Source organism: Lontra canadensis, unplaced genomic scaffold (genome assembly GCF_010015895.1).
Source record: "Lontra canadensis isolate GAN:19392208 unplaced genomic scaffold, GSC_riverotter_1.0 scaffold93, whole genome shotgun sequence".
Lineage (NCBI taxonomy): Eukaryota > Metazoa > Chordata > Mammalia > Carnivora > Mustelidae > Lontra > Lontra canadensis.
The window spans coordinates 6,658,713-6,721,723 of NW_022631087.1; the positions used below are offsets into that span (position 1 = coordinate 6,658,713).

General features: G+C 50.9%; 3 protein-coding genes and 1 pseudogene across 4 annotated transcripts; 2 read left to right on the forward strand and 2 right to left on the reverse strand.

Moving 5' to 3' along the window:
- Positions 1-5,611: 5,611 nt before the first annotated feature.
- TEX33 (testis expressed 33) lies at positions 5,612-35,414 on the reverse strand. The gene is made up of 7 exons (XM_032836740.1): positions 35,296-35,414; positions 35,120-35,222; positions 30,492-30,551; positions 25,845-26,287; positions 23,454-23,598; positions 5,954-6,064; positions 5,612-5,753 (listed from the first exon to the last, which is right to left on the reverse strand). Exons 3-7 carry the CDS (start codon positions 30,511-30,513, stop codon positions 5,656-5,658), a joined length of 819 nt encoding a protein of 272 aa, XP_032692631.1. The 5' UTR covers positions 30,514-30,551; positions 35,120-35,222; positions 35,296-35,414; the 3' UTR covers positions 5,612-5,655.
- Positions 10,183-11,526, forward strand: LOC116854661 (annotated as a pseudogene).
- Positions 35,415-37,950: 2,536 nt separating the features above from the next.
- On the reverse strand, positions 37,951-50,556 carry TST (thiosulfate sulfurtransferase). Its single transcript, XM_032836583.1, has 3 exons — positions 50,462-50,556; positions 49,154-49,769; positions 37,951-38,413 (listed from the first exon to the last, which is right to left on the reverse strand). Exons 2-3 carry the CDS (start codon positions 49,764-49,766, stop codon positions 38,115-38,117), a joined length of 912 nt encoding a protein of 303 aa, XP_032692474.1. The 5' UTR covers positions 49,767-49,769; positions 50,462-50,556; the 3' UTR covers positions 37,951-38,114.
- Positions 50,557-50,735: 179 nt separating this feature from the next.
- Positions 50,736-58,049, forward strand: MPST (mercaptopyruvate sulfurtransferase). Of its 2 annotated transcripts, none has more exons than XM_032836698.1 (3): positions 50,736-50,838; positions 54,037-54,673; positions 57,487-58,049. In XM_032836698.1, the coding sequence occupies exons 2-3, from the start codon at positions 54,079-54,081 to the stop codon at positions 57,783-57,785; spliced, it is 894 nt and encodes a 297-aa protein (XP_032692589.1). In that variant the 5' UTR covers positions 50,736-50,838; positions 54,037-54,078; the 3' UTR covers positions 57,786-58,049. The 2 variants fall into 2 exon arrangements, with proteins under 2 accessions (XP_032692589.1, XP_032692590.1); XM_032836699.1 differs by having other exon boundaries at positions 50,807-50,935.
- The last annotated feature ends 4,962 nt before the right edge of the window (positions 58,050-63,011 follow it).

The window sequence follows — 63,011 nt, forward strand, 5'->3', positions numbered from 1 at the left end:
ACCTCGCTTCAGGGGATGGAGAGTCCCTGAGACGAGTGACCTCATTGGTGCTGCCCTGAGAGTGCCCGGAGAGTTCCCAGGGAGGCCGGAACTTTTTTGATTAGATTATAAGCCCCCTCTTGGAGACTTGGCCTAAGTGACTCCATTTTGGGCCCGTGGCTTTCTTATTAACAGGAGCAAATAGGCAGTGGCGGCACTCTTCATTTCTGCCCTCCATCATGCCAGCAGTCACAAATCTCCTTCCCTCAGATCTGGAATGTTCTATTCCAGCAGGACCCTGCCCTCCTCCAGAGCTCCAGCAACATTCACCCAAAACCTCCTGTGGCCCACAGGGGGCAGCCCATCACAGCTCCCAGAGGCCTGAAGGCCCCAGAAGGCCCTTGAAGGCCCCCGAGCCCTGTGCTGCCACCCCCCCTCATTGTTCCGTCCTGACCCTCTCATCGCCTTATAAAACGCTCATCTATGTTCCCCATTATTAACCCCCAACCTGGGAGCCCTCTGAGCAGAAGGACAACTCATCCCTCTTTCTCCCGTGGTGCCAAGCGCCCAGCACATAGGGTGCTCAGTAAATCCCTGCCCACTGGGAGGAGATTTGCAACAGGAGAGGCTCAGGCCTACCTCCTGGCCGTTGTCTGGGGTGGGTCACATTTTTGCTGGTGAAACGGGGAAGCTAGCCGCACAGGGCAGTGAGCAGAAGGCTGGGCTAGACCTCCCTTGGCCTGTCTGGTGCAGGACCAGTTATAAACCCCAGCAACACCCCCCTCCACCCGAGGCCAGGCTCACGCCTTCTCTGATTATGTATTTGCCCCCCAGATGGGCTGCCTGTGGGGTTGACCATAGGGAAGGGGTGCCCAGGCCCTTCAACAGCCATAGGTCCGCAGGAGCCTTGATAATGAGCACCTTGATTCACACATCAGCCCATTTACCAACCCCCCACCTCCAAAAAAAACAGGGTTAGTCTTCCTGGCTTCTGAACCTACAATTTTAATAAAATCATAATTCTTGTCACAAGTATTAGTGGCTCACTCTGTCTGCATAGGCACAACGGGAAATAGGGATCCTACGTGCAAGAATTTGGAGGGACACAAGGAATTTTAGGGTAGTCCAGGTTCTAAGAAGTCTTGCACAAAAGGAATCTATTTGGCGTTATTTAAAAGAGTGTCATCCAAATTCCCTTGACAATGGGACAATTTTTACAGAACACCTGTTAGTGTGTTGCAGTGTTCCCTGCAGCCTGGCCCCAAAGGAAAGAAAAGAACAAGTGTTTATCCCCCCTGTAAGAGGGCTCTGCCTTGTGCCAGGCCCTGGCCATGCACTGTCTCGCGCAATCCTGACAACGGCCTCTGTCGGACGTGAGTGCCAGGCTCTGACAAGTCAGGGGCTCTTTCCAGGGACCCAAGCCCAGTGTGAGAATCCCCTATGGCTGTAGAGTCCCTTGTTGTTTCTAGACTACAAACCTGCGCTTGGATTTTCCCCTGCTTTTGCTGCAGCTCAGAGGTAATGATTCCTGGGGGGAGAAAGGGAGATGACTGCCTGCTTCCCAGAATACCACTAATGGTTTGGGTTTGCAAATCTGGCCACATGGACGGTTCACTTCCAGATTAGACATCAGCTCCCTCAACTAAGACTCAAGTTTCTAGTCTGTAAATGGAGCTATGGGTGTGGGGCAGAAAAGGCATGGTTAGAGAGATGTGACCTAAAGCTCTCAAGGTCCCCTCAGCATATACCACCTGGATTTATGAAGGCCAAGTACTCAGCCTGCAATTTAGAGACACTGCCACCAGGGGGCGAGCAGGACCGAGATAATAGCCAAGTGAGGCTAGAGCCCCAGGTTGCTTTTTGGTTCCCCCTCTGGCTGGGTATAAAAGAAACTATGAAGATGGTTCTGGTCACTCTGAGCAAATGGGATGGCATGGATTAGGATGGATAACAGGATGGATAACTTTTCCACCATGTGAATTAATGCTACTTAAGACCTGGTCCCTGAACCTCCTTGAAACTTTAAGAATCACCATGAATTCCACCATCTCAGGGCTTCAGGAGCATGAGGAACAAGGAACAGTGTTGGAAACAGCACCAGTGGGATAAAGGACTTAAGTTTAAAAAAAAAATCTGTGCATGTTTTATTTTGCCTGTATAATGGCTTCTTTCTCTCTAGAATATTCAATGTTTAGCCTAAAAGCATTCATCTTAATGTTCTGGGGTCAAATCTTAAGCGGAGGCAGTCATGACACCTGTTACCTTCGCTCGCTTTTGTCAGAAGTGAGAAGGATTGAAATCGTTGGCTTGGCGTTCAGTCAGCTCCCCTTCGGGCGACTCTCTTGTGATTGCAGAAAGCAAGGCATCTGAGGAGAGCTAAATAAATACAACATGAAGCTGAACGTCTGCCTCCTTCCAACCCGCCTCCGCTACTCGTCACGGCTCCTGACAGCGATGGAGTGGCTCTGTGCGCGCCTTTTGAAGGTGGCCCAAATGGTGCTGTTTCATACAGCAGGGCTCGTGCTGCAGATTGTCCTTTCCAGACCCCACTGCAGTGTGTCATGAGATCGCTCTAGGCTGGCATCCGGTGACCTGGGTCATTCCTTTCCCCTGCAGTAGATGACCCGTTTGTCCATTCTCCTGCTGGCAGACACGTACGTGCACACAGCACGGCAGTGGGTGTCTTTGCACAGGGCTCCTCGTGTTTATGTAAGTGTTTCTCCAGGGTACACAGAAGTGCAGATTCTAGGTTCTGAGACTTCAGTTTTGCTTAATTCTTCCTTGTTGTCCTGCATTCACAATTCATGGAGCGTATGAGAGGTCCCACTTCCCACCTCACCTACCCTTGCCTTTTCACGTTTGCCAACCCAAGGAATTTGTTTTAGTTTGTGTCTCTCTGATCATTGGGGCATCTTCTTGATGCCTGAGCATCAAGGCTGAGCATCTTCTTGATTCTTCTGTTTGGCTTCTCCGGTCATTATGAACCCTTCTGCTCTGGCTAAGCTGGGAGGTTCTGGAGGAAGGGGCTGGGTCTTACCTGTAAGGCTCTCCCAGGGCACAACCCCATCCAGGCACAGATTTTTCCATGTGTATTTCCCACCTGATCTCTGTGCTTTACCCTCAAACTTAACAAGAGCCCTGGGCTGTATGGGGGGCCTACTAAGTAAGGCATGCTGGCTTTTTATTCACATTGTGTCCTGTCTCAAATGCTGTGCCCCTTCCAGTCCACCTGAATTTACCTATTGATGTGTCAAGACTCAAGAGCTACCTTCTCCTTGAAGGCCTCCGTGACCACCAGCCCCAGACCATCCCAGGTTCACCTTTGTGCTTTCTCTGTCTTGGATGAACTTTTTGTTGCACGCGCAAAACCTCTGAGCGTCGTATAGGGATGTATCTGTCTCTCCACCAGACTCTGGGCTCCTTGAGGATATGCCTTGTCCTGTTCACCTCTCAACTCCCAGTCCATTGGGCAGTGCTGGTCAGAGGGTGGCAGCACAGTACGTGTTGGTCTGATGGACAGATGAGCCCCAACGCCAGCCTTGTCCACATCGGTCCTCTGCACACTGGAACGTCCTTGAGGACAAGGACTGTATTGGATTCACATCCCTGTCCTTCATGGTGCCTGACAGGGCTGAGTGTTTGTGCCCCTCAGTATCCATTTGTTAACAGGACAGTATGACTGTCTGGTGGAGTAGAAAATGGCTTTGGTCAGAAATTTCTGGACTTCTGATCCCAACTTCCTAATGGCATGAATTTGGGCATTTACTTGGTTTCTCCAAGCCTTGGTTTTCCCATCTTCAGAAAGATATAAACTCTGAGGACTGGTGTTGGGGAGAAAGAAGATTGGTGTGTAAAGCATCTTGGCATTTAATCATAGGGACCCGGCATATTATAATTTCTAGGTCAGAAGAGTATGAGGTCTATTATTGCTACAACACTCAGGATGGGGTTTTTTTCAGCTGTAAGTTTTGATGAGTGGATAGTAGCTACTCAGTAAAAGTGAAGTCCAGTTTCCCAGCCCAAGAACAGTGCTTTGTAGAAATTACGAACCCAGTAAGTAAGTTGAGCTGAACTCAGCACCTCGCATGTAATTAGGTACCCGATCAATATTAAATGAAGCCAAACTCACTTCCCCCAGCTGCATCCTGCTCCAATCCTATCTTAAAGAAGTCTCTCCCTTTTGTGATTCCCCTCTTCCTGACAGCAATCTGCTTTCAGTTTTTCCAAAGCATGATGGTGTGCTAGACTGTTATTGAACTTGAACTTGAAGTTGTCCTGCCTATAGTAATACTCTGGTGCAGTCTCTTGCTATGAGTCTGGGCTGGACCATATGTCCCTTTGACCACAGAGACATTAACAAGCCAGTGCAAGGTGTGATAAGCTCTTCCACACTAGAGCCTTGTCCCTTTGGAAAGCTGCTTCTTGGGATGTGATCACCATGTCAAGAAGAAGCCCAAGCTAGTCACAAGGGAAGGGAGTGATGCCCAAGCAGTCCCTGGCTACGGTACTCATCCCCACTGGGTACCAGGCGTGGGAGGGCAGCAGTCCCTCTCACAGCAGTTGCCACATGGGGCAGAAATGAGCCACACTGAGCCAAATCGCATCACCACCAGCAAATAAATGATCACTGTTGTTTCAAGTGTCTGGGTTCAGGGGCGATTTGGAACATCAGGGGTAATAACCTCATGGGTGGGACTTGTTTGGAGGACGCATGTCAGTGACCTAAGGGGTGGGGTGTACTGCTGGCTTGGAGACTCTCCAGGTAAAGCCCTTCAGGATCAGCCGGTAGACATGAGGGTCTAAAAACAGGAACCCCATCTCTGGGGGACTCCTCCCTGGGAACCCAATTCCCAGGTGCCTCCCCTGTTGTTACTAGGAACCTTGCCTGGCTAATGATGACTATCTTCAACAGTGAAAAGTTGACCAGGCTTGCATTATACGAAGTCCAGCGGTGGTGGCTTCTGGCCAGGTGGATGGAGCGGCTCAGTGAGGTCAAGAAGAACCCAGATTGTGCCCCAGCATCTGAAATTCCACCGGTCCCAGATTTTCCTCCAGGAGCCGTCTTCACTGCACCATCCTCACTCAACACAATACGAGAGGAGGATGCTTCCCAGCTCCCCCAGAGGAGAAAAGAATTTCCCAGAAGGCTCCACACACCCGCACCTCTCCTTGCAAGTCATTCGCCCAAATTGAGTCATACGCCCATTTCTGAACCAATCAGTTTGTGTGCACTGGGAGAGAGACGAGAATTACCCCGAGACCAAACCCACTCTTGTATGGGGGGGGTGGGGTGCCTGATTCCTCTGAAGTCCACGGGCTCCATGGGTGGGGGGGAATTATGTCTGGAAGTAATTGGGGTTCAGCTAGAGAGGTCATGCAAGGTAAGCTCCACCGTGAGACCCCTCCCACGGGACGTGATAGGGAAGCCAAGCAGCGCTCAGCTCCCACATCCTGTCCTGGAATTGTGAGGGAAGGGGTGTAGGTCTAGGAGGAAGATCTGGGGAGGGTTTGGGCTCTTGGGGCTTCTCTCCTCCCCCAGCTGGTCTTTCCAGCACCACACATCCACCCCCACCCCAACAGGAAGGGAGGCAACAAGAAGAGGAGAACATTCAGATGTGTGTTTTTCTTTATTATTGACGCTCTCTCTGAGTGGAGGGCGACTCTTCCCAGTCGTATCTAGGACTTCGAGCTCCTGCTTTTGCTCTTTTCTCCAAATTTCTCATCCAGTGCTTTCTGTAAGTTCATATTCATCGCGTTTTTCTGGTGCCACCGTCCTGCAGAGAGCAGGGAAGGAGCCATCCCAGATTACCCAGAGGACTTCTGGAGTGTCTGGTTCCCAGTGGTGACCCAGGTCTCTCCCAGGCCCAGCCCAGAGTTCTACCTGCTGCTCTGGTTTCTCTCTGCACCTTGGAGCCAACACATTCAGCCTGGGTAGGGGAGCACCCACCTCCCACAGCCCAGGACCCCCACGTACCTAGATCGTCCGTCTTCCTGCCATGCCAGTGCTCTATGTCCCTCACTGATTTCTCAATCACCTCGGGGGTGTAGGAGGCCTTCATGAGGCTCTTCGTCTCCTCGGGAACCCCTGTGGAACCCCATAAAGAAATCCCCAGAAGCCCCAAGTCAACGGAGGTCAGACACTCAAGGATTCATACCTGGGTGTCAGTTTCCCCGAGGGATGGTGGCTTGTGGGAGGGCAGGGCTGTGGGGAGGTGGGCCTGGGTTCAAACACCAACTCTGGCATTTGTGAACAGTGTGGCCTCAAGCAAGTATTTAACCTCTCAGAGCTTTGATCTCTTCATCTATTCAAAGGAATAAAATTTTCTTGCAAGATTGGGAAGGTTACATTACTGGAAATTTGCTGGAGCATCTGGCCCAAAACAAATAATATCTTTTATTTTCAAGAAAATTTATTTCTAGGGACACCTGGGTGGCTCAGTCAGTTAAGAGTCTGCCTTCAGCTCAGGTCGTGATCTCAGGGTCCTGGGATCAAGCTCCGCGTTGGGTTCCCTGCTCAGCAGAGAACCTGCCTGCTCATGCTCTCTCGCTATCTCTGTCTCTCTCTCTCAATTAAATAAATAAAATATTTTTTAAAAAAGAAAATTTATTTCTATATTGCATTGTATGTTAACTAAAATTTACATTCAAAAAGGAAAATGTATTTCTATGTGTACAGTTAAAATGCACACACAAAGAAATAAGTTATCAAGGTCAAGAGTCAGCAGAAATATCAGAGAACCAAATCCCAAAAGAGAGCAAGGATTCAAATGATCATTTATGGAATATAAGTGTATTTAGTGTTTGAAGTCACGAAAGAGAGAATAAAAGTATCAGTAAAGAATAAGAAGTTACCCAGGGGCGCCTGGGTGGTTCAGTGGGCTAAGCCTCTGCCTTCAGCTCAGGTCATGATCTCAGGGTCCTGGGATCAAGCCCTGCATTGGGCTTTCTGCTCAACATGGAGCTGCTTCTCCCTCTCTCCCTCTGCCTACCTCTCTGCCTACTTGTGATCTCTGTCAAATAAATAAACAAAATCTTAAAAAAAGAAGAAGAAGAAATTACCTAGAAAGAACAAATTAGTAAAAGCAAATGGGATTTCTAGAACAAAACCTATAATAATTGGAAAATAAGTTCAATGGACAATAAGAGGTCTGGGATTTACTTTGAAAAATGCGGGGTGGGCAGATGGTGGCTGGGAGAAAAGATAGAATGAGACTGGCCATTGCTAAAGCTGGGTTACAAATGCAACATAATAGTCATTAAATTATTCTCTCTTCTTTTAAGTTTGAAAAATTGGCATCGGGGGGCGCCTGGGTGGCTCAGTGGGTTAAGGCCTCTGCCTTCGGCTCGGGTCATGATCTCGGAGTCCTGGGATCGAGCCCCATATCGGGCTGTCTGCTCAGCGGGGAGCCTGCTTCCTCCTCTCTCTCTGCCTGCCTCTCTGCCTACTTGTGATCTTTGTCTGTCAAGTAAATAAATAAAATCTTTAAAAAAGAAAAGAAAAGAAAAGAAAAGAAAAGAAAAGAAAATTGGCATCGGAATGTTTAAAAGCAAATTTAGGGGACAAGGAAAATAGCAGATTAGGTGCAACTAGGAAAAAGGTGGTCAAATGGAAGATATAGCTAAAGTAACTAGCTGCGGGTGGGGGGGGGGAGCACCTGGATGGCTGATTAAACATCTGATTATTGATCTCAGCTCAGGTCTTGATCTCAGGGTCATGAGTTCAAGGCCTTCACTGAGGTACACACTAGGCGTGAAGCCTGCTTAAGAAAAAAAAAAAGAAGAAATTAACCAGAATGCAGCACAGAGGAGGGAAAAAATGCAGAAAATATGAAAATGCTAAGATGAAGTTCTGATACATGTGTAAGTGGAGTTCTGAAGGTGAGACTGGAGAAACCAGAGAGGAGGTATTTGAAACGATAATCACAGTGGGAATTTTTCCAGAATTGGTGTAATATATGAATTCTCAGATTCAAGAATCAACTTCCCAATCAGTATATGTAAAAAGAATTCTTTAGCTAGGTACATCCAAGTAAAACTTAAAATACCAGAAACAAAGGAATCTTTAAAGTGGCCATACCTTGATGTATATTTACATCAATACATATCTATATACAGAAATTATATATAATACACGTGGGTTATAATTTATGGGGCAAAATAATGACGATGATCTCTAATCATCTTTGAAGATTTACTGTGCACCAAGCACATTCTCAGATCCTGATAGAAATTGCTCATGGGAACTTCTCAACAACCCTGAGAAGTATGATTATTATCCCCCTCTTACTGTTGAAGTCATGGAAACACAGAAAGGTTGAGTCAGTTGTCTAAAGTCACACAGCTGGTAAGTGAAAGATCAAGGGCCCAAAGCCAGACCCTGTGTACCCAGAATCCACAGCTTAAATTACTTTGCTGCTGTAGAATTAAAATTCTGTAAAATAATAACATGTAAGCTGAGATGGTGGCAGAGAGAATAAAGCTGACGCTTGTTAGTGTCCTCACATTATTCAGGAAAGCCTAAATATCTTGTTCAACTTTAGAATGTATTCGCTATGCGTGAAAACGTCAAAGGTAACCACTAAAAAATAGAGAGATTAAAAACACAAATTGGCGGGGGGGAAGGAAACTTCACTCAAATGCAAAACAAGGAAGGAGAAAAAAAAGTAGCACCAACAGAAAACAAAATAAAGTCATAGAAGTAATTCCAAATGTATCAGGGGGTTAGTGTGAATATAAATAGACTAAGCCCCCTTGATGAAAAGCACGTGATCAGGCTACAGAAGATATTTTCTAAATATACAGTATGTAAAGCGTACTTAAAACAAAAGGACACAGAGAAAGGATAAACATGGAAGTATAGAAAAAGATGTGCCAAACCCATACTGACCAAAAGCACTCTGGTCGCGTTTTATTGCTATCAGGCAAATAGACTATAAAGCAAAGACATTGCAAGATAAAAATATGAAATAAATAAAAACTACCGTAATTCATTTAGGCGATGTAATAGTTCTGAACTTGCCGCATTAGAAAAATCTTATTATTAAATGTAAATGGCTTAAAACAGATAAAGCAAAGTTTCCAGAGCTCAAGGAGAAATTGACAAAGCTACTGTCTTCGGGAAAGATCTAAAGGTACATCTTTAGTAATTAAAAGATCAAGCAAGGAAAATTAACAAGACCTTAGAAGACATGCATAGGAATACTTAACAAGCCTGTAATAGACAAACATGGAACTCCGAATGCAAGAGATTACTTTCAAATACATATTGAATATCTACAAAAAATTTCCGCTGGGCTATAAAGCAAGTCTATAGCAATTTCAAAGGAGAGAAGCCATGACAAGCCACTTTCACTAATGAAAACACCATCCAGCTATAAGTCCACCACTGTAGAGCAGTTTTCATTGTTTGGAATTTATGGCTTTAAGTGCTTACATGACAGAATGTTAAGTTAGAAATTTGAGGGGCGCCTGAGTGGCTCAGTTGGTTAAGCGTTTGCCTTCGGCTCAGGTCATGATGCTGGGGTCCTGGGATCATGCCGTATGTTAGGCTCCCTACCTGGCAGGGAGTCTGCTTCTTCCTCTGCCCCTCCCCCTGCTCGTGCTTGCTCTCTCTCTCAAATAAAATCTAAGAAAGAAAGAAAGAAAGAAAGAAAGAAAGAAAGAAAGAAAGAAAGAGAGAGAGAAAGAAGAAAGGAAGGAAGGAAGGAAGGAAGGAAGGAAGGAAAGAAATTTAGACTGAGGGGGCACCTGGGTGGCTCAGTCAGTAGAATGTGCGACTCTTGATCTCCGGGTTGTGAGTTAGAGCCCCATGTTGGGTGTAGAGATTATTTTAAAATAATATCTTAAAAAAAAAAAGGTGTTTATCCAAGGGAGTATTACTCAGTCATCAAAAAGGATGAAATCTGGTGGTGGTGGCGGCGGCTCGGGGAGAGCGAGCAGCGAGCTGGACCGCGGAGCGTGAGTGAGGGAGCCGAGCCGCCTGCCCGCCCGCCGCCGCCTCCCCTCCGTAGGCAGGAGCCCGGGCCGGAGCCCGCAGGCCGCCCCAGCCCCTCCCTCGCCGTCAGGCCAGGGGGAGGGAGAGCGAGCGAGCGAGCGCAGGGAGGAGGCGGCCGGACCGAGCGCCCGCGCGTGTGGCTGCCCGCCCCCTTCGCCTTCCCTTCTCTCCCCCTCCCCGCCCCACCCCCACCCCCACCCCCACCCCCACCCCGGACCGCGGAGCAGCACCATGTCCGCGCCGGCGGCCAAAGTCAGTAAAAAGGAGCTCAACTCCAACCACGACGGGGCCGACGAGACCTCAGAAAAAGAACAGCAAGAAGCAATTGAACATATTGATGAAGTACAAAATGAAATAGACAGACCTAATGAACAAGCCAGTGAGGAGATTTTGAAAGTAGAACAGAAATATAACAAACTCCGCCAACCATTTTTTCAGAAGAGGTCGGAATTGATCGCCAACATCCCCAATTTTGGGGTAACAACATTTGTCAACCATCCACGAGTGTCTGCACTGCTTGGGGAGGAGGATGAAGAGGCGCTGCATTATTTGACAAGAGTTGAAGTGAACAGAATTTGAAGATATTAAATCGGGTTACAGAATAGATTTTTATTTTGATGAAAACCCTTACTTCGAAAATAAAGTTCTCTCCAAAGAATTTCATCTGAATGAGAGTGGTGATCCATCTTCAAGGTCCACTGAAATCAAATGGAAATCTGGAAAGGATTTGACGAAACGTTCAAGTCAAACACAGAATAAAGCCAGCAGGAAGAGACAGCATGAGGAACCAGAGAGCTTCTTCACCTGGTTTACTGACCATTCTGATGCAGGCGCAGATGAGTTAGGAGAGGTCATCAAAGATGATATTTGGCCAAATCCATTACAGTACTACTCGGTTCCCGATATGGATGACGAAGAAGGGGAAGGAGAAGAGGATGATGATGAAGAAGAAGAAGAAGAAGAAGAAGAAGGATTGGAAGATATTGATGAAGAAGGAGATGAGGATGAAGGAGGATGAAGGAGAAGATGACTAATGGAACACTGATGGATTCCAACCTTCCTTTTTAAATTTTCTTCAGTCCCTGGGAGCAAGTTGCCGTCTTTTTTTTCTTTTTCTTTTTCTTTTTCTTTTCTCCTCTCGTGCTCATTCGCCCTGTTTTTTGAAGTCTCCTTTTTCTCTCCCTTTATACCATGGTTCTCAGCTTATTTTGGGGAGAAATACCTTGAGCAGAATACAGTGGGAAAAGAATCTCTACCCCTTTTTGTTCCAAATTCATTTTTGTCCCCTCCTGTCTCAACAAAAACAAAAACTTTATGGAATCAACACCACCGTGCTCTGTGGGAAAAAGAAAAACCTTCTGCTCCCTTAGCTCTGCTGGAAGCTGGAGGGTGCTAGGCCCCTGTGTAGTAGTGCATAGAATTCTAGCTTTTTTCCTCCTTTCTCTGTATATTGGGCTCCGAGATTACACTGTGTCTCTATGTGAATATGGACAGTTAGCATTTACCAACATGTACCTGTCTACTTTCTCTTGTTTAAAAAAAAGAAAAAAAAACTTTAAAAAATGGGGTTATAGGAGGTCAGCAAAGGGTGGGTTTGAGATGTTTGGGTGGGTTCAGTGGGCATTTTGACAACATGGCTTCTCCTTTGGCATGTTTAATTGTGATGTTTAACGGACATCCTTGCAGTTTAACATGACACTTTTAAAATAAAACTCTCTTAATGATGACTTGAGCCCTGCCACTCGATGGGAGAATCAGCAGAACTTGTAGGATCTTATTTGGAATTGACATTCTCTATTGTAATTTTGTTCCTGTTTATTTTTAAATTTTCTTTTTGTTTCACTGGAAAGGAAAGGTGATGCTCAGTTTTAAACGTTAAAAGTGTACAAGTTGCTTTGTTACAATAAAACTAAATGTGTACACACACACACAAAAAGGATGAAATCTTGCCATTTGCAATGACGTGGATGGAACTAGAGGGTATTATGCTAAGTGAAATAAGTCAGAGAAAAACAAATACCATACAGTTTCATTCATATGTGGAATGTAAGAACAAAACGGATGAATACGGGGAAGGGAAGGAAAAATAAAATAAGATGAAAATTGAGAGGAAGACAAACCATAAACGATGCCAAACTCTAGGAAACAAATTGGGGGTTGCTGGAGGGAAGGGGGGTGGTGATGGGGTAACTGGGTGATGGGAATTCAGGGGGGCACACAATGTGTGAGCGCTGGGTATTCTGTGTAACTGATGAATCACTAAATTTTACCCTTGAAACTCACTAGAATTTAAATAAGGAAAGAAGAAAGAAAAGAAAAGAAAAGAAAAGAAAAGAAAAGGAACTTGGAGTGAAAGCCTAAGCATAACAGAGATCTGAAAGCAAGCTGTGAAGCCCGCTCCTCTAGATTTCTCCATGGAAATTCCAAGTAGGCTTCCAAAAATCTGAGGAAGGATTCACCAGCATTGAGGTATCAGCTGGTCTGATTTGGGAAACTGGTTAGGATGTTTCTAAGAGGACTGCTTTGGCTAAGTCATTGTTCCCCACCACTAAAGCCAAGATGGGACCCACCTCTTATGTTAAATCTAATTAGAGGCTCCACAGTGGGGTTACCTGGGAGCTTGATGTAGAGCCCAGGAGTTTGGGTGGGTGCCAAGGCTTGGAGCAAAAGGCACTGGCCCAAGATGGCAGGGCAGAGAGAATGCCAGGTCAGCCCTCCTTCTACAAATACAAAGGTGTTCCAAAGCCCAAGTGTGGACTGGTGGAGAGAGGACCAGCCTGGAGCCATTTACATGAAAATCCTACCTTCATCTGGTCTCCCCAATACTAATCATGCCCACTGTGTTCTTCTGTCCGGCCTCACAACATAACAGCCGGATAGATCCTTTGAAACGTATGAAACTCCACAATGGCTCCCAGTAAAAAACCCAGGAAGAGCCAGTGTACCCAGCATGGTCATGGTCCCTCTGCCTGACCACCCTTCCCTAGCAATCCATTGGCTGACCTGCTCCCCGCCTATAGGTCTTCACTCAAATGTCACCTTCTCTGTGAAGTCCACCCAGATTGGTCTATTTAACATTGCTTAGGGGTTCACATGTAGGGGCTCCCACTATAAAGACAAGCAAAGGAACTGTTAGCAAAAGGCAGGTACTACAGCAGGAGAAGTGCCCGAGGGGCTGTGAAACCTGACTTGAACCTGGCAGGGGGCAGGAGAGGGAGCTATTACTATTATGCTTTAAATAGCACACGTAGTTGGGGACACCTGGATGGCTCAGTCGGTTGAGCATCCAACTCTTGACTTTGGCTCAGGTCATGAGATCGAATCCCACTTGGGGCTCTAAGCTCAGTGGGGAGTCTGCTTGAGATTCTCTCCCTCGCTCTCCTTCTGCCCCTCCCTCCACTTGTGCATGTATGTTCTCAAAATAAGTAAATCTTTTAAAAAAATAAACTGCACACATAGATTATACATACTCTTCTACATGGATGATAGTTTTCACAATTAATTTTTTTAAGATTTTTATTTATTTTAGAGAGAGAGTGAGCACGATTGGGAGGGGAAAAGGGAGAGGGAGAGAAAATCTCAAGCAGACTCTGCACTGACCGTGGAACCTGACACGGGGCTCAATCTCATGACCCTGAGCTGATGACCCGAGCTGAAACCAAGAGCCAAAGGCTCAACGGATTGCACCACCCAGGCACCCCAACAGTTTTCACAATTTAAAAAGAGAATGCATCTACACTTGCTTAAATGCAGGTTGATAAATTTGGTGTTATTAGAAAATTGGCTAATATAAATTTACCACATCAACAGATCAAAGGGAAAAAATCATTAAAATGTCATTTTAAAAAATACACCACTTGTAAGAAGGAGCAAAAACAAAACAAACAACAACAACAAAAAAAACTAACATAGGAGTTTAAGACAGCCGGAGAGTAGGAGGACCCTAAGCTTAGCTCCTCCCTCCAACACCGCTGGATGGTCACCCAATCATTCCGAGCACCGGAGAAGTCAATCCGAAGTCTGAGAACAGAAACTGCAAGTCTACAAGTAGAAAAGCGACCGCGCTTTGGAAGGAGGATAGTTGACTGGGAGGAGACAAGCTGAAGACTACCGTGGGCGGGGAGTCCTCCCGGCCCCAACGAGGCTACCACAAAGTATTTTCAGTAGTATAAGCCTCAGAGGTCAAAATCAGAACCTCGAGAAGTCTGCTACTGTGGGGGACGTGCCTGGCTTAAAGGGGCTCAGGCGGTGATGTGGGGCAGAGTGCCAGCAGTGACAGGGTGGTCTGGGGATCCCTGGGGTCACAGGAAGAATGAGTCATGCATAAGCGCTGTAATGATCCGGGGCACAGGAGCAGGAAGCCAGGGAGCAGCAGTCCAGGCTCTGCCCTTCTGCTCCATGTTGCCATAAAGTTGCAGCGCTGTGCGGTCCTGCAACAGCTTTCCTGGGATGGGTCAGCAAATGGCAAAGGCCCATGAGGACCGGCCCACTGGGAACCACTGAGGGTTTGCTCTGCAGGAGTCCCTAAAATTTGGAGTTCTGAAACCCATCCCTTGCCTGACATGAAACAGCTCAGACAGAAGGAGGATGAACACAGAGTTCTGATGGAAACTGGGGAGCCAAGAGTGATTGACCGCTCTTTGGTGAGGGCTCCGTGAAGGACAGGGCTGCAAAGTTTCAGCTCGGGGACTAGCGAGCTGGGGAACAAATTCATCCCATCCCACCTTGAGGGCTCAAAGCCTTCAGGGAGCCAAACAGCGCCACCTGGTGAAGACTGGAACTGTTTACATTGAGCCCTGGGCTCCCGAGTCGCACTTCCTCCGAAACAAGCCTGAGAGTCAGCCGGCCCCTCCCCGAGAAGACAGGCACAAATAACTCATTGGCACCAAGTCAACTGCTGATAGGCGGCTGCAAAACTTCAGCTCTAGGGGAAAGAGGATCTAGCTGCCTTTTATTTTTATTCTTTATTTTTTATTATTATTTTTTCATTTGCTTTCTTATTTTTTCAATTCCTTTTTAAATTTTATTATTTTTTAAAATTGTTAGTGATTTTATTTTATTTACTTTTGGATCTAGATCCTTTTAACAAGCAGACCAAAACACCTAGGATATAGGGGGTTTTTTTGCTTTTTTGTTTTGTTGTTGTTGTTTTTATCTCCTTTTCTTTTCTGGACAAAATGACAAGATGGAGACATTAACCCCCTTGAAAAAAGAATAGGAAGTAGTACTCATGGCCAGGGATTTAATGCAGATATAAGTAAGATGCCTGAACCAGAATTTAAAACAATGATTATAAGGATATTAGTCAGGCTTGAAAAAATTGTAGAAGACACTAGAGAATCCCTACTGCAGAGATAAAGGAACTAAAATACAGTCAGGCTGAAATTAAAAATGCTATAACCGAGATGCATTTTATGGATGCCATAAAAATGAGGATGGATGAAGCAGACAAATGAGTCAGACAAATGAGTCAGTGATATAGAAGATGAAATTATGGAAAATAATGAAGCTGAAAAGAAGAGGAAAAGAAAGGTAATGGACCACGAAGTCAGACTTAGGGAACTCAGTGACTTATTAAAATGTAATAACATTCATATCATAAGAGTTGCAGAAGATGGAGAGAGAGAAAAGGGGGCAGAAGGTTTATTCTAACAAATTAGAGTTGAAAACTTTCCTAATCAGGGGATGGACACAGACATTAAAATCCAAGAAAAGCACAGAGAACTCCCATTAAATTCAACAAAAGTTGACCACTGCCAAGGCATGTTATAATCAAATTCACAAAATACACAGAGAAGGGAGGAATCCTGAAAGCAGCTAGGGAAAAAAAAATCCTTAACCTACAAGGAAAGACAGATCAGGTTCACAACAGATCTGTCCACAGAAACTTTTCAGGTCAGAAGGCAGTGGTAGGATATATTCAAAGTGCTGCATGGGAAAGATATGCAGGCAAGAATTCTTTATCCAGCAAGGTTGTCATTCGGAATAGAAGGAGAGAAAAAGAGTTTTCCAGACAAATAAAAACTAAAGGAGTTCATGACCATTAAGCCACCCTGCAAGAAATTTTAAGGGGGACTCTTTGAATGGAGAAAAAAAGCAACAAAGACTAGAAAGGACCAGGGAACATCACCAAAACCACCAACCCTACAGGTAACACAATGGCACTAAATTCATATCTTTCAATATTTGTTTTGAATGTAAATGGACTAAATGCTCCAATCAAAAGACACAGAGTATTAGAATGGGTCAAAAAAACAAGATCCATGTATATGCTGCCTACAAGGGACTCGTTTAGGACCTAAAGACACCTGCAGATTGAAAGTGAATCTTTGGAGAACCATCCATCATGCTAATGGACATCAAAAGAAAGCCAGAGTGGCCACATTTATATCAGACAAACTAGATTTTATTTTTTAAAATTTATTTGAGAGAGAGAGAGAGAGCGAGTATATGTGGGAGAAAGGGAGAGAATCTTAAGCAGACTCTACACTGAGTGTATAGCCTGATGCAGGGCTTGATCTCACGACCCTGAGATCATGACTTGCACTGAAACCAAGAGTTGGACACTTAACCAACTGAGCCATCCAGGTTCCCCACAAACTAGATTTTAAAACAAAGACTGTAATAAGAGATGAAAAAGGGCATTACATCATAGTTAATGGGTCTATCCATCAAGAAGATTTAACAATTGTAAATATTTATGCCCCAAACTTGGGAGCATCCAAATATATAAATCAATTAATAATAAACATAAAGAAACTCATTGATAGTCATGCAATAATAGTAGGGGACTTTAAGCCCCACTTACAACAATGGACAGATCATCTAAGCAGAAAATCAACAAGGAATGACACACTGGACCAGATGGACTTAACAGATACATTCAGAACATTTTATTCTAAAACAGCAGAGCACACATTCTTTTTGAGTGCACATGGAACATTTTCCAGAATAGATCTCATACTGGGTCACAAATTTGCCCTCAACAACTACAAAAAGATTGAGTTCATACTATGCATATTTTCAGACAATGCTATGAAACTTGAAGTCAACCACAAGAAAAAATTAAAGTACATGGAGGTTAAAAAATATCCTACTAAAGAATGAGTGTGTTAACTAGGAAAGTAAAGAATAAAAAGAAAATACATGGAAGCACGTGAAAATGAAAACATGACAGTCCAAAACCTTTGAGATGCAGCAAAGGAAGTCCTAAGAGGGTAGTATATTGTAATAGAGGCCTTCCTCAAGAAGAAAGAAAAGTCAAGAAGAAGAAGAAGAAGGAGGAGGAGGAGGAGGAGGAGGAGGAGGAGGAGGAGAAGGAGAAAGGAAGGAAGGAAGGAAGGAAGGAAGGAAGGAAGGAAGGAAGGAAGGAGGAAAATTTTCTCAAATACACAACCTTACACCTAAGGTAGCTAGAAAAGGAACAGCAAATAAAACCTAAAATCAGTAGAAGAGGGGATTAGAGCAGAAATAAAGGATATAGAAACAACAAAACAGTAGAACTGATCAATGAAACTAGAAGCTGGTTCTTTGAAAAAATTAATAAAATTGATAAACCCCTAGCCAGACTCATCAAAAAGAAAAGAGAAAGTACCAAATACAAAATTATGAATGAAAGAGGAAAGATCACAGCTGATGCCTCAGAAATATGAACAATTACAAGAGAATACTATGAAAAATTATATGTCAACAAACTGGGTAATCTGGAAGAAATGGACAAACTCTTAGAAACTTCCAAACTACCAAAACTGAAACAAGAAGAAGCAGAAAATTTGAACAAACCTATACCAGCAAAGAAATTGAATCAGTAATGAAAAATCTCCCAACAAGCAAAAGTCCTGGGCCAGATAGCGTCCCAGGGGAATTCAGCCAGACATTTAAAGAAGAGTTCTTCTTCTCAAACTGTTCCAAAAAATAGAAATGGAAGGAAAACTTCCAAACTCTTCTACAAAGCCGGCATTATCTTGATTCCAAAACTAGACAGACTCCACTAAAAATAGAATTACAGGCTAATATCCTTGATGAACATGGATGCAAAATTCTCAGTAAAATTCTAGCAAATAGAATTCAACAGGACGTTAAAATAATTATTCATGATGATCATGGGATTTATTCCTGAGCTACAGGGTTGGTTCAATATTCGCAAATCAATCAACGAGATACACCACATTAATAAGATAAAAATGATAAGAAACATACGATCCTGTCAATAGGTGCAGAAAAAGCATATGACAAAATACAGCATCCATTCTTGATAAAAACCCTCAACTACTTGGGGAACCTGGGTGGCTCAGTGGGTTAAGCCTCTGCTTTAGCTCAGGTCATGATCTTAGGGTCCTGGGATCAAGCCCCACATCTGGCTCTCTGCTCAGCAGGGAGCCTGCTTCCCACCACCCCCAGTCTGCCTCTCTGCCTACTTGTGATCTCTGTCTGTCAAATAAATAAATATTTTTTTAAAAACACCCTCGACAACTCAACAAAGTAGGCATAGATGGAACATATCTCAACATCATAAAGGCCATATACAAAAGACCCAAAGTTAATATTATTCTCAATGGGAAAAAACTGAGAGCCTTTCCCCTATAGTCAGGAACAAGACAGGATATCCATTCCCACCATTACCATTTAACCTAGTACTGGAAGTCTTAGCTTCAGCAATCAGACAACAAAAAGAAATAGAAGACATCCAAATCAGTAAGGAAGAAGTCAAACTTTCACTATTTGTAGACAACATGATACTCTAGAAAAGCCAAAGGAGTCCACAAAAAAATTGCTAGAGCTAGTTCAAGAATTCGGCAAAGTCACAGCATATAAAATCAATGTGCTGACATCTGTTGCATTTCTATATACTAGTAATGAAGCAGCAGAAAAAGAAATCAAGGAATTGATCCCATTTGCAATTGCACCAAAAACAATAAGATACCTAGGAATAAACCTAACTAAAGAGGTAAAAGATCTGTACTCTGAAAACTACAAAACACTTATGAAATTGAAGAGGGCACAAAGAAATGGAAAAGCATCCCATGCTCATGGATTGGAAGAACATTGTTAAAATATCTATCCTACCCAAAGCAATCTACACTTTTAATGAAATCCCTATCAAAATACCACCAACATTTTTCACAGAGCTAGACCAAACAATCTTAAAATTTACATGGTATGAAAAAAGACCCTGAATAGCTCAAACAATTCTGAAAAAGAAAAATAAAACTGGAAACATCATGATTCTGGACCTCAACCTCTATTACAAAGCTGTAGTCATCAAGACAGTGTGGTACTGGCACAAAATCAAACACATGAACCAATGGAACAAAATAGAGATCCCAGAAATGGTCCCAAAACTATATGGTCAACTAACCTTCAACAAAGCAGGAAAGAATGTCCAGTGGAAAAAAGATAGTATCTTCAACAGATGGTGCTGGGAAACCTGGACAGCAACGTGCAGAAGAATGAAACTGGACCACTTACTTACACTATACACAAAAATTAATTCTAAGTGGATGAAAGACCTAAATGTGAGACTGAAAACCATCAAAATCCTAGAGGAAAATTCAGGCAACAACCTCTTTGACCTCAGCTGTAGAAACCTCTTACTGACATCACCGGAGGCAATGGAAACAAAAGCAAAAAATGAACTATTGGGACTTCCATCAAGATAAAAAGTTTTTGCACAGTAGAGGAAATAATCAGCAAGACTATAAGCCAGCCTACAGAATGGGAGAAAATATTCCCAAATGACATATCCGATAAAGGGTTAGTATCCTAAATCTATAAAGAATTCATCAAACTCAGCACCCCAAAACCAAATAACCCAGTTAAGAAATGGGCAGAAGAAATGAATAGACACTTTTCTAAAGAAGACATCAGATGGCTAATAGACACATGAAGAGATGCTCAACATCGGTCAGCATCAGGGAAATACAAGTCAAAACCACGATGGGATATCACCTTACTATGTCAGAGTGGCTAAAATTAACAATACAAGAGACACCAGGTGTTGGCAGGGATGTGTAGAAAGGGGAACCCTCTTACACTGTTGGTGGGAATGCAAACTGGTGCAGCCACTCTGGAAAACAGTATGGAGGTTCCTCAAAAAACTAGTAATAGAACTAACCTACAACCTAACAAATGCGCTACCAGGTATTTACCCAAAGAATGCAAAAAATACAGATTTGAAGGGGTACATGCACCTTGATGTTTATAGCAGCATTATCAACAATAGCCAGATTATGGGGGGAGCCCAAATGTCCATTGACTGATGAATGGATCAGGAAGATGTGGTGTATATATAATGGAATATTACTCAGCCACCTAAAAAGAATGAAATCCTGCCATTTGCAGTGATGTGGATGGAGCTAGAGGGTATTATGCTAAGCAAAATAAGTCAGTCAGAGAAAGACAGATACCATGTAATTTCATTCATGTATGGAATTTAAGAAACAAGACAGATGACCACATGGGAAGGGGGGGGAAGGAGAGGGGAAACAAACCATAAGAGACTCTCAATGATAGAGAGTAAACGAAAGATTGGTGGAGGGAGGAGGTGGAGGATGAGTCAGATGGGTGATGGGTATTAAAGAGGGTACTTGTTGTGATGAGCACTGGCTAGGGTATGTAAGTGACAATACACTGGATTCTACTCCTGACACCAATATTTCACTGTATGTTCACTAAAATTTAGACAAAAATTTAAAGAAACAGAACAAAGAAAAACTGCATAGTCCTTATAGAAAAAAAATGATAAAATGTAATTTGTAGATACTGAAGGAAGATTTAAATTAATGAGTCTACCCATCATATTTGTGGATTGGAAAATTCCTTATCATAAAGCCGACCATTGCCCCTCATTTGAGCTGTAGATTCAACAGACTTCCAATTAAAATCTCTACAGGGTTTTTGTTTTGTTTGGTAGATATTGACAAGCAGTTCTAAAACCTCTATGGAAAAGGGGCACCTGGGTGGCTCAGTCAGGTAAGCGTCTGCCTTCTTCTCAGATCATGATCTCTGGGTCCTTGGACCCAGCCCAGCATCCAGCAGGGAGTCTGCCTCTTTCTGTCTCTCTCTCTCAAATAAAGAAAAAATAAAAATAAAATCTGTATGGAAGAGTCAGGTACCTCAAACAGTCAAACATTAGCCAGTGGTGGTGGTGGACAGGTGGGTGGATATCTGCCCAACCAGACACTAGACCACCTCTCCTACTTGGTCACTAAAAGCATAATAGTCGACCAATGGGCAGAAGGGAGAGCCTGGAAACTGACCCCTGCACACGTGGGAACTGGGTGAACACCAGTGATCCCACTGTGGGTCCCTTTTTTACTACCCAGTAAAAAAGGTTCTGAGATCATCGGTAATCCACATAGAGGAGGAATTATCCAGGAATCCCTGCTTCTCACTGACAACGGAAATCGACTCCAGCTGGATTAAAGGCTTAAATGTGAAAAGCAAAACTAAATACTTCAGAAGCCTATATAAAAGATGTTCTTCATGACTCAGTGTGGAATCGGATTTCTTCAACCCACTCTCCCTGGAACCTTCTCGCAGTGGAAAGAGCAACTCCATCCTCCCCGTCTTTCAGGCCAAAAACCTTGAAATCGACCTTAATTCCTCTCTCATACACCCCAAACCCATTTACTAGCGTATTCTGTCCTCCAGTTTACACAAATACCCAGAATCCTACTGCACCATTACTTCCCTGGGCCGCCATATTGCCCAATGATGCCTCCAGTTGTGCAGGGCCCCCTCCCTGCTGCCTAGACAAGCCACCATCATCTCTCCCACCTACATTTTTGCAGTCCACTCCTCACTGTTCTCCCCATTTCTACCCCAGCCCCCCACAGCTATACCTTACAGCAACTAGAATGGGTCTTTTCACCAACAGTGCCCTTCTCCCACTTGAGACGCTCCCCTGGCTTCCCCACCCCACCTTCCCCACTGAGCCCACCTCCTGTCTGATTTCCTCTCTGGTTCGGCCACAGCCTGGATCAGCAAGGGCAAGGCTGAGGGGGTGAGTGGAAACAAGAGGGAGGCCTGGGTGAAGCCCAGTGGTGCTAAGGCTGAATGCATCCCGAATTCACGGTGCTTGTCAATGTCTCGGGTATAAATGCTACCGTGGCCAATGCCATGCCCATCCGTCAGGGCAAATTTCACAATGGGTTCTTGTAAGCAGGTGGGTGCAGGCCAGTTTGTGCTGGTTCCAACACCACCCCGGGCCCAGCTGCCAAGGTTGTGCTTCTCAGACTGGCAAACCGTGCACAGATGACTTTTAGATAATTCTTTTATGTTTGGGTAGATGTTACCGTACGAGGCTGTGCGCACCCTCGGGTGATAATTATAACAGAGGCCAGTGGAAGGCAGGAACCCCGAGGCCCGGAACAAAAGACAATCTGAACTGTCTTCTCTCTCCCTCTCCAGCATCTCCCCTTCTCCAGGCTCAAAGAAAGAGCCAGAAAGGCTTCCCGTGGCTGTCTGGTTCCTTGGGTGACGGGGATCTGAGCCCGGCGAGGAGGTCTGCCAGGCCCTGGGGTCACGGGAGAGGGCCTGGCGAGATGGAGGGAAGAAAGAAGGGGACCAGAAGAAAGTCATGTTTGGCAATGAGGAGAGTCTTGAACGTGGGGGCCGAGAGAAGTCCCTGGGAGTGGGCTGTGGACCTCCAGCTGCGCCGGCCAGTAAACCACTTTGGGAGCGGGGTCATAGCTGGGGAGGTGACCCGAAGCCAAGGAAAAGCTCTGGGGTTGTGGAGGCAGGAGAAAAATGGATTTGAGCTCTGATAAAATTCCTGGTACCTAGAGGTCTTGAGCAAACTGTTTCCAATGAGCCCATGAAATGGAGCTAATAGCCCCGAAGAAGCAGGATGATGGCTGACCCTCAGGAAACGCTGTACACTGACATCCGAAGCTCCAACCCTCCCTTCTCCCCAGGCCGTGCCAGCACGGCTCCGGGAAGGCAAAACAATGGCCTGCCGGCTGCTTGTTTCAAACCTCAAGCCAAGTGCCCTCAAGTGGCATTTCAGAGTCCTGTCAATGACCCAGTGAGGGTCACACTGTCGTTACTATCCCCACGGTGCCAGGAAGGTGACCGAGGCCCTGAGAGGTGAAGGATCCTGCCCACGGCCACACCCAGGAAGCAGGAGAACTGAACTTTGAACCTGGGAAGACTGATACTGTCACTGTGACCAGAGGCGCCCAGGTCAGGGGTGCCCGGGGCCTCCCATCTGGCAGACTAGGACACCAGAGGTACCTGGGGAGTGAGGAGCCATTTGCCAGCTGGGATCGATCATCTGCACAGTGGGAACGGATTTGCCCAGGGCCTGGACAGTCCCGGCACAAGGCACAGGGCCCAGAGAGTGCCCTTGGTGGTCACACAATGAGTGTTCCCTGTCACCAGGAATGTGTCCTGGGTCTCAGACGCCATAGGGGTCTAGGAACGTATGGTTTGGGGACAGCAGGTGCTGACAGCCCCCACTCTTGCCCTTTGGCCTGACCTTGAAACAGGTTTGATCGCATGTTGTAGCCCAGGTCATAGTAGTCTGAGAAGATGGAGGTGATTTCCATGGGACTCTGGGTCCTGCTAGGCCATGAGTTTGCCCTCTGCTGGCCCTCAAAGACCTCACTGATGGCCCTTCGAGCCTGTGCAGCCAACCAGGGAGAAGAGACAAGGGATAGAGAAGCAGGATCAGCCCCCTATCTCCCCTCCAACTCCTCCTCCCTCTCACCCGCCCTCACCACCCCCTACCCCACCCCTACCCTGCAGCCTTGAGCCAGGCCCAGGGCTGGGGAGCTGGGAGAGCTGAAGACCCTCCACCCCTCACACCACCCCACCTCCCGCACGGGCACTGAGGAGGATAACCATCATAGAACCTCCTCCCTGCTTTGAGCGCCTACTGTATACCATCAGAAGAGGTCTTCATAAGGTAATACTATCCCTGCCATTTTATAAATGAGGAAGCTGGGCCTTGGGGCAGGATGCACATGTGGCCATAGCTGGTGAACCGCAGAGCCCCGCTTGCCTCTAGAACAGAGTCATCCCCCAAGTCAGCTCTGGGCTCCTGAGATTTCACTGGGGCCTACTCCTTCCTGTACCAACGAGGGACCTGGGAGGCTCAGAGTGACTGAGGCCAGGACTAGGAGCCAGAAAACCAGGGTTCAAGTCCCAGTTCTACGATAACGCAGTGGCTAACATTGGGCAAGTCTCTGGGCCTCTCTGGGCCTCAGTTTCCCTACTTGTAAAATGGGGATGAGGGCAGAACTGGATGGTCTTTGAAGTAGCTTCCTGCTCTGATGGTCACTGGCTCAGGGACACCTGTGATGTGTCAAAGCTAGATAGAAAAACCAAATCTCCGGGCACCTGGGTGGCTCAGTCATTAAGCATCTGCCTTCGACTCAGGTCATGATCCTCAGGTCCTGGGATCGAGGCCTGCATCGGGCTCTCTGCTCAGCAGGAAGCCTGCTTCTCCCTCTCCCACTCCCCCTGCTTGTGTTCCTCTCTCACTGTGTCTCTCTCTGTCAAATCAATAAATAAAATTTTAAAAAATAAAATAAAATAAGGAAAAAACAGATCTCAGGGCGCCTGGGTGGCTCCGTGGGTTAAAGCCTCTGCCTTCGGCTTGGGTCATGATCCCAGGGTCCTGGGATCGAGCCCCACATTGGGCTCTCTGCTCCGCGGGGAGCATACTTCCTCCTCTCTCTCTGCCTGCCTCTCTGCCTCCTTGTGATTTCTGTCTGTCAAATAAATAATAAATCTTTAAAAAGAAAAAACAGATCTCTCGATTCAAGCCCAGGACAGCACAGGCCAGAGAGAGAAATGACAGCTGTCAAAGCTGAGACGGCAGGGGGAGATTGTGACCACAGAGCCAGGCTCAAACTGGGATAAGATCTTCCAAGTAGGACAGGACATTCAGGATGGTGGCCTCCCAAATTAGCAGGCGGGTGTGGTCACCACACCTTAAGATGACAAAGTCGAGGGGGACCCTGCCCACAGCCTTTGTGATCCTGGAAATTCCACCTGCTCAGGGTGACCCCAAGCTGATCACCTCCCCTCTCTGAACCTCTGTTGTACCATATGTTCAAAAAGAAGCTCTATCTTGGGCCTGGCCTAGTGTAAAACATAGTCACTGTGGGGTTGAGATGATGACTTTGACAGAATGTCTCAAAATGCCAGAGCAGGAAGACCTCCTAGCATTTGACCAGAAATAGGAATTTTATCTCAACTTTCAGGTGATCAGTAGTAACTCTGTGGAATCACGCATCAGGTGGGGGGAAAGATGCTGGCATCGACTAGTGATGTCTGCCATGCACACAGTCTAGGAAAGCTGGGATATGCATGCCATCGACTTGTCAGCCTGATCTAGTCCAAAGGCCTCATTTACATAGATAGAGACAAGATCCCAGAGAGGGGAAGTGAATTACCCAAAGTCGCCCAGCATCCAGGGGGCAGAGCCAGGATTCAAACCCAAGTCTTCTGATCCCCAGTCATCAGCGTCTCCTTTAGGAGACTTGCTCAAGTAAAAAGCATCTAATCCAACAGCAGACTTATAACTGGAAAGTTAGTAAGGGCCAGGCACCCAGAATATGTTGGCCCAGCTTGGATCCTTATCCCATAGAACTGGATGTGTTTAATTCACTGAACCCCTCTAAGCCTTGGGCTCCTTATCCACAGGATGGTGTTAATAATACCTTCCTCATGGGGAAGATCAAATGAATCATTTTCTGTGAAGACTTGCTCTGCCTGGCACCTGGCATCCTCTCTAATGATACTATTGTAGAGCTCTGTGCTCAAGAGCAGGCTTCTTGGCAGGGGCGGGGGTGGAGGGGTCCCTGTAAGTCTCCATGTGTAACCCTCCTTCTGCTCCCAGCCCCTGTGCCAGCACAGATACCTGCTCCTCTGAGACAAGGTCATCCACCACGTTGCTCCCAAACTTGTGACGAATGTTGTCAGGAATGATGCTGCTTCTAGGACCCTGGGCTCCTGTGTTGGGGCCTTCCTTCATCCCCTGGTTCGGCTGAGCCCCCTCTCGGAAGGAAGCCCTGCTCTCCCTCGAGGAGGGTCTGTAGCCTCCCTTCCTTGGGGACCCACGCTGTGGGTCCATCCCCGGGGACAGACGGTTGCTGCTGATCACTGATGGGGGTGGAGTCCGGACCTCCTCCGGGTGGACCTGCCTTAGGGGGCTCCCTCCCCCGTGAAGGGTCTGCTGTGGGGAGACTGGGGCCTGGTACTTGAACTTGGAGGTATCCAAAGGGCTGGGGGCAGCTCTCCAGGGTTCCGTGTCCTGCTGGTCTTCCTTGCTATTCAGATGGGCCCTGGGCAAAGTGGTTGTACCTGAACAGGAGCACAGAGAGAGGGAGGGAGACAGACAAGTGCACAGTGGGGGGTGGGAAGGGAGACAGGGAGACAGTGATGGGGGTGGGGAGGATAAAGAGACAGCCCCAGAGCCCCAGAGCAGCAAAAGGTGGTGAGGGAAACAAGGGACCCCGCGAGAAACTGCTTTCTTTGCTCCTTTTGCTGCCTCTACTCTTGCTAGGACCTGGAGCCCCTCCATCCCCCCCCACTCCCCTGCCCCGCACACGCAGATGGGCCTTACAGAACATCAGGGCATGTCGTCCTCATAAAGGTCAAGGATTTAATGATTTTTTTTGGGGGGAGGGGGGAGTCTTCCAACACAATAGATAGTATCTAAGGAGTGATGTGAACATTTTCCAAGACCACGGACTCACCAAGACCCCCTGGCTCCAGGTGTAAATGACTTAGGGGGAAACCTAAACATGCATCTTTGTTCCTGGATGCCTGAGAAGATAGGCACTGGACCACCGTCCTCAGTACAAACCCCAGGCCCTGTGCAGAGACAGGACTCACTCTCCTTGCCTTTCTGAGCCTCCCAGACACTCCGTATCTGCACACTCTCTTTCTGTCTTCAGTAAACTCTGCTCTCACTTCCTCTTGGCTTGCACTTGACTTCTATACTGTGCAAAGCCAAAGACCCTCTTGGCTGGTCCTGGAGGAACCCCTCTGGGTCCTCGGACCCAGCCAGTCTGCATCAAAGAGAAGGGGACAGAGAGAAGTCACAGGATCCAGAAGCACAGGTGAGAAATCAGGAGAGACAGAGGAACAAGATAGTTCAGCCTGCCAAACCTCCCAGCAGACGGGATCATCCCACATTGTTTTAGACAATAGGAGCGGCAGCCTTGAGGTCTAGCTGTGTGACCTTGACGTCTCTGAGCCTTAGTGGACCTAGCTCCGTCTGATTCGTTCCCTTCCCCTCTTTGAACCCCCCAGCCACCCAGTGAAGGGAACCACAGCCGTGGGAGCTGGCAGACGGGCATCTTGGCTTTTGGCCAAGTCATGGAGCAGGATCGCCAGGTCTTTCTCTGCCTTCAGAGCTGCCGCCCAGCCCCCACTTCCCTCTGCTGTTGTCACTATTCAGGTGGTGTCACCCCAGCCACTTCCCCACTCTTACACCGCCACAGGTCTCCCCTTCTGGCCCCGACTCCCAGCCCCAGAGGGCTCTTGCTCCCAGCCTGCCGGCTTCCTCCCTCTCTTCACCCAACCCTGGCTCCCACCAAACTGGCTGTTCCTTCTCCCCACCCGTGTGGCCACCTCCCATGTCTGCCCAGGCTGGCTTTGCCACCTGAGGGCACACCTTTCCTTCTCATGAGCCCAAATCCTACCCTCTTCAACTCCTTCTAATGCCATCTTGTCAGGAAGTCCTCCCTGACACCACACCACGCTGGCCTGGCCGAGGACTCCACACCCCTCTCACGATCCTGGGCTTTCCCTTTCTCCGTCCCTGCGGGCTACAGACCTCCTCATGTCCCTTCCAGGATGGGAGGTGGCGGGTGGCGGTCTCACTGAGGCAGTTCCCTGGGTGAGTGGATCCTGGATCCCCCTCAGCACCCACCAGACAGCCCTGTGCGTTGGAGCTGCGGGTGGAAGCTGTCAGCCAGCTGGGGAGCGGGAGGGTGGCCACTGGTGGGGGGGCGAACCCAGAGGAACGCTGCCTCATCAGGGTAAGATGCCATTTCTTTTCATGATCACACCTTTGACATCAGGCGGCCTCTGACAGTGGGTGACCCTTTGTCTAACCCAAAAGGTTTTCTCTTTGTGGTGACTAAATCCCATAAGTAACAATGTATCTGACTACCAGCCTCAGGAGACTCAATTTTTGTACCACGTTACTCGTGATCATACCCGGGGGGGCGGGGGTAATAAATTTTTCCTTACTTATTCTTTCTGGTATTTTCTGTGCGAAAAACAGAAAAGGAGCCCTTCCCCCGCCCCCATCCCCTACCCCCACCCCGCACACAGCCTTGGCCTCACCCCCTGCTCCCCCATCTTCAAACCCAGGCGACAGCTCTAAACACATTTGGTGAGCTGCCCTCCAAAATGTTCTAGATGGTTCCTCCAGGCCTCTTGAAGGGTTCATGGTTTTGCTTTGCTTTTGTTTCTAGATGAGACTGGATTCTACGGATTGCTTTGTAACTTGCTGTTAAAAAGCATCCCACTGAGGTGCCTGGGTGGCTCATTCCGTTGGGCATCTGCCTTCAGCTCAGGTCATGATCCCGGGGTCCTGGGATGGAGCCCCCTGTCGGGCTCCTGCTCAGTGGGGAGTCTGCTTCTCTGCCCTTACCCTGGCTTGTGCTCTCATTCTCTCTCTCTTTCACAAATAAATAAATAAAATCTTAAAAACAAACAAACAAAAGTCCCACTGGGCCTTGGGGATTGACCTGTTGCAGCAGACACAGACGCGACTTCCCTTTCAAACGGGCAGTCCCACCGTTGAGCATTCTGATTGCCCCAGGCTGCCTTTTCAGAACAGGCTGCTGGAAAGCAGCAGGTCTTGCCGGCCTTTGGGGGTTTTAGTTCCCTCTCACCAGTCCCTGCACTGCCGTCACCAACCGGTGGTGGGAATCTGCAGAAAAACCCTTCCCAGGCGCCCTGGAGACAGAGAAAGCTGATATCCAAGCCCGCCTACCTCCTCCTTTCCTTCCCTCCTCGCTCTCCCCCACCGGGGAAATCAGATGCCCTTTCATTCTTCCTCCTTTGTCATCGACACAAAAGGCAGAGGGAAAAACCCGTTCAGCTGACCAAAAAGCCTCCTGTCCTTCCAGTCCTGGTGCTGCCCCAGCAAGCAAGCAGCCAAGCAAACGGGAGCCTCTGGGCACATCTGAGGTTCCAGGATTGGGGGGGGGGCAGGCATGAAACACGCTTGGCACACTCAGCATCCACCAGCTCTGCCATGGTCCCTCCGCCTGCTTCTGGGGGCCCTGCGGCCCAGCACCGTGAGGGGCTCCCCCTGGGGTCCCACAGGATGTGGAGCTCAGGACTCCAGCGGCAGAGCTCCCGGTTTCCCCCAGGCCGTGCTCCCGACTGCCTCATCCATGAGCACGTTATAGCAGAATTCCCTGCTCCCCGCCCACCCTCCGGGGTGATGAGTGCCTCACTGGCCCGGTCCTGGCTTCGAAGACTGATACTGACCCAATTCACGCACTGAGGGAGCACCTATGTCAGGTGCTGTGCCCAGCACTGGGGACATGAAAGGGAACTAAAGGGCCAAACCCTGTCCTCTTGGAGCTCAGGATTTGTTGAATGAATGAGTGTGGCCTGGTGGCCCAGGAGCCTCATTGCAGCTCTGTCCCATCCCTTCCTCAGGAAAAAGGGCAAAGCGAATCTAGCTTCACTTGCTAGTGTGAGGTTCAAATGGTCCGTGGTCAGTTTTCCGGGCTTGGCCCTTAATCAGAATCTGCCCCCCCAGATCCCCCACCCATTACATTTGCAGGTCCTTGTGCCCCTCCCAGCACCTGCATCCGAACCTCCTTGGGAAAGGCCGGGATCCCAGGGTTTAACAAGCCTGGGTCCTTGGGTTGTTGGAGACAGCTTCCAGCAGCCATTTCCCCCCAGTCTCACTGGATGGCCACTCACCGTGGGGCCCCTGTCAGAGCTGACCTGACCCAGTCACCCCTGCACTGACCCAGTCACCCCTGCACTGACCCAGTCACCCCTGCACTGAAAGCAGACCCCCCACCTCGGGGATCAGGCCCCAGCTGCCTCTCCTGCCTTCTAGCCATATTCCCTAGGCTACACTAAAGCACCAGACCTCTCACTACCAGCCTTTTGCCCACACTGTTCCCTGTGCCCAGAACACTCCCTTCATCCCTCCTTGGGCCACACCACTCCCTGGGCCGGGCTCACTCAGGACCGACATGCACCTTCTACCCCCCCACTCCCCGAAGCCAGCCCCGGCCCCCACTGGGTTCTCCCTCACCCCTGCCCTCTGGGTGCACTCTTCCCCTCTGAGTCCCACAGAGGGAGACAGCACTGGGGTCACAGTCCCTGGCTGGATGGGGTGGGGGGTGGGCAGCAATATTCCCCTCCCTTTGATTTCTGTCTTCAAATAGAATGAAGAGGAAGTCAGGGCCCCACAGTGGGTCTAGAGGCCCAGGCGAGACTGAGGGAGGAGAAGGGCCTGTTCCCTGCTACCCACAGGGCACCCACCCAGAAGCTCTGGTCCCTGGTCAGTCTGTCCTACCTGCTCGGTGGCCCAGCTCCATCGACTCTTGCTCTGGGATAGGTAATTCCAAGCTTAGCCCTGTAGACAAAGAAACACATTTGGTCATCTCAGATAACACACAGTCTACAGGGAGTCTTGTGGCCATCAGTCCAGCCCCTGACCAGAGGGCCCTTCAAGCTGTTTCCAGTCCTCTCTGGTACTCAGCAAGCCCCCCTGCCACCATGCCCCATCTTCCCTGGCCTGCCTCTGGACCCCTGCAGACTCTGCCTTCTTGGAAAAGCCCAGGTCACTTTCAATGCCAGTGCCTCAAAGAACTTTCTCGAACAGCCTGGGGGCCCTGAGCTCCTCTTGCCCTTTGCACCCTCTTGCTTCCACCTTGTCCCCCCTCTGCACCACCCAATGCTTCCCTGGGATCCCCCAGTAGGCCTCTGGCTGTGGGAGGCCTTGCCCCAAGCCCCCTATCCTGGTGGCTGTTTGCCTCCCTAGAAGGAAGACTGTGTCCATTCTAATAGCTGGTCTTTCAAGCTCCAGGGAAAGGAACCAGCTTGGCCAACATAGGGGAGCTGAGATCAGGAGCCACGCTGTTGGGACCTCAGTCTTCGCTCCACAAAATAGGCCTTTGGACCAATTTTGAAGAGCAGTTCTGGCATCTCCAATAGCCCCTGGGGCATTCAGGTTTGTGTTCCTTTTCCTAGTGACCTTCTTCTTATTCAAAATATCTGATTTTATTGCAGTGTCTTTAAGATTTTTGTGAATCTCGTAATATGAAAAAGTGAAATGTTCTGTCACATACAGTGGATGCTTAGTTCCTAGGCCTAAGCAGAAAGTATCTTTGGAATAAGGAAAACATAGAAGTAGCAAGTCAGAGCCGGAAGGGGTCTTTGGGATCAACTAATCCAATCCCTTCACTTTATGGATAAAGGGACCAAGGCCCAGAGAGGGTGAGTGACTTTTGTTGGGTCACCCAGTAAGCTGGTCTGCTGGTAAGCTCAGAACAGACTAAGAACCAGATCAATTTTAGGGATGATTGGATGTCTCCGTCAGTTAAGTCTCTAACTTTGGATCAGGTCAGGATCTCAGGGTCCTGGGATGGAGCCCCAGGTCAGCCTCCCTGCTGGGGAGTCTGCTTCTCCCTCTCTCTCTGAATCTCCTCCCACTTGTGCTCTCTGTCTCTTTCAAATACATAAATAAAATCTTAAAAAAAAAAGGATCGATTTTATTCTTTTGAAAAATCACAAAGCAAAACACCCTATTAATGTTGACACTTAATAATTATATAGTGGTAACTGTGTGATTGTGAAGCTTCTGACAAGACTCTCTGTGATCCCATGCCCCCCCCCATTCTTACACAGCATTAATACCCCCACCCCATCCCCCTGAGGGTGGGCTGGACTTAGCAGCTTGCTTTTGATCAAAAGAACATGACAAAAAAAAGGGGAGGATGTCACTTTGAGATTAGATTAGTGACTTCTGTCTTATTCACACTCTTTCTCTGGCTCTTTTTGGCTTGTTTGCCCTGGTGGAAGCAGCCACCACATTTTGAACTGTCCCATGGAGAAGCCAACAGCTCATGAGGAACAGAGACCCTCGGTCCAATAGTCCTCAAAGAACCGCATGAATCTTACCCCGCAAAGGAGCATGGGAGTGGATCCTTCCCCGGTTGAGCCTTCATATGAGAACACAGCCCAGCTGACATATTAATTACAGCTTGTGGGGGATCCTGAGCCAGAAGACCCAGCCAGACTACACCCAGGATTCTGACCCATAGAAACTGGGAGAAAACAGATTTGTACTTTTTTTAAGCACGTAGTTTGAAGTTGCTAAGCTTTGTCATGCAGCAGTAGCTCACTAACATATATTTTGGGACCAAGAATGGGTTGCAGCTGTGACAAATACCTAAAAATGCAGGTGTTCGTTTGGAACTGGGCAGTGGTTGGAGCCTGTGTGGATTTTGAAGAAAAAAAGTCTTAAATTGTCTTAAACAGATAATGAGTAGAAATCTGGACTTGGAGGATGCTGCCATAGCTAGCACAGAAGGACGTGAGGAACATGTTCTTAGAACCTGGAGGAAGATGTGTCCTTGACTCTGTCATTGACAGTTATGTGGAAAGCAGAACCTGTGACTAATGGGTATCTAGCAAAGGAGATTTTCCAAGCAAAGCAGGGAAGTTGCCTCCTGGTTTCTTCCTGTTTGTAGTGAAATGTTAGAGAAGAAAGAAGCATTGAAGGAAGGACCATTAAACATAAAAGAGGCAGGACTTACTAGTTCTGGTAATTCTCATCCTCTCCGAGCGCCAAAAGATGCTAACATTAAGAAATGGCTTCAGAGCACTGTCAGGAAAAGGTAGCCAAGGGTGTGACTGTACCACCTTTTGTTAAAAGCTTATAAAGATAGGGCACCTGGGTGGCTCAGTCAGTTGGGCATCTGCTTTCCATTCAGGTCATGATCCCCAGGCCTTGGGATTGAGCCCCACATCGGGCTCCCTGCTCAGTGGGGAGCCTGCTTCTCCCTCACCTCCCTCCCCCGACTTGTGCCCTCCCTCTCTCTTTCTCAAATAAATAAAATCTTAAAAAAAAAAGGGGGGAAACCTTATAAAGAGGAAAAGCATGTTATTCAGTCACACAGTGGACCCTTTAAAGAGATAAGGATGCACCTGACAGACTCCCAGTGGGGTAATAGGGCCCCTAGGAAGCTTAAGTGTGCTGTCTCTCTGCAGGAGCCCCAGGAGAGAGAAGCGTGGTTGTTGTCTAGCGGGGCAAGCCCCTGTAGGCTTCAGTTATTGAGAAAACCATATCGGCAAAACCACTAGCAGCTTGGAGCAAAGAGAGGAGAGACAGTACAAAATGGGAGAGACTAGTGGACTCTCAAATTCTACCAGTAGAAGCATATGTTACTCAGCATACACACATACTTTTATTCTATTTACTTTATATTATATTATATTATATTATTATTTTTAAAAGGATAGTTAGGGAGTGGAAACCAGTACCTGTAGGGCAGAGCTGAGAACCATGGAGAATTACTCCCAAGCGTTGAAACCCAATCAGAAAAATTTCAACATTTCCTTGGCTGGATTTCAGAACTGCTACGGGCCAGTGACTCCTTTGTGTCTCCAGCGTCCTCATTTTTGAATAGGGGTGTCTATCATTTTTATCCCGGGTCTGCCACACCATTTCATGTTGTGTGTGCTCAGAATAGGCAGCTTAGTTTCAAAACAGGTAGCTTAGTTTCATAAGATCTACTGCAGGGGAGGGACTGAGCTCAAGAAATCACACCCAAGGAGTCTCATCCATGCCAGGGCCTGATTTGTAGAACCAGGTTCTAGATTTAGAGCTGATGCTGTAATGGAATGAACCCTCCCAAGATCTCAGGTGGAAATGAAATGTATTTGGCATATGGAAGGGCTGTATATTATTGGGGCCTAGAGGGGGGACCTAGATGGCAGTTGACATGGCTTACAAGGATCCTATTCTTGCTATGCACACCTTTGTATCATCCCTCCCCTTGAGTGGGGACTGGACCTGTTGACTCAGCTTCTAGCCCAACAGGATATGTGATGGGATGCTGCTTCCAGGGTCACTGAAGATCGAATATAGAGATTGTGACTCTGGCTCATTCACACTCTCTCAGGCTCTCCTTGGCTCACTCACTCTGATAGAAGAAGGGTCCACGTCATGAGCTGCCCTCTGGAGAAGCCCACATCCAGGATCTGAGGGAGGCTCCTGGTCCACAGCTCCTGGGTAACTGAGGCTCCCAGGTCAACAATCCATGAGGAATGGAGTCCTAGCATATGCATGGCCCTGGAAAGGGGTCCTTCTCTAGTTGCGCTTTGATTATAGTCTGTGGAAGACCCTGAGACAGGAGATCCACTGGAGCTGCATCTGTATTTCTGACCCAAAGAAACTGTGAGATAAAAAAAAAAAAATCTTATGGGAACTTGGGTGGCTCTGTAGGTTAGACATTTGGTTCTTGATTTTAGGCTCAGGTCATGATCTCAGGCTTGTGAGATTGAGCCCCACATCAGGCTTCACGCTGAGCATGGAGTCTGCTTGGGATTCTCTCTCTCCCTCTCCCTCTGCCCACACCCCAAATTAACTAACTAATTAATTAATTAATTTTTAAAAATGTTCTTTTTTTAAAGATTTTATGTATTTGACAGATAGAGATCACAAGTAGGCAGAGAGGCAGGCAGAGAGAGAGAGAGAAGCAGGCTCTCCGCTTAGCAGAGATCCCAGGACCCTGGGATCATGACCTGAGTCGAAGGCAGAGGCTTTTTAAAAATGTTCTTAAAGCCACCAAGTTTTGGGGTGATTTGTTACAGGGTAAGAGATAACTGATACAGCTCATATGTTACACCTTCTCACATCTGGTAGATGAGTCTATCTTCCTAAGGACTCAGGTGTTCGGAGAAAATATTAACTCCCCCTCCTTCATAGATGGAGAAACTGAGGCTCGGAAAAGACACAGGACCCCAGCCAGGTGGCACCAAAACCAAGCCCGACATCTTCTGTCTCCTTCAAGCGAGCTGTCTGCTCCTGTCCCCATTCCCCATCCCCAGCGCCCATGGCTGACGTGTCCCATCAGCCCTAATGCTACCCACGGCCCCCAGCAGCCTGTACTGCCTTGAACAGAAGTGCCGACTCACTGCCAGTCTCTGGTCTGGAGAGAAAGGTCCCAAGAGACGTCAGTCAAGGAGAATGGAGGAGGAGGTCCAGTTGCTTCTGGGTACTCTTCCCTCACGAGCAACCCTGAATGGAGAGAGGGAAGATGAAATCCTTGGTCCCCGGAGACCCCCGCCCACCTCACAGGTCTCTGCCTCACCTCTCCACTCTATCTCATAACGTCAGAAAACACGTGAACCACTCTGGTGTGTGCTGCAGCCCAGGAGTGCAGATCCACACTGCTGAAGCTCTAGTTAAGACCCCTGAGTGGTTGCTAGGGAGGAGCCGTTCTCTGCTCCTGGAGTTGCCATGGTGAGCACTGTTCATGGGGTTCTGTTACCTCACAGGGCTCCTAGGCCCACCCTAGGGAACTGAGGCCAGGGAAAGCCGGTACTGGGGGGCGGGGGGGGCGGAGGGGGGAAGGAAGAGTCTTCAGACATCATTCACTCTCTCATCCACTCAAAATGTTTCCTGGGCCCCCTACGTGTGTCAGGTTGTGTGTCAGGCAGTGAGGGCTTCAGTGCCATCAGATGGAAAGGAAGATCTTGGGACAACAAAGGACTGAGTTGAGAGCATGATGGGTTTTGTCTGGGGAAAAAAGTCAGGGCTCTCCGAAGGGCCATTTGAACTGGGCTTTGAAGGATGCATAGGAGTTTAACAGCTTAGAAGGGATTTGAATATTAAAGGTGTGGACGTGTTTATGACCATAGATATAGATCAAGAGGAGTGGGGAGGAGAGGGAAAGGTGCACCTGGAGCTCTCTGAGCTGGATCAGAGACTGAGCAGTAAAATGAGAGCAGGATGGGTCAGAGAGAGTCTGCTCTCCCCCGTTCAAACCACGAGGGCTACTGAAGATGAAGAGCTCAGTGGCTTCTGCAGCTGGTGCCAGCAGCAACTCAGTCCTGTCTGGCTGTTGCTCAGCAGGGGCAGGGGTCTAGAGGCTGCCTCCTCATGCCAGCCTTCCAGGGGCTCCCCGGGAGGCAGAGACTGTGGTGATACTCAGGGCCCTTGAGTCTGGGCCTGCCACTTAAAAAAAAGGTGACTTCGGCTGGATTCTTTGGCTGATCTTTCCTTGCATGTGAAACAGACACAGCTCACCACCAAGGATAAGAATGAGGACTGAGCGAAGTCACTTTGCATTGCTTGCCACAGAGAGATGTCACCTGTAACTCACAGCTAACTCCGTAAGCGACTCATCAGCAAGGCCGTCAGAGTACACCAGGCTCGCACACCTTCAGCCATCTCCACCCACCGCCCCGGTGCCCCGGCCCCCAGTCCAGACCACCGCCACCTCTTGCCTCCTCACTGGTCTCCTGGGACTGCTCGCACTCCCATATTATCTATTGCTGAGTGACAATATTACAGCAAACCTAGCAGCTTCACACATTCCCTAGGGCAGTTGCTGGGATCAGGGGTCTGGGCTGGATTCTCTGGCCCCTTGAGACTAAAGCTGGCATGACAAAGACTGTATAGAGGCAGGAGGGGTCAGCTCTAGCTCTCTTCCACGCAGACCCCGCAGGCCTTCAGCCTGACCCAGTCTGACACCCAGTCTCTACGGCATTTACTGAGCACCTGCCCTCCCCAACGCCGGGCTGGGGACTGGAGCGTGTCATCGACGGACTTGGTCCTTGCCCCTCAGTGGCCTTGTCTTGGCCCAGGAAGGCCGCCCAGTGGAAGCAGGGGACCCCCATTAGGTGAGGCCAGTGGGAAAACAGCCCTCCTAGGGCACTGCCCAGACATTTGACAATGGGATGACCCTCTTTGTGCCCAGACTCGATGTAGACAAGGGCCCGAGCTTAGGATTTCATCTCAAATTCCAGTTTTGTCTTTCCCAGGGCGCCCAGTAAAATAAGCATTTTGAGCTGAGCCTGTGGAAAGTCAGTGCCCTCGGTCCTAACCGCCTTATGAGTAATAGGCTCCCTGTTCGTCTCTCCTGCTCATGCGTGACCGGGGACAGAGGACTGCCCTCCCCTTGCTTGTCACCCCCCACCCACGTCTGGGATCTATAAGTGATAAATCTTGTGACTTACCTTCTTTTGTGCGGTTCTATTGAAACTGCGTCTTCCGTCAGAATAAACCCAGGGTTTTCACATTCCCAAGTGGGAACTCGGATGCTGAGGGGGCTACCTGCCCACCCTGTGGGGTGGGGGGTGGCTTGTGCCCCCTCATACAGCAGATCGTAACCTGATACTTCTTAATTCAGTACATCAGCTATGGGCCCCCCCAACACATGGACCCAAAGGAAGGCTCAGAAAGCCTGTTTTTAGGAAACTCAAAATCCAGCCACGTGGGTCCTGTCTTCTACCAGAGCTTCCCAGTGCCAGGGCTCTGGAACCTTCTCCCAGGGCTAAGGCTGCTTCTCCAGGCTCTCTTCATGTGTTCCCTGGAGGGTCAGGTGTGAGCCAGGAAGGACACCCCAGGAGGAGGTCATCTTCCTCAGGCTTGCTTCTGAGCATTGCCTCTTCCGAGAGGCCCCAGGGCCTGTATTGGGGGACACTGCTTTGGAAGCCCGGATGTCCCCCACCTTATTTCTCCTCCACCTACAGCAGGAACGGCTGGCACCCCAGCCTGCTGTTTCAATTTTCTCCACCTTCTCCATCCCCCTTTCAGGTAGGTCCCAGTATGCTATACCAGACATGGGACAACAGGTGGCTTCCTTTGCCAGAATGAAATAATAGGGTGGCATGCTCAGTGTGGCCTCCCCAGCGAGGGGCCGCTCTGGAGGTTTGTGGCCTTGGTGGGTTCTAAGGAACATGAAGGAGCTGGGCATATGGGACACTGTTGTGAAACCCAGGGAGAGGCAGGCAAACACAGCTACTCAGAAAAGGCAATTTATTCCAGTGTTTCGGAGGGAAAGGAAAGCTCTACATAGCGATTCTAAAACCCGGTCAGTGTCCTTTGCTAAAGAGGTACACACGACATGTCAGGCTGCGGTCACTAAACAGATGGGGGCTGCCTGCCAGCGAGGAGGCCCACCACTCAGGCTTTCTCGCGCTTCCACTGGGACACACGCGTCTCCGGGGGTGCCCGGAGGAACCACTCGGACCAGGAGCCATCGTAGACGGCCACATCCGGCTTGCCGCAGAGGTAGGCGGCCAGGGCGATGTGGCAGGCAGTGACTCCCTTCCGGCAGGTGGCAATGAGGGGCTGCGCTAGGTTCACCTTCTTGGCCTCGAACATAGCACGCAGCTCCTCTGGGGTCTTCTCGAAGCCGTCCGCGGTCAAGAAGTCCATGAACGGCATGTTGACTGAGCCGCGGATGTGGCCCGGTTCCAGTCCTGGGCGCGGCAGAGGACAGAGGGAAGGACAGGTTTAGGAGCAGGAAAGGGGGTGGGGGGAAAGGGGGTGGGAACCACTGGGGCCATGGCCATAAGGATAGGGAGCTTCACACACAAAAGAACACCTTTGCCCTTCTCAGAGTTCAATTGAATCCTGGCCCAGCCCCCACGGAATGCTGGAGACTCAAGGCGAAGGGCTCCCTCCCCCAAAACCTGCCGTGAGGTTGGGATGTCCAACATCATCCCTGCTTGAGAGGACAGGGATGAGTCTCAGCTCTGCCATTTACTGGCCTTTTTATTAACATCTATCTTGGGCAAATGCTTCCCTTCTCTGAATTGGTTTTCTCATCTGTAGAATGGGCTCAATGCTACATACCTATCTCATAGGGTTATTGAGAAGCAAATGCTTCGTGCCGGGGCCAATTGCTAAGAACACAGCGGTGGACATGGTCCAGGTTCTCGGGAAGATTACAGTCTAGCAAGGAAGGCAGATGCTAGATGGATAACCACACGATTCATTAATATAATATAAATGCATAAAATAGAATGTCCATTTTACAGATATAGACACAGAGGTTTGGCAGCATGAAATGGCTCACCTAAGGCCACATGGGGAGGCAAAGGCAGACCCAGGATTACACCAAGTCCTCTGATGTTCCTGTTAAAGAAAATGTGACCTGCTGCTAGACATAATCGAATCCCAGCTCGGCTACTTACCAGAAGGGTGATCTTAAGCAAGCCATGTCACCTCTCTGAGCCTCAGTTTCCCCAGGGGTAAAATGGGAATGAGAGTCTCCATGGGCCTAGAGTCTCCATGGGCCCAGGCTATTTTAAGGAGCAAAGCACCAGCTGCTGACCCTGGTCCATCCATGCTCAGATGCTGATGCTCCCGTCACTTCACGACCCACCCCGGGGGAGGGAAGGGGTGGGGGCAGTGTGGTCCCTTTGGGCCTTCCTAGCTGAAAGTCTTGGATAGAAGTAGAGTGGGGGTCTGAGCTGGCTCCAGGGTCAATTCTGGAATGGTCTCTCCTCTGCCAAATCTGGTTTCAGAACAGTCTGCAGGAGCTAAGAGTTCTGGGCCAAGGCCAGAGGGGGAGCTGCCTGCAAGACCAAGGTCTCGGTCCCACCCTGAGCATGCCAAAGGTTGCTCCTCTCTCCCTCAAGCACCCCACACCCTGGCAGACTTTGGATATGGGGAGTGGGGCCCAAGACAGAGTTGAGCATCTCTTTGGGCTCCCCTTCCTCCAAAATTCCCCACTACGTCCCTTAAACCTGGACTATGGGACAGGGCAGGACCAGGATGGGCAGCAGTGGGAGGGAGAGGACAGGACCAAAGCACACACTGGGGCAGGGTGTAGCCAGGAGGCCCTGAATCCCTGAGCCTCAGTCTTCTCATCTGTGAAATGGGGGAGATAACCCCATCTACCTCTCAGCCTTATGGAGAAGACTAGCTATGGTAGGTAGAAGCCCCTAGTAACCCCGGGCACAGTCGGGGTACAACATGCCAGCAACATCCCAGTCCCGGGACCCTGAAGCCAAAGAGGCTTGCCAAATTCACGGACATGAGTCAAGAGATCCTTTAATTAAACAGATGTCCTAACTTAGAAACTGCAGTGATTTCTTCCTGCTGTCATTTCCTCTTTTGTGTCTGGAAATTTTAATCTGAGCCTGGATGTTCGCTGGCCCTACCAATGAGGAACAACAGATCTGTAGGCTTCAAAGGCATCCTTTGCCAAGACAACCAACTTAAAAATCTTTCGGCATCCGGGCAGTGGGCTGAATTTAAGTGCATTTGAAAGTGCAAGCGTTTGTTAAGTTCTGAATGTTGTTTTGTTCCTTTCCTCCCATCCTTGATGAAAACAGCTTCACTGCTTTCTAAAAGGCACCTCTTGGGAGCAAAGAAGTCGGGGTGGGGGGTTTCTGTGATGCGGGCTTCCCAAAACTGGGCCAGCCTCAGGAGGCAGGGGTCCTCCTCTCACCTCTGCCAGAGAGGGCTCAGGGCCTGTCTGAGGAATTTCAATGAGCAGGCATTGACCGCCCGTGCGTGACAAGGGCCAAGATGAACCTAGCCCGGAGAACCTTGGAGAACAGCCAGCCGAAGGCAAGGCATGCGGGCCCAGAAGTGGGGGTTCCCGCTGCTTTCCCCACAACTCTGACCTCCACTGCAATTTCAAGGCTTTCTGCCACCCCCTCACCCCTGCCAGCAGGCAGGCCACCATGCTCAGACCTCTGGCACCAGGCACCAGACAAAGGGTTAGCTCAAGAGCTTTGTCTTCCCAAATCCTCACAAAGCTGGATGATCCTCCCAGCTCTGATGGAACAAAAGGAAACTTGGCTTAGGACACACAGGTGTGTGAGGTGAAGTCAGGTCTGTCTGACCCTAAAACCTGTGTTCTTGGGCTACCCTGAGCCTGTCTAGAAAAGGGAACTGAGGCAGGGAAATGGATAAGATGAACTCTCAGGTTCCTCCTGTTCAGAGACCTGGGAGTTTGTACTCCAGCTTTGGCCAAGAAGATGCCAGTGGTGGGGGGAGGTCATCGAGAGGACGTGACCGCTGGTTCACCCAGGAGCTGGACCAGGGCCACTGGAGGTTCCTCTCCCCCTTCCTTGCTCTTGGAGTGCACATTCTGCTTGCCTTCCCCACTCCCAGAAGCTGCCCCAAGGACTTGGCCTTGCGATAGTGATGTGGTGTTGAGACCAGCTGGACAGTGTGTATGGGACCGACCCCAGTTAAGGCGTCTGTATAAACTGTTGGGATCTGGTGGGTGGGTGTGGCAATCTCATGGTATGGCCAGCCAAAACAAGCCTTGTAAGTTCCCTTGCTTATTAAACCTGCCACCCAGTGATCTGGAGTGGCCTGCCCCTTTCTTCAGCCTCTCCCTGCCCTCTGCCTCTGGGGCTGGTTTCAGATTACCCCAGAGAGGCTGGGAACTAAAAGTTGGCCAGCCAGCCAGGAGACTAAAAAAGTGGGGCTTGGGAAAGAGGCATCCGTGAAGGAAACCTTACATCGGCCAGCGACCCCTATGTGGGGAGGGGTGGCTCATATGTTAGGGGATTATGGACCCCTGCGTGAGGCCAGGGATGCCCCCCAAAAACTCTGGCTGCTTTCCTGTGCTTGAGACACTGTGCACAGCACTGCGGCAGAGAAATGAACGGTTGTCACAGGGCACTGGCCTCTACTGGGAGTGGTTCAGCAGGACGCTGGTGCCCAGCCAGAGGCTCAAAGTCAAGTTAGAAAGTTGGAAGAAGGGGTGCCTGGGTGGCTCAGTGGGTTAAAGCCTCTGCCTTCGGCTCAGGTCATGATCCTGGGGTCCTGGGATTGAGCCCCACATCGGGCTCTCTGCTCAGTGGGGAGCCTGCTTCTTCCCCTCTCTCTGCCTGCCTCTCTGCCTACTTGGGATCTCTCTCTGTCAAATAAATAAATAAAATCTTAGAAAAGAAAAAAAAAAAGTTGGAAGAAGAGCTGAAGTTAGAGAAGGCCGTGCAGGTGTCCACTACTCTGCTGGCTTCAAGCAGGAGAGTAGAAATCGGCTGGAAACCTTGGTACACCTTTTTCTTTTTTTTTTTTTTTTTTTTTGCAAGGTGAAGAAGGCATGAGATGCTGTGGATTAAGACACAGGAGCTTGTGACAAAAGAAGCTTGTGATTAGGGGACTGAGAGGTGGATTGCCAGACAAGCAGCAACGGGAATGAAGAGGATGCTATGGGTGAGGGAAGTGGAGATCCCTCATGTCTTCCTGCCCCTAATACAAAGGAACATTTTAAATAGCAATTGCCCCTAAACCTAGGGAAAATTAAACCCAAAGTTGCAAATCTTATGTCTTTGAAATGTAAACACCCCAGGAGATAACCAAAACAGTACCCAGAGACTGTAGCAAAAAATCTGGGGGTTGGGGGGGTACAGACTGTTCTAGAACGTCCCTTGTCCAAGACTAGCCCACATCTCCCCAGGATGACTTATCGAGGGCTAAGTTATGGGATCTCTGTCTGTATGTTTACATAGGCCTATATGTTAATATATACTTTTTCTACCTCCTGAAGTTATTACCAAAATTAATCTGTAAAAGGTCACTATTTAATTAGCTTTAAAATAAACTGTGTATCAAAGTGAACTCATGTGAAATTGAAATTTAATTTTCTCTCATCTGCTATAATGGATAAAGTTTTCTTGGATGATTGGTCTGTTCTTGATGGGATCGTGAAAGTTTTTTCCTTGCCTTTTAGGTAACCTACCTAGAAAACAAAGATTCTGTGTTTTATCAAAGTAAGTTCTAAGTTTCATGCAGTCTTTACCAGGTCTTTGATTACCTAAGAAAACAAAGTCTTCTCTCTTAAAAGAGCTCAGTGTTCGTTTTTTTTTTTGTTTTGTTTGTTTGTTTGTTTGTTTGTTTGTTTTTTTACAACTATGCAATTTCCCTATTTGCCTTTGAAGGCTTTAATTGTCATTTTGGTTAAATGGATAACTGAATGTTGCTTCACAACCATCCGTGATCCTACAAGAGCATGTATTTTAAAATCTTATGGTATTTTTGCCAAACTTCCCCCAAATCAAACTCTAAATGAAGCCTTACTGATCTTGAACTAACTTGGAGATTTTCCTGGATAGGCTCGAAAGATTCGTTTTTTTTTTTTTCTTCTTGTAAGAGAGAAGTATTAAACTAATCAGACATTTCATATGTTAAATTACATGGGGAGTATCGTCAGTTGGAAGTAATGCTCATCCTTCCTTAGGAACTATTTATAAGTTACTAATAAGAGTGTTCCAGAAAGTATATAAAATTCCTAAAAATCTGATATGTCCTGGTATCATGTTACCAACCATAATCTTGGTTTTTACTTTAAAATATCTATCACAAAAATAACCACATTCCCTTGTCAGTTGCATGAGAATGAATTCTCATTGGAGCATTTCCTGCAAAGGGGTCTCCTGTTTAGTGAGATTCACAGGCAAGACGGACGAATAAAGATCATACCAGTGACCTGAGTAAGGATTAATTACACGGGATGGTATTCCGAGAACTGTCCCTACTCTCCTTCCTCACATCAGTAAAATGCGCCCATTACATTGACGCTGTAATATTAACGTGAGCAAACTTTCATCTGCGGCGGGACATGCTGTAGGCTTTGCTGAACATCTGTGTGGGAAGAATGGTGGTGAACTTGCAGAAGATTCAAGGCCCAGGCACTGTGATCAAGTTTTTGGGAGTCGTTTGCTTAGGGAAGACACAGTTCTTCCTCGATGTTGTGACTGGTAAGATATGGGTCCTTCCAACCCTCGAGAAGACGAAAGAGCTATAGGCCTTTGTAGGGATGGTAGGGTTTTTGAGGACAGCGCTGCTGTCCCTTCTGCCACCTGGTAAAGAAATGGTGACTGGGGATCAGGGAGAAGGTAAAAATACTAATGACATGGTCAGTCTCTGGGCATTTCCGAAGCAAGGCTCTCATTGGAGTGAATAAGTCTGGGACTCTGGGAGATAGGGGTCAGGCACTGCGGCAGAGACAACAGGAGGGAGTACCCCTAAGATTTTGGTCCTAGCTCTGGATGGGGGCCAAACCTCTGTGTGCCCCCATAGAACACAGGCTCCTAACAGTGCCCACAGCGCACCTCCAGATGGAGACGCTCAGAGAGGAAGCGGTCACGGCAGCCAGTGGGCTCGTAGTCACTCCTGAGCCCTGGTCTTTAACCACATTAATGCTATAGTTTGGGCAATGGGGAGCTGAGGGGTGGATGACCATGAGTGGGCCCTTATGGGGTCAGGATAGATGAGGGATATTTGGGCTTGCCTGCAGGAGTCTGAGACAGTCTTCATGTTTCCAATTCCCAGCTCATGAGGCACTGACACCCACCCCTTGGCAGTCAAGAAACCGATGCCCCAGCCCAGGTATGATCCCTATCGACTGGCTCCACAGGACATAGAACAGGTTGGAAGCATGGAACGATGCATCGCGTCCAGGTGGGTTGGCATATAGCCAAGGATGCTGGCTTGACCCTGACATAGAGTGACTTGGTTAATGCAGTGACAGCATGTCCTGTGTCTTGTAAATGACACACAAGGCAACTGGCAAAGGGGCCTGGGGCCATTCACCAGAATTCCTAACTGGTGACCGATTGGCAGATCGGTTATGCTACTCCCTCTCCCCTATGCCCGGTTTGCGTGGATACCACATCTGGTCTACCCCCAGCCTTCCCTGGTGACTACGAACCAGGCTGCCACCACAAGGGGATTAGAGAAGCAGAACGTGGTGTTTAGCTACCCTCATTGACTAGACAGCGATTGGGGGTCTTATTGCAAAACTGGGCAAAAGAACACGACCTAGAATGGAGGTCCCCATCTCTCCTATAACCTGCCAGCATGTCGGCTGATAAAAAGGAAAAATGAATATTAAAGCAGCAGATTCAATTATTCCCGGGTAAAACCACCTGGGCTGGGGGTCATTTAAAGCCGTGTCCCAGGCTTTCCTACATATGAACAATGAACTAGCAGGGCCTGTTGCTCCATTACCCAGACTGGGGACCCTCGCCCAGATACCCAGCGCTATAAATGCATGGAAGTGGAGGGAGATGTCCATTGTCCTGCTCCCTGCAGATCGATGTGCTGTGCTGCTGAGAACAGAGCCCAGCACACGTGGGCGAGGTGTCATCTGCTGGAATTTGCAATGAGACACCCCACCAGGATGCCCCACCCATTCAGGGGCCTGGGTGAGAGGGGAAGTGCTCCCTCTTCGTGGGGATCTCACGGTCTTGCCAGAAGGCGGACCTGCTAAAATGCATTACACTTGGAGCAGAACAGCATCATCGGAAGAGGGGACGAGGTGGGGGGCCCGGGCTGTCCATCCTGCCCAAACGAGATTCACCCAGCAAGCCTCAAATGACGGCCAACGACACCTGTCCTTACTGAACACCAAACTATCCTCAGCAGGAAAAGCTGTCCTCCAAAGCAGGATGGTCTTAGACACCATCACTGCCGGGTAAGGAGCCACCTGTGCCGTTATCCAAACAGAATGCTGCCGTGTTCATATCTGATGAGTCTATTATGTCACCTTTACTGAGCCATATGACAGGGGCACCTGGGTGGCTCAGTGGGTTAAGCGTCTGCCTTCAGCTCGAGTCACGGTCTCGGAGTCCTGGGATCGAGCCCGTCAGGCTTCCTGCTCTCTGCTCAGGGAGGCTACCTCTCCCTCTGTACTCTCTCTCTCTTACTTTCTCTGAGATAAATAAAATCTTTAAAAAAAAAAAATAATAAGTCACTTGAGAAAATAAGGGAAGGCCGTGAATGATCCGACTCCCAGGTCAGGGGACTTCATAAATCAATGGTTTGGATCATGGGGCTCTTGATGGAAAATGTAACCTCTGATGGGGGCAGCACTGTCTGACTCTGTGTTTTCTCTTGTATGTGCCCGTGTTTTCTCTTGCTGTGGCCTCTGCCTCCAACATAGAGAGCCACCAAGGGAGCCACCAGCATGCTCATAAAGCCTCTTGCTGACTGTTCAGGGCACAGTGCAGAAGTGGGGGTGGGGGTGACAGGTGTGACAGGTCCTAGGAGCCTACATGAGGAGTAGAATTTGGGGGGAGAGGTCGTGGAGAGGACATAACCACCAGTTGACCCATGAGCTGGACTGGGGTAACTGGAGAGTCCTTTCCCCCTCCCATCCTTGGAATGTGACTTCTGCTTGTCTTCCCCGCTCCCAGAGGCTGCCCCAAGGACACAGCCTTGAACGTGGTTCTGAGACCAGCTGGACAGCGTGTATGGGACTGACCCCAGTTAAGGCCTCCGTATAAGCTTTCAAGATCTGGCAGGCGGGTGTGGAAATCTCATCTTGCAGCCGGCCACCCAAGACCAGCCCTTAAGTTCCCTTATTAAACCTGCCACCAACCGACCTGGGGTGGCCTGCTCTTTCCTTGGTCTTTCCCCGCCCTCGGCATCCTGGGGCCGGTTCAGATTACCCCAGGAAGCTCCCAGCTCCTGAGGAGGCTGTGAACTATCCTCAGTAGGGGGTGGCGGGGTGAGCTGACATCTCTCAGGCCGCTGATCGGTGTGGGTTTTCCAGGCCAGGAAAACCGGTTTGACTCTTTCTTGCTTTCCTCCTATAGATACAAAGCAATCCAGGGCGGGATGCCCCAGTGGGCAGCTCTGGGCCACTGGGAGGCAGCTCAGCACCCCTCCTGCCCCCATCCTACACCAGCCCTCAGCTCCGGGGAGGGAGAGACACAGGCAGAGGGGCCCCAGGACCCCATGAAGCAACACTACACTGTGAGGCTGTGACCTTTCCCCGCCAGGCCCTGTGTTCGCTTACACAGCAGTGGCCTTGGGAAACGGCCTCACTTTGAGGTCTGCCGACTAGGGTCAAATCTTGGCCACTCTGCCTCCTTAGAGAACCTTCTCCTCCCCTGTCCCACCTGCAAAGTGGGATCGGTCCTAACTCCCACGTTCCTCCCAGCACAGGGTGGCATCAAGGAAAGAATATGCAAGAAACAAACATTCTGCAGTTGAAAGTGCCCATGAGGGGGTCAGTCTCCTCCCTCTTCACCCTCCTTGCCCTCAAGGCAGAGGTGGGAGGAAAAGAGAACAGGGCTTATACATACCCTGGTTGCATTTGCCTGCCACCTGCTCTGCTGGCTTCCCCCAGCATTCTAGAAGGTGAGCATGCTCCTTTCATTAAGGAGGAAAGGGCCTGCCCTCAGTTGCCCAGTGCAGGATGCAACTCAGATCTGTCTCTCACCTTGGGCTTCTCACAAACAGGACCAAAGGCACTGGGGCATAAAGCTGGGGCTGGGGAAGGTGCTTGTCTCGGTGTCAGCAGGAAGCAGCCATCGGGAGTCTAAGGCCCACTCCCAGCTCCTCTACCAGGACGTTCTGCCAACCACACAGCCCCTGGGGCTTCCATCTAGACCGCTGACCCCACGCCAAGCTGGGCACCATGAAGTCAGAGAGCCCCACGTGCCTCCGTGCTCCCAAAACATGTTGTTCCGGGAGGCCAGCAAAGCCTTTTAGGGAAGAAGTGCCACGCCCAAACTTTCTAGACGGCCCAGCCCTCCACACGGCTTCTACCTTTCTCAAAACACCCTTCCAGCCACTGCTGCATTTAAATAAATACACAGCCAGGTGGGCAAGGCTGGCATTCCTCTTCTTGTTTTAAAATAGGGGAACGCAGAGAGGTCAAGGAATTGACTGAGGTCTCACCACAGAGCAGGGGCTGACCTCCCAGGAGGAAGCATCCATGCTCCCTGGGACGGGATCTGGAGGCGGTAGGAGGTAGGGAGAAGGGGGATAGGGAGGGACCCCTCTCTGAGCCTCAGTGCCCTCATCCTAAAATAGGAGTGAGGAGATGGGGTCTGACCCTCTTGGCTTATTTCCAGCTTGCTCAGGGCAAGCCAAGAAGGAGCTAAGGGAAACAACTCTACCATTCCTCCCCATGATGGCAGCGTAAGTTCCAACAAGGGAAGGCATCTTGGACCAAGGCCAGGAGGGGGTCTGTGGAGGAACGTGCTGGAAGTCTCTGATTCTTCAACTCCAGGCCTCCAGAGAGCAACAGGGGCAGGAAACACATGGGGCCTGGGGAGAGCCATAGCTGTGCCATGAACTAGCCACAGGGCCTTGACCTGCCACTTCCTCTGTGTGCCTCAGTTTCCCTTCTGTCCGATGAGGTGACCTCTCAGGACCTCCAGTATAAGAATGTCCAGAACTGTTTTCACAGCATCCTCTCCCTCAGAGGCACAGACAGGAAGAGTAATTTTTCAACAAGTTAGGAAAAATGTTGCACTGGACTTAGGTTCTGCAGACCGTGCCCAAGGACAGAGCACAGAGCTGGGAGGTGTTGGCCACTCCCAGGGCTCGGGTCAGCCTGGAGTGGCTCCCACAGCAGTGAGGCAGGAAACCCAGCCAGGGTGATGGTGAGACTTCTAAGGTTCTCTGTTAGGAGGTTCTAGAACTCAGCACTTCCTCTCCTGAGACTCCCCCCACCCCCAGCAATGTGGAACCCTCCCCGCCTCCCCTTTGTGCACAGGACAGGAAGAGCCATCTCCCTGTGGATGCCTGGTTTGGAGCATTAGTATGAAACTAGTCAGCACTGGGTTAAATCTCAACTCTGCCACTTAACTGAGCAAGTAACTGAAGGTCCTCCCATCTTTGTTTCCTCCTCTCTAACATGGCGTATTATAAGCTTTCTTGGATGAGTTAATGAGGTGTTGAGGGCTTAGCATGAAATAGTAGCTAATTTTATAGCTCTGCAAACAGGCTGCAGCTGTTTGGAAAGGTCAGGGGGTCGAGGGAGCTGGAAGCGGGGTGGGGGGTGCTGCCGGCAGGGCATTGTTGATGTCTAGGCGGGTTTTCTGGGAAACTACGGGAGGCCCTAGGAAGCTAGGTGTCCTTGAGAGCCTCTGTACAGAGACACATGTGTGAGCTCATGAACACACCTTTGGGCATGTCCAGGAGCCATGCCTGGGCATGGATGTGGGTGGAGATGTCACCGGTCACCTCTGCTGATGCCACCCCATAGGGATGCTAGGTTGCTTGTTAGCATGCGGCTATGGGAACAGAGGTAGGTCCTTGCGCATCAAAGCAGAAATAGCTCTTAGCTTTGGCTCTGCTCTCTCATTTCACAGATGCAGACCGGGACCTACCTATGGGGTGGGGTGGGGGAGACTGAAGTCAACCCCTGGAGAGGTCCCAGACATCCTTACTCCCTATCATTCCATGGGGGCATCACTCCCCGGGAGCCACCCACCCCCCAGGACACCTACCTACTGCGTCGGGCTCTGGCTCAGTGCCCAGGTACCGTCCTTGGGACCGTGAATCCACCAGCTGGAACCTCTTAGACTCGAGGTTCTCCAGCACCTGCTCGTAGGTTTTGAGCAGGGAGCGGTCCAGGGTGGCTTTGAAGACGGCCGGCTCTGGGCGTGAGGGCTCCGATGTCACCGGGAGGCCCTCCTTCAGCCAGTTTCGGAAGCCGCCGTTGAGCACCGACACGGTGCGGTGGCCAAACACACGGAACATCCACCAGACCCGGGGCGCGTAGAAGCAGCCCAGGTTGTCACCGTCATACACCACCACGTGCGTCTGGTTGCTGATGCCCAGGCGGCCCACGTAGTCGGCGAAGTGGGCCTCGCTGGGCAGCATCATCTCGTAGGGCGACTCTGTGTTCCGGCACTCCTCTATATCAAAGAAGGAGGCGCCGGGCACATGACGCTCGAGGTACTCCTTGCGGGCCTCGCGGGTGCCCGGCGAGTACCAGGACGCGTCCAGCACCCGTAGGCCCGGCCCCAGCTTGCCAGCCCGAACCGACTCCGCCAGCCACTTGGTGGAGACCAGCGCCCGGTAGAGCACCTGATGAACCATGGTTTCAGCTCTGCGCATCACCTGGCGCGGGTGGAAACCAGGAAAGAGAGCGGCATGAGGTCCGGGTGTACAGCGGGGCGGGGTCTGGGAGGAGCTTTTCCCCCACCGCACTCCCCGGGGGATGGTGTGTTTGCTGCAGCCCAGCAACCCGGCCGCGGCGCCCGAGGCACGCTGCGGGAAAGGTCTGCCCATTCCCCCCAGGAAAGGCCGCTCCGCCCCTCCCTGGGGCCCCGCCCCGCGCAAAAGGGGGCGGGGCGCGAGCCTCGGAGCGCCCCAGAAGCGGGAGCTGGCGGGGAGGGCGCCGGGTCCCGGGAGCTAGGGTTCTCGTCCTCGGGATCCTGACAGAAAAGAGCGGCGAAAAGATGCCCAGGACGGGGGAGAGGGGACCGGTTGAACTTGGAACCCCCTTGGCTGGGAGGGGAGAGGAGAGGGAGCCCGGGGGAGGGGTCGCTGCGGCTCGCCCACGCGCTCGCCCGAACCTCTGGCGAGCCCCCCACGGCCAATCTCAGCAGCCCGGGAGAGCTCGCCCGCCTCCAGAACGCCCGCGCCCAGCCCCAGCTCGGTGCCCTCTGCCCCTGCTGGGTCCGAGGTTCCCCGGGCACCCTGCCCCGCTCTCGCCGGGGGGACCCTTCCCGAGGTCGCAGGGGCCAGACCGGTGGCCCAATCCCGAGCAGCCCGGGCGCCTGGCCGCCGCCCCACCCGGCCGCACTCACTCGCCCTCGCCGCCGCCCTGGCGCTGGTCCCTGACCGCTGGAGAAGTTGGCTGGTTCAAACCCGGAGCCCACACCTCCCTGGCAGGCCTGCACCATCGCGCGGCCGCCGGAGGGGGGTACGGCGCGCCGTCCGGCAGATCCCCGACCTCGCGCCGCGCCGCCCCGCCGCGCCCGCCCCTTGCCGCCCCCCCCCCCACAGCGCGTCGCACCCCTCCGACCCCGGGGACCCTCCAGGGGGGCGCGGGGCCGACGCGGGGAGGGGCGCAGCGGCACGGGTGTCCCCCCCGAGCCGGCGAGTGGAAGGAGCGGGCAGCGGCGGCTCCAAGTGGCCGCAGCGGTGGGCTGTGCCCGAGTCTCCTCCCTTTGGCCGGTCGCAGGTTGGTGGCGGGAGGAGGGGACGGCTTCGGGCGCGGGGAGGGGGCGCCCTGCGCTGGGGCCATGACCGATCCCGGAAGCCCGGAGCCCGAGACCCGGGTAACTGCTGCGGCATCGCGCTTGCCTTTCTTTAGGGGGGGGGGGTCGATCATTGGGGTGCGCGGCGCGGGGCTCCCCCGCGGGGTCTGAGCGGAGTAGGGGGCTGCAGTCCAGGAGGGAAGGCGCGCCCCTGGGTTCGCCCTAAGCATGGCTGTCCGCAGGCCGCTCGGGGTGGCCTGTCCCGTGGCCTAGGCGTGAGCGGCAGGTGGGAAGCTGGGGTAGGGGGGGTGGGGTGGGGGAGGTAGGGTCGTCTGGTGTCACCCGAGAGAGCAAGAGGGAGGGGGGAGGACTAATAAAACCCCACAGAGAGCCCAGGGAGACAATGCCAAGTGACCCAGAGGCTCCAAGGGAAGCGAACTTGCTGGAGTGAAACGAAACTAGCCTTGGTCAAGGCCTGCTACGTGAGCACGTTGCTTCTAAGGTTTTACTGACTTCTCACAACAACTTTGCGGTGCAGGCCAGAAACTTATTTAAAGACCAGAAAGACAGGCCTAGTGAGTTACCCCAGGGGCTCACAGTGGGATTGAGACCCCCACCCCCTTGCAGTTGTTAATCTCAGATCTGAAGCCCAGTGGCCTGCCTGCTGCCTTTGTTTACCTGGCTCACCCCCAAAGCCTCATAATTTAAAAAAAGAAAAAAAAAAAAAGCCTTTCTTTTTAATGAATCTATTTGATCGTAAGTTTGTATCATTACATTTTTTAACAATGGCTGTGTTTCACAACCACTTCACATCATTCCTGAAAAGGGAACAACTGTTTCCTCCAAGCTGGTGGGCCACCCCTGCTCCCTGCTCAGCGTTTTGCATACAGATGTGTGACATATGCCTGGAATGCTTTTCTCATCCCCCCTCTTTAAAAATTCTTTTTACTCTGAAGTCATCATATCCTCACAGGAGATTGGCAAATGCGTACTTTGACAAGCATTTCCGTGGAGAATCTTCTGAACTTCGTGTTTGGCCCTGCCCAGGCTTCCCCTAGTGTAGGTGTGTGTGCTCTTGAGATGGGCCTGGGGCTGTCCCGTGTGTCCTGGATTCCTTCAATCCCAGAGCATCTGCAGGGGGCCAGGCCTAGCCAGCACCCAAAGGCCCTGATCTGCGCCCTTCAGTGACACACAGCCCGCTCTCCCAGACCCTCCTCTGCCTCCTTCAGGCCTATGGGACAACTGCCAATCAAGGGGGGAGGGGCTGCGGGATAACCTCAGACCTCTGAAGTCCCACCCAATCCTGAAACTAAGATTCTAGACATGCTGCTGTTGTTCAAAGTCTACCAGTGAGAGTAACTTCTCAGAAATAATGGGATTTTTTAAGCCATTTTTAAATATATTTTTATTATCTTTTTTATTAAGCCATTTTTAATGATGATTAAAACCAGCCAGTGCAATGCCTTATGATGGCTCTCAACACTCATTGTTTAATCTCCACTGTAAGGGCTGAAGGTTGGGCACCCACAGATGCTGGAATCACCCCTTAGCCAAAGCCCCCTTGGCGGCCTCCTTATCCTGAAAGTCTAGCGATAGTTTCCTGGGTCCCTGAAACCGTTCTCCAGGAAGATTTCCCATCCCTTCTGCTCCCGCCGTAGGCTTGAGGTTGTGGCACCTCCGTGTTCACACTGAACTCCAGACTTTCTCAATGATGCTGTCCTCTGAGCAGGCCTGTGGCCTGTCTTTACCCGCAGGACCCGGCAAAATCGAGAGTTTCTCAGTGTCCAGCACACAGCCTGGCCGTGTGGGTAGAGTGACTTCCTAGAAGCCAGAGGAGAGTGGGAGGGGCTGGGGCACAAGGTGGAAGTCCAGCCTCCGGAGCCCAGCTCTGGCTTCAGATCCCGAGGCTCCCCGTGACCAGCTGTGTGAGCAAGGGCAAGGCACTCCCATCTCTAGTCGCCTCCTGCAGAAAACAGGCGTCCTCACAGACCCACTCTAAAGGCTGCGGTGCTGAGCCTGGGGCGGTGCTGAGCCTGGGGCGGGGCCCACAAAGCACCTGTTCTTTACCCACCCACCCCCACCATGGCAGGACTGCTGGGTATGGATCTTAAGGTGGTGCCCTGCTGAAAGGGGAAGGGGGGCCGGCCTGCCGCTCACACCCCACTCACCTGGTCACATACCCCGGCGGAGGGGGCACCTTTCTTGGACCTGCAGGAAGCCATCTAATGGACCAGGGGCTGTTGGACAGGGACTCAACATGTTCAGAGCATCCTGACCCCAGAAGGCAGTGACTTGGCTTGTCATGGGCTGGTGTACTCTTAGCTGCTGGCCCAGCAGGGGAGCGACGGGGAAAGGGGGTGAGGCAGGGCCACTGTTGTAGCCGCTGTATGAACGTTCAGAGACAAAGTTCAGACTCAAGGGGCCAAATCTGCCCTTGCAGGGCCCCCGGAGCCTGCACAGTGCTTGCCTGTGAACATGTGGAGTCCGGGGTCCGACTGCCTGGCGTGAGGTCTTTAGCCGCCAACCTTGGCCAACTCAGTGCACTTACGTGACCCTCAGTGTCACCCTCTGTGAAACAGAATGTTGCCAGCCTTCTCGGGGCCACTTGTTCCATTAATTAATTGAGAGCCTACGCTGTGTCCTGTGTGTTCTGAGGTATTGTGAGATTAAATGAGGCTCAGGAGTCCGTAAATCCCGGCCACTATCCCCATGAAGCTGCTTGTATAAACGTTTGATGAATGAACGAGAGAATGAATCCCACCCAGGGACCTTGGGTGGCAGGAGAAGCAGAGCTGCATCTTGGGGAGGGGCTGAAAATTGGCCCCTACCTGCCCCTACCTACCTGTCTTGAGCCCAGGCAGGTAGGGGCTCCTCCCCACCTCACCTCCAGCCAGCAGCGGTGAAGGGCAGGCGGCGCCCTGGAAGGGGTCAGGGTCATTCTGTTGCTCTGTGCTGTGTCTGTGTCCTCACGGGGGGGAGGGGAGGAGAGGCCCCCGGATCGAAGTCTGCACCTGGGTTCACCTGGGCTCACCACCGCGGCTTTTCTGTGCTCCCTGGACTCTGCCCTCCCCGGGGCTCCACCGCCCCTGCGGGCTAGGGCCGGCCCCAGCGGTGCAGGCGGTTCCCAGCCATCCGGCCGGCCTCTTCCTCCGTTCCCTCCTGACATTCTCCCTCTCTCCCAGGCCTGCAGCCCCCGTGTCGCCACCGCTGCCGCCGCCGCCACCATGGCCCCACAGCAGCTGTTCCGCGCCCTCGTGTCAGCGCAGTGGGTGGCCGAGGCACTGAGGGCCCCTCGCGCGGGGCAGCCCCTGCAGCTGCTCGACGCCTCCTGGTACCTGCCCAAGCTGGGTCGCGACGCGCGACGCGAGTTCGAGGAGCGCCACATCCCCGGCGCCGCCTTCTTTGACATCGACCAGTGCAGCGACCGCACGTCACCCTACGACCACATGCTGCCCAGCGCCGCGCACTTCGCTGAGTACGCTGGCCGCCTGGGCGTGGGCGCCGCCACCCACGTCGTGATCTACGACGCCAGCGACCAGGGCCTCTACGCGGCACCGCGCGTCTGGTGGATGTTCCGCGCCTTCGGCCACCGGGCCGTGTCGCTGCTGGATGGTGGCCTCCGCCACTGGCTGCGCATGGGCCTCCCGCTGAGCTCGGGCAAAACTCGCCCCGAGCCCTCCGAGTTCCGCGCCACGCTCGACCCCGCCTTCATCAAGACGTACGAGGACATCAAGGAGAACCTCGAATCCCGACGCTTCCAGGTGGTGGACGCCCGCGCCGCGGGTCGGTTCAGGGGCACCGAGCCCGAGCCTCGAGACGGTAACAAACCTGCGCGAAGGGGCGGGTGGTCAGCTCGGGCGCGGGCCCAGGTGCGCCCAGAGCTCTGCCTCTTCCTTGCCTTTAAAGGACATCGCATGGGGTGGAAGGCTGAGATTTGGGTTCTAGTTGCCTCCCTCCGTAAGCTTCAGTGGCTTTATTCCTGAAGAGTGCACAGTAGTACTCGCCCCATCCCCACCCTCACCCGTGTTGTGGTCAGTGACTACCCCAAACTCACCAGGAACCCAGGGCTCCCTGGATAAGAGGGAGAAACCAAACAGTCCTACCCCGATTCTGCGGAAGTAGGGGCGTCTCTGCGGAATCGGAGGGGTGGCAGGCAGGCCCAGTTTCGGAAAAGCCCAAAGGGATGGGGTTTGATCGGGTGTATGCCATCCTGCTGGAGACGAAGGCAGACAGGAAGGGGAGGAGTCTGGGGCGGGGGAGTGAGTGGAACGTCCCTGGGAGGGACCAAGGCTTGCAGAGGGCAGGATGGAGGGGGCACTAAAGAGAGAGAGGGAGGGATTGCTGCCCCAGGCTGGAAAGAAACTGAATAGAGGCAGTTGCTGGCCTGAGTGGGGGCCGAGCCTATGAGCTGGTTCCCCAGGAAAGGAGACTGCAGGAAAGCCCTCTATCGGGGGACAGGGGTCCCCACAAACGAGTGGGTCAATAGCCATGTTGGTGTGAACCTTTCAGTGATTCAGAGAGGTGGGTGCTCTCACTGGACAGAGGAGGAAACGGGGTCTCAGGATGGCTACCTTGTTCTAGGTCAGGAGGCAGCCCCGGGCGGGGGATGGGGGGTGGGGGTGGGATTTGAGGCAGTTCATTTAACTCCCGTGAGCAACCAGTAATCACCCAGCCCTTCCTCTGCCTGTGTTCTTTGGGGAGGATGCAAAGAACTTGCCACTTCCCCTGGGAGCCTGTCCCTGAATTGCCTCCCCCATGCCCCTGAGTCAGGCCTGGGGGACCATGAGGGTCAAATGTCAAATGAGAACAAATGGATGAAATGCTCAGCTCCCCATCTCACACATAAGGGGCACGAAGAGATGGGAGGTGACAGAGTGACTGTGTGCTTCTGTGGTTATAACTCTTCCCAGAAGTGCTTAACGCTGCCTCAGTCCTGCTTGGTCATCTGCAAAGTGGGCTCATCTGTAAAGTGGGTGATGATGCGATGCCCCTAGCAGGCTCATCATGGAGCTAGACTGAGCCAGCGCATGCAAAGGCTGGATCTAGATCAGTGGCAAACATCCCCTCATGGTCATTGTTCCCGCTGCACCGGCTGAGAGCTGGACAAGCGTGCCCCTCAGTGAGGGGCCCCGTCGGTCGGGTAGTGTAGGCGGAAGCATGCTTTGCTTGGTGGGGATTCAAGGCATAGGGACAGCCCAGCTCGACGGTGACCAACCCAACTGGAGAGCTTGCTCTTCTTGCTTCCTCCGCATTGGTCTCTTTGTGATGTCTCCCATCGAGCCGCTTCCACACCTTCATGGGGAGGCACGGTGCACTCCCACCTCCCCATGGACCTGGAGCGCTGCCTGTATGCTAAGTCCTGCCAATAGCTACTCATGTGGGTCCGCTGCTCCCTGGAGGATTGTCTCCCCACTGCAGGGGGAAACCGGGACAGAAGCCACCAGTCTAGAGCCCCACCCCAGTGGCATTCAGCCTTGATTTTTGAATCATGGGCTGTGAGGGTTGATTCTGTTGCAAATCTCAGTTCTTGGCGTGAAAATGGGGCTATTAGTGACACCTGCCTCATAGGGGATGGTAAAAGCAAAGTGATTAGGGGGGTGACCCTCTCAGTGAACGGCTCTCTAGCCTTGCCCAGATTCCACGTGCTATGATCGAAGTGATCTTTTGAAAATGGAAATCTGGTTTCTGCTTGTAGTCATGGTAAAAGCTCTATGTCTTAATCAAGGCTATTCCTCTTGGGCCTTAAGCCCCTCTGTGTCTGTGCTTTTGCCCAGTGACCTTGAACCCCTCTAAACACCATGTGATTTCCTGCCTCCTCCGATTCCCTCCCCCTTTCCCTAATTTGGGGTGCTCTCAGACCCACTGTCCAGACCTGTCCATGTGACAGACCCCTACTCACTCGCAGCGCCTTCTCAGAGAAGCTTCCCTGCCTCCCCGCCCCCATGGCCTGGCATTAGCAGCACCTGCTCTGGGGCCTCTCTGACCTGGGCAACTGAGTCTGCATGCCTCAGTCTCCTCATCTGTGTAAAGGGTGGGGGCGGGGGGCGGGGGTGGTCATTTCTGTCCTGTAGAGTTTGGGGGAGTATTAAAGGAGAAGATACAGTGGAGGGGCTCTGAATAGTGTGTGGCACAAAGTAAGTGTTCAGTTCAAGGATTATTGTTTCTGTTGATATCTTTTATAATATGTCCCATGACATCCTTGGGCCTTTGTAACACCGCTCATCGGTGTAATGGCTCAGCCATGCCTGTCCACCCAGCCCGATCCGTTCCTTTACTGCAAAGGCAAGGAGTCCTAGCCAGGTGGAGGGCTTGTTTATCTTTGTTCCCCTCCACCATCATGCCCTCAGCACATGGGTGATCAGGAATCCAGGGGAAGAGTGAGACTCTGGTGGGGTCCGAGTCGTAGATCCCCATTCCAGCCAGGACTGGCACAGTACCAAGCCTTAGCATGCCCATCTGTAAACTGGGGATGCCTGTAAGTGGTATCTGGGTTTTCTGGGGGTGAGGACTGCGTGGGGCGGTGCGTGTAGAGAGGGTTCCGTGCTGTGGCTTCCTGGGAGGCTCTCATACTGCAGTGGCCGTTTCTCATACGCCCTTGTCCTTGTCCCCACCTTCCTGCTGTCCTGCTGCAGGCATCGAACCCGGCCACATCCCCGGCACAGTGAACATCCCCTTCACGGACTTCCTGACCAAGGAGGGCCTGGAGAAGAGCCCCGAGGAGATCCACCGTCTGTTCCAGGACAAGAAGGTGGACTTGTCCCAGGCACTGGTGGCCACATGTGGCTCTGGCGTCACAGCCTGCCATGTGGCTCTGGGGGCCTACCTCTGCGGCAAACCCGACGTGGCCATCTACGATGGCTCCTGGGTAGAGTGGTACATGCGCGCCCAGCCGGAGGAAGTCATCTCCGAGGGCCGGGGGAAGACCCACTGAGACTAGGCAGGACACAGGGAGCTCTGCCCAGCCTCCTTGTTGACTCTGCTCTGACCAAGTGTGCGTTTCTTCCTGCGAGCCAGGTGGCACGTTAGGGGGACATCCCCGAGGCCAGGAGTTCCGTTGACTTGTGGGCTCCCAGTGGAGGCAGGAGAGAAGGTGGTGGTGGGCACTGGGGGAGGCAGCTGCCCCACATGCCAAGTGGGGGCCCTCCCTTGTTTCACTGTTGAGGAAATAAAATAGCCAAGGGCTAAATCTTTCTAACTGGGGGTCTGCCTGGTGTTCCTGATGAGTCGACGGTTCCAGCATGCCCAGCAAAGGGAGCTCCGCGGAGCCTCAGGGGTTTGGGGATCCCTTCCCTGCCTTCCGAGCAGGACAGGAGCCCCAGGACCCTTCCATTCCTGTGACCAGAGTGCCCCCAGCAAACTGTCTTCCACCGCGTAATGCTGGGGGTCTTTCTGCTGGCTTCCGGGCCATTTAAGATGAATCTTGCTGTGATATGTCTAGAGTGCCACCCATAGGCCCACCCAGGCCCACAATGCTTCCAATGTCAAGACAGAGATAGGTCTAAACGGGCAGGAGGCTGTACCGCACAGAGGAGGCCTGTCCCAGCCCCGCCGGCATGTTCAAGAGAGGGGTTAAGCTCATCCAGGTTGGAGTTCAGCCACCTGGGTTCCCACACTTGGAGGCTATCCTCTGAAACAACGGGGCGGGGGTGTGGGGGGGTTGCCAGGGGGTTTGATCCTTTCTGCTCAAAGGAACACCTCTGCCCCCAGGCTTGCCTCCTGTAGAGGCTCTGTCCTCCTCCTTGCATTTGTCCTTTGTGCAGAGATGGACATGGTGTCTGAGAAAGCCCCAGGTGGCCCCTGCCTGAAGTTGGGTCACATCTCCCCATCTCTAAGCCCCCAAGGCACCCCTCAGTAGCAAAGAGGCAACATCGGTTGGTACTGGGGAGAACCCCAGAAGAACAAAAGCAGAGAAGACAGTGACTTACCCAAGGGCACATGATGGGTTTACCACAGAGCTGGACCAGACCCAGGTTTCCTGACTCTGAATTTACTCTTCTCTGTACCTGCAATCCCCATCCCACGTCCTCTGACGCTGAGTCACCTCCCAAGTCCGCGGCCGTGAGGGAGTCAACGGGACAATATCCTGGTTTTCTGAGTGAGGGCTCTAAGGTTGGTCCCAACCTCTCCAAGTCCATTTCCTCACCTGTAAAATGGGAAGGACGCACACTTCAGAAGAAGGGATTTCAGATGAAGATTTAACCAAGAACTCATGGCAGAGTCCCATTTTTTTTTTTAAGATTTTATTTATTTTAGAGACAGAGCACGCACAAGTGGGGGGAGGGAGAGGGACAAGCACGGAGTCCGACATGGGGATTGATCTCTGGACCCTGAGATCATGACCTGAGCTGAGATCAAGGGGCCCGATGCTTGACCGACTGAGCCACCCAGGTGCCCCGGCAGAGTCCCATTTTTCGAGCTCAGGGTTTCTCCACCCCAGTCCTGCTGACATTTCAGGGTGGGGGGGAGCATTCTCTGTTGCCTGGGCCATCCTGTACCTTGTGGGGTGTTTAGCAGCGTTTCTGGCCTCTACTCACTAGACACCAGGAGCACCAGCCAGTTGTGACAACCAAAAGTGTCCCCAGACATGACCAAATATCCCGGGGGGTGTGAGGGGCAAAAAGCACTCTGTAGAGAACCACGGCTCTAGGGGCAAGTAACAGTTGAGCCCAGCAGTCAGGACAGTGTAGACAGGAATCCCCGCGTGGAGGGGACCTTGTCCCCCCATCACGAGCCCATTCCTCTAGAGGCTACATTTAGCAGCCCAGAAGCCTCCCCACTTTGATGCTCAGATAAGCCTCATTTTTCTCTCTCGGAAAGGGAAACATCTCTGCCTCTCCAGGGAGAGGGGTTTGTGTGCAAATGCGGATGAGCTCTGATCTGGCTCCTGTCTCAGCTACCCCGTTCAAGGCTGCCCGACCTCCGACACCGCTGAACCTCTCTGAACCTCTGTTTCCTCATCTTTAAAATGGGAGGAATCTCACTTCCCTTGAGCACTATGGGGGTTACATGAGAGAATCCCCCAAAACTGTTGAGCTTGCTGCTGGGCACAGTAACTTCGAGTGCTCCTGTTTGTTTGTTTGTTTGTTTTTTAAGTACTATTACTTGGGACGCCTGGGTGGCTCAGTCAGTTAAGTGGCTGCCTTCGGCTCCGGTCATAATTCCAGCGTCCTGGGATCGAGCCCCACATTGGGCTCCTTGATCGGCCGAGAGCCTGCTTCTTCCTCTGCCTCTGCCTGCCTCTCTGCCTGCCTGTGCGCTCTCTCTCAATCTCTCTCTGACAAATAAATAAAAAATCTTAAAAAAAAAAGGACTGTTACTTAATTCAGCATGTTGAATGCTTCCTGTACTTGCGGCATTGGGGGAGAGGGGGCAACAAATAACCAGAATTGTGTTCCTGCCCTCAAAAAGCTTCCCAGCCAGAGAGTGAAACTGGTCAGTGCTGTCATTTCCACAGAGAGGGGAGGACCTCGAAGTGGCAACAGACTCATTCTACAAGTGAGAAAAACAAGCTCAGAGAGGTTGGGTGATTTGCCTGAGGGCACACAGCTAGTTTGAGAGAGGGGCCTAACTGGAATTAGAAAGCCCTTCCAGGGGTTCTTGTGTTTGGTGGTTTTCCAGATTTGGAGGATCAAGGAGAGAATGGAGGGTCGCTTGGGGTTTGGAAGCACAAATGACAAGCTTGGGGAAGATAGCCAAGTGTCTCCCAGCTCCACAAGGAGGAGACACTCTGAGCTACGAGATTTGAGCTAGGGGTTTGGCTAGGTTCTCTTCCCCCATCCTTGTCCTCCTCCCAGCCAGGAACCCAGGCAGATCCAAGCTGAGGCTTTTCCTCCCGGGGAAGGTCCCAGATGGGTCTGGACAGGTTTGGAGAATGGTTCAGGGGCGGGAGAAAGGAAATTGAGCCCTGCCTTTCTAGGATTCCCAGAGCTGCTGTTTAATTTTGAGGCATTGACTGGGTTCTGCCCTGCCTCTTGCAAGTCTCAACTCCCAGAATGATTAACCGCAGGGAGGGGGCGTCCCGGCGGCTGCCAGCGCCTGGACTACCCACCCTGTGTACTCCAGGCAGGAATTTGACACACTGGACAAGGGTGATGAAATTTTTGTCCACCTGGCAAATATTTGCTGAGCACCCCTCTGTCGGGGACCGCTGGACAATTCCCAACCTTGTCGAACCAGCTGCGCGGGAATATGTGCTCACTCCTTGGATCGTTGCCACGAGGGTTCATGGCCCAAAGCCCACGTCCCACACGCAGTGGACTGAATAATGAATCAATGTACTGATTTGCTCCTGGTGCTTGGAATCAGTTCTGCATGAGGCCCCAGAAGGCCTGCCTTCCAGATCCTTCTGGGCGGGGCCTCAGTCATCTAGTCTGAGAAATGGGAGCAAACTCTCGGGGTGACGTCAGGTAAGGTCAAGTTTGGAAGAGTACAAGGTGTCACTCCTGCTGGAATAACCCAGCTAGCTATATAAGGACAATGGAGTTTTATTTCTGAATTTATGGGGGAATGAATCATTCAGGAAGAGATGGAATTTTTAGGTTACTGAAGCTTTCTAATTTTAAGCACCGGAAGTTTCAACATATTTACCTGTTGGGGGGAGGGTGGGTGGGTGGAACATGGTATACTGAGGGTGCCTGGGCCTCCAGTAGACTTGTAGTCTGGTGACTGTCACATTCTTCAGAGTCTCTGCCTGCTTCAAGGTGGGCCCACGCCCTCTGGATAATGAACAAGTTCTTCTAGTGGCTTAATCCACTGTTGAACCCGTCACTCTCATACGTGGGCCGCCAGCAGCTTGCAGGACCCAGATCCCCACTGAATTCAGATCCCTGCTGGAGCCCTAACCCTACCCCTCTGTCCATGTCCCCCATCTCAGTGTACACAGCCACCACCAGGGGGTCACCTGTGCCCAGACCCGGCAGTGAGTCTCCAGATTCTGCCTTTCTCGGCCTGTGGAGCTCTACCCTTCTTCCCACGGCCTTGGACCTCTTGCCACCCCACAGCCAGGAAACAAAGATGCAGCCTGTCCCATCCACGAACTCCAGCACCCACCTGCAAGACATGCCTTAGACCAGGATCTAGGGGCGTGGAGACTAAAGTCAGACCCTGAGACGGGGAACTGAGCCAATGGGGAGGGGCGGAGAAACAGACAGACCACGACAGGTGTAACGAGGAGCATCTAAGAGGCGGAACACAGAACAGGAGAGGGGGGAGTAGGTGGTTCTGGCTCTGAGAGGCATGGGGCTGGCAGCCCCTTTAGGGACTCCCTGGACCACGCCTCCAGACCTCATGTAGAGAAGTGAGAGTGATCAGGGTTCAAGCCCAGACCTCTTGCTTCCTGGCTGTGAGTTTGGCAAGTACCCCAGATACCAATCTGTGATGTGGGGCTAACCCAGTACCCACCGTATAGGATCAGATTCCTACAAAACACTGGGAACAAAGCCCAGAACAGGAAGCACTATGTACATGCATCATTACTACTTTTTTAAAAAAGATTTTATTTATTTGAGAGAGAGGGAGAGAGGGAGGGCAGATGAGAGGGGCAGAGGGCAAAGGAAAAGGAGACTCCCCTCTAAGCAGGGAGCCCTATGCGGGGCTCGATCCCAGGACTCTGGGATCACGTCCCGAGCTGAAGGCAGACGCTTAACCGCCACACATTGTTACTGTTACTAACATTCTGTCCTACCTCTCACTCCTGCCGCCCTGGGACAGCCTGAACACACGTGAGGGTACCTGCCTTATTCATGGTTCGCTTCCTGCCCCCAGCACAGTGACCGACATGGACAGGTCTTAGTAAATGTTTGACCTATACACATAAATACCCTGGTAGGGCTAGGAGAGACCTTAATAATCCCTCCTGTTTCTCCAGAACCTTCCCCCACATCCTCCAGGGAGAATGCTAAGTGTTTTTGTGTTCCTTTAATCCAACAACCCTGAAAATAGTGTTCTTCTCCATTTTACAGGTAAGGAAGGTGGGGGCTTAGAGAGGTCACAGGAAGGTGAGGGCTAGGATTGCAGTCTTGGTGGGCGTGAGGACCAGGCCCTCATCATTAGTCGGAGGCAGGAGCCCAACTGCAGAATATGGGGCCCAGAATGAGGCAGGAGGGGCCTGTGGAAGCTTCCAGGCCAGCCAGGTAGCTTCTGGGGGCGGGTGCTTGGG

Excerpts from the sequence above, each read along its gene's own strand:
- TEX33 (XM_032836740.1), bottom strand. The coding sequence starts at position 30,513 with ATGGAGCTGGGCCACCGAGCAG. Across the intron at positions 23,599-25,844 it reads ACCTTGTCTCAGAGGAGCAG|GCTCGAAGGGCCATCAGTGA; the intron begins GTATCTGTGCTG and ends TTGGCTGCACAG. Across the intron at positions 5,754-5,953 it reads CAGGAAGACGGACGATCTAG|GACGGTGGCACCAGAAAAAC; the intron begins GTACGTGGGGGT and ends TGCTCTCTGCAG.
- TST (XM_032836583.1), bottom strand. The coding sequence starts at position 49,766 with ATGCGCAGAGCTGAAACCATGGTTCATCAGGTGCTCTACCGGGCGCTG. Across the intron at positions 38,414-49,153 it reads GCCAGAGCCCGACGCAGTAG|GACTGGAACCGGGCCACATC; the intron begins GTAGGTGTCCTG and ends TGCCGCGCCCAG.
- MPST (XM_032836699.1), top strand. The coding sequence starts at position 50,900 with ATGACCGATCCCGGAAGCCCGGAGCCCGAGACCCGG. Across the intron at positions 50,936-54,036 it reads GCCCGGAGCCCGAGACCCGG|GCCTGCAGCCCCCGTGTCGC; the intron begins GTAACTGCTGCG and ends CCTCTCTCCCAG. Across the intron at positions 54,674-57,486 it reads CGAGCCCGAGCCTCGAGACG|GCATCGAACCCGGCCACATC; the intron begins GTAACAAACCTG and ends GTCCTGCTGCAG.